The 56,674-nt window shown below is 39.0% G+C and overlaps 2 protein-coding genes across 2 annotated transcripts in view; one reads left to right on the top strand and one right to left on the bottom strand.

The window, feature by feature from the left end:
* Window positions 1-3,807, top strand: part of RNF19A (ring finger protein 19A, RBR E3 ubiquitin protein ligase) — a 20,721-nt gene extending 16,914 nt beyond the window's left edge. Inside the window, 3 exon segments of the mRNA XM_009867836.1 lie at window positions 1-97; window positions 2,237-2,380; window positions 2,773-3,807. The exon segment at window positions 1-97 is cut by the window's left edge and continues 18 nt beyond it. Coding sequence (XP_009866138.1) covers window positions 1-97; window positions 2,237-2,380; window positions 2,773-3,463 — 932 coding nt within the window. The 3' untranslated portion in view covers window positions 3,464-3,807.
* Window positions 3,808-17,857: 14,050 nt separating this feature from the next.
* SPAG1 (sperm associated antigen 1) lies at window positions 17,858-56,229 on the bottom strand. The gene is made up of 20 exons (XM_009867837.1): window positions 56,154-56,229; window positions 55,418-55,559; window positions 54,680-54,839; window positions 54,206-54,331; window positions 49,479-49,546; window positions 46,583-46,701; window positions 45,991-46,096; window positions 44,385-44,515; window positions 43,614-43,720; window positions 42,506-42,662; window positions 38,487-38,519; window positions 36,804-37,232; window positions 36,321-36,420; window positions 33,072-33,224; window positions 27,860-28,035; window positions 24,853-24,994; window positions 23,811-23,937; window positions 20,495-20,659; window positions 18,153-18,530; window positions 17,858-17,989 (listed from the first exon to the last, which is right to left on the bottom strand). Exons 1-20 carry the CDS (start codon window positions 56,227-56,229, stop codon window positions 17,858-17,860), a joined length of 3,027 nt encoding a protein of 1,008 aa, XP_009866139.1.
* Between the last annotated feature and the right edge of the window lie 445 nt (window positions 56,230-56,674).

Here is a 56,674-nt window from a genome sequence, read left to right as displayed (position 1 = left end):
GACACACCCACAGTAAACCCGCCAGTACCATGGCCCTGGCTGGGGCCAGTATAACGGGGAGTCTCTCAGGAAGTGCAATGGTTAACTGCTTTAACAGGTAAGAGATGAGCTTTCTGCCTTTCTACCCTACAGTATCCTAGTCTGCCTGGGGAAGTGTGGCTGGAAAGTTGTCTGGCAGAACGGGGCCGAGGGTTCTAATCAACAAGTGTCTTGAATATGAGCCAGCAATGTGCCCGGGTGGCCAGGAAGGCCAATGGCATCCTGGCTTGCATTAGAAACAGTGTGACCAGTAGGAGTAGGGAGGGGATTGTCCCCCTGTACTCCAGTGCCACTGGTGAGGCCATACCTTGAGCATTGTGTCCAGTTTTGGGCACCTCAATACAAGAGAGATATCAAGGTGCTGGAGCAAGTGCATAGATGGGCAACGAAGCTGGTGAAGGGTCTGGAGAATGAATTTTATGAAGAGCGATTGAAGGAGCTGGAGCCGTTTAGTTTTAACAAGAGGAGGCTGAGGGGACACCTCATTGCTCTCTACAGCTACCTGAAAGGACAAACTACCTGGAAGGGCGTTGTAGAGAGGTTGGTGCTGGTCTCTTCTCACAGGTAATCAGCGATAGAACAAGAGGGAATAGCTTCAAACTGCAATAGGATAGATTTAGACTGGACATTAGAAAAAAACTTTTCACAGAACGGGTAGTCAGACACTGGAATAGGCTGCCCAGGGAGGTGGTTGAGTCACCATCCCTGGATGTGTTTAAAGGTCCTTTAGGTGTGGTGTTGGGGGGTATGGTTTAGGGGTGAACTTTGTAGAGTAGAGCTAATGGTTGGACTCGATGATCCCAAGGGTCTTTTCCAACTTGAGTGATTCTATGTAAGCAAAGGAAGTGGTGTTACTAGGGTTTTTTTTTAATTTTTACGTTTTTCTTTTTTACTTGGTTTGTATTGAAAGGAACTGCCTAAGAGAGAGAGATATTGTTCATCTCTGATTAACTTGCCGATTTCCAAGAGATTGCTGCCAGACTGCAATCCTCCAGGAAGAGTTTTGAGTTGTTTTCAGGGTGAACGAGGCCCGAGATCTTGTTCTCCTGCTGCTCAGGAGAGCAGCCTGTCAGAGGGAGGCGCCCCATGTCTCACAGAGTCATGTTCTCTGGTGCATCACACCCCAAAGTCAGAACTGCTGACTTGTTCACTTGTCTGCACGTACCAAACTGTGCCTTCCAGCACCTGGGTGGAGTGTGGATTCAGAATGGATTTAGGCAGGAGGAGAGGTGGGTGGGCACCTGGCCTTGTGACGGTGACAACTTCTTGTCACTAACTTCTCGGCACGTCCTATGAATGTGGCCCTTACTGTTTGCTGGCTGTCCTGTACCCTGAAAGGAAAGGGAGGAAGTGTCTAAAAAGGATTGTTAAAATTCAGGATTCAGGATGGGATTTGTTCCTTAAATCAGGTACTACTGCTGCTCATTTTCTTGAGTAATTACAAAGCCCAGGCTACATAGAATAAGGAAAGCAAGAGAGCATCAAGAGTTCCCTTATGCTGGGACAGATATTTGAAGCTGTGACTGCTGAGTGAGGTATACCTAACCTCTTTAAAGAGCCAAGAGTGGAAAACAAAGCAAAAAACCACTTCTAGTTCACTGTCAGAACACAGATAAACAAGGCATTTAGGAAAAAAAAAGCTTCTAATTTGATTTCTGGCTTATCTGCTCAGCACAACTTAAGATTGCTCAGGTTTCTATTATTCCTGTGGCAGTTGATAACAGTGCAGCATAAAGCAGAGTACAGAACACAGTTCTCTGCCTGTTATTTGATTAGCAATAATTTTGCTGCTGGAGAAACACAGGAACTATCATGTCTTGAACTTATTTACCCTTCTGATTGCTTTTTTCCATATTTAGAGGAACTAACTGCAAAAGAATTGTAGCTAAGCCTGGAAGTTGTTCTTGCAAACCTCAGGGAGGAAAGTATCCAGAACATCTGATTTAACGCACAATTAATCTGTTATGGCTTTGGGGCGTTTTTGTTTTAATAAAAAATAGTCGTTTTCGACAGTGGAAAGCAAGAACCTGTTTTGGTAGGGTAAATATGTGCAATAATGTGCATGGAGTAACTGATAAACTCTATTGACTGCTGAATGGTGGGGAAATTCTACAAGGTGACATGAATTTTCAGCTGCTGTGGTTAAACTGTAGTAGCAGTCTATGCAACTCTTCTTTTTTTTTTCTTTCTCTCCAAGACTGGAAGTGCAAGCAGATGTGCAGAAAGAACGATACAGTCTGAGTGGAGAATCTGGCACAGTTAGCTTGGGAACAGTTAGTGACAATGCCAGTACCAAAGCAATGGCAGGATCCATTCTAAACTCCTACATCCCTTTGGACAGGTAAGAGAAATGTGGTGAAAACAGAACATTTAAAAACCCTTTCTTATTAAAGGATATTCTAAGCATGCCTCAGCTGTTCTACTTTAATGATCACCCTTTGAAACTGCAGATTTTGTTACAAATCACATCACATGTGGCTGCTTACCTTTTGCCAAGGTTATTTTCAAGGAGGAACACCATGGCTGCAGCGCAGTGAAGTGTTTGGTCTTTCAGGCTCTGTGCTTTCCGCTGGGCTGTTTATTTAACTTAAACACTTAACTCGTCTAAAGCGAGTTACATCTCTCTAACTTACTTTTGCTATGTTTCTTGGAAAGCAGCAGGAGTTTGTTTTGCTGCGTTAGCTGGCATGTCTTAGATGATCATTTACACTCACAGATTCTTTGTTTTTCTAGGGAAGGCAACAGTATGGAAGTGCAGGTGGATATTGAGTCGAAGCCAGCCAAATTCAGACACAACAGCGGCAGCAGTAGCGTTGATGATGGCAGTGCTGCGGGTCGAAGTAATGCCGCTTGTTCCTCGGCCTGCTTGCCAGACAGTAAATCCAGTGCCACCAAGTGGTCCAAAGAAACAACAGCAGGGAAGAAATGTAAAGGTAAGCTGAGAAAGAAGAGTAGCATGAAGATAAATGAGACCAGAGAGGACATGGATGCTCAGCTGTTGGAACAACAAAGCACAAACTCCAGTGAATTTGACTCTCCCTCTCTTAGTGATAGTATTCCATCTGTAGCAGATTCTCACTCGAGTCATTTTTCTGAGTTTAGTTGCTCAGATATGGAAAGCATGAAAACTTCCTGTAGCCATGGTTCCAGCGACTATCATACTCGCTTTACCACAGTCAGTGTTCTCCCAGAGGTGGAAAATGATCGCTTAGAAAACTCTCCACAGCCAAGTGGAATCCCTGTGCCTGTTCCAACAGCCCCAAGCACTGATGTTCCACAGCTGAGTTACATTGCTGAGGAAAGCGTTCATCATGGATCTTCCACAGATGGAGATTTAGGTGTTGGTGAAACACCGAAAGAAGCAAACAACAACCACTCACAACATGCTGTGGAATCCAGCACTGCTATTCAGACTGAAATTTAAGCCTCTAAGTGCTGCAAAAATATATTTACCACTAAAGAACCCTGTCTGAAAGCTGGTTGAATTAACATGCAACTTCCCTAAGTTTCAGGTGACCAGCAGAAGTAAGGTTTTGATACAACTACATTTTATATATACTTGTCTGATAAGGCAAAATACTTCATATGGATCTTAGACCTGTGTGAAGAGACGTGAAGGCTTTAACCAAGTGCATTACAGCAGTACAAATACGTCCATGTTTTGTATTTTTGCCACAACTTTGCTTGAAAGCATATACTCGGTGTATTTAGATGGAAATTGGTAAATCCTTAATATGTTAAATGCTGAAATGAATAATATGTCCTGCACTGTTCACTTGGAAAATGTGGGGTTTGGGATAAATGGGTGTTAGCTGAGCGTTAGTGACTTACAGCCATTCTTGTGTGAACTCTATTTAAGGGAAGCAAAAGTTTTGCAGAGACCTCTTTACAAACGTATTTCAACCGTGAATATTCGTAACGATCATTTTGTTTTGTAACTGGACACGCTGTATTTAGAATGCATGTAGAATGAACCGTGTACCTGCAGATGGATGTAGCCTGTGTCAGAAGCGTTTGTATGTGTTACACTTTGAGCAAGGTTATGGCATTTTACAGAATTCCAAACAGAAGAAATTGATACTTAATGTATGGTGGAATGGAAAAGTCACATGTGAAGAACAGTGGAGTTACTTATTTATTCATGCTACCAACCATGCAGCAAATAAGGCTACTATATAGTGTATAAAAAAAACCAAACAACAAAAGTAAAATAACAGTCAAGTGATTTATAAGCATTGTAGAAGAGCAGATGCAGTCACCTTTCATTAGGGGGAAGAAAACAGGTGCCCCTTCAAATCTTGGTGCCTTTGGAAAAGACTGGGTTTGAAGTGCCTGGTCGTTTGAGGATTTTACTGTAATGTTTTCCAGAATGTCCTCTTTGGCCACCTTGGATCACAAAAGAAAATTCTAGGGAATGAAATGACTGTGGTCGATAAATGTATAATAGTAAAGAAGTATTAGCCTACCAAAGACTCACTCAGGCTTTAGTGGACATGACATCTCTTTGCAAGACGTGCGTATCTCCAGTCCCAGAACGAGAGTGCAGTGCAATGACTACCCGAGCGCAAAGATCAGTTCCAGATATGCTGGCTTTTTTCCTTTTTCTTTTGCATATGGGAGATGTACAGCTGAACACAAGCTGAATTTGGCCAAAGCGCCTGCACTGTTAACGTGTTGTGGGTTGTTTGTTTGGGTTTTTTTGCTATGTAATTCACTGAAATTAAAAAAAATTAAAATTTGTGAATATTGGAATAACAGTTAACAATGTTCTGTCTTGCGTTTCATGTATTGCCATTATGGTGCTACTGGAAGTTTGGTTGGATAAAAAGAAAATGCCATGAGCTGCAGTTCTCTTCCATGACTTATCCTCACCAGTTTCGGTAATGTGCTTATAACACTAGTGCCAGTTATGTTATTTGGTAATGCTTATTACAGTATTTGTATATTTGCAGTTCAGTTTTGCTCAGTAATATGCGTGTAAACTGCATATCTGAAATAAATGTCTAAATACTGACTTCTAGTGGTCCTTTGTGCAGCGTGCCGACTAGCCTTGCAAAAATACGGACGTTCCCAGGAGGGGATTTTTTTTTCCTGTAAGGTGCTGGCTGCTGTCATCTCTTGTTGCCTTTAAATGTTTTTGTTTTGTTAGGTGTGCTTTGGAAGCTGAACGCTCTGATACTTTGAAATACAAGATCTAAAGCTAGTCGCATTTTGTACAAGACTTCAACCTGATTGCCATGCTGCAAGATGAAAAGAAATCTGAGCTGCCTCTGGCGGGCAGGACAGTAAATTTTTTTAAAGGATGCCGCTCTGGCACAAGCATGTTACTCTTCAAACAAAATTGCAGTGTCTTGGCACAAGTGGACAGACTGCGGAGCTAAACTCAAAACTCTTTCTCCAGCTGCAGTGGTGCCCATCTCAATTCACACAGCCTGCACGAAGTTCGTTCTGAAACACTGCAGGCAGGCCGGGGTTTCTGGGCAGTTGGTGTCTGTCATGAGGCACTGGGAATTCGGGCTTTGTTCCCGATCGATGATACAAAATAAGTTGTTGCTGAAAAGCAGAATATATTGAATTAAGATCAGCATTAACCAAAGGAATCATCTGCTGTTCATCATCTCACAGTGCCAGTTGGTGAATTCTGATGTAATTTTCATGTCTCTGTCATAGGCATGCACTGAAGTGTTAACTGATTCTTTAGGTTGGACACTGGGGTATTTCTAAACCTCTGAATAAGTTAATTTCCTGTGCAGTCTCATATGAACACTATCCATCAGTCATCTTAAAGCAGACTACATTTGCTTGTGCCATACAGCAGAAGGTGAACCTCGTCTTGGGCTTTGATTTCCAGTTTAGTTTTGAATCTGCTGTCTCGTACAGTAGCAATGAAGTTACTGCTGATGTCTCGAGCTTCAGTGCAATTTGGCTGTACCCAGTGCACCTGTGAAACGTCTAAAGCACATCGGCCTGTAGCAATGCAATCTCGTGCTTACAGCAGGGAGTTCGGAGGTGGAAGACCTGCTTCTGTGCATTTTAACTTAATTTCTAAATTTCTCAGGGCCGCAGTTTTGCTGTGCAGGAAACTGGAAATATGATTTGCTCTTCTAAGTAAACATTATCAAACATTAGTGTGATTTTTCAGTCACTGTGAAATCATCTTCCATAATTTTGTATGCCACATTAATGGGTAACATGTTGAAATACAGGTAAGTTTCCTGTCTACTTTTGGATAAGTTTTTACAAAATTAACCTGCAGAACAATTTTCTAACTTTTTATTCAGAGGTAATATTATTTTATACGTGAGGCAATTCAAACAGCACTAGTAAACTTAATGCAGCACTGAGTTTTGAGTCTATAAAAAAAGTAAAAGTAAAATGAACCACAGAAAAGATCCGAGTTCACAGCAGCTCTCCCAACACAGTGGTTCTTTTTCAGAAATTTTCTTCGTGGTTCCTGGCAAACGTGACTAGTTGGTGTCAGATTGTGAACCTCAAGAGGAAATTAATTTTAACATCTGCTACATCAGAGAGTACTCGAGATAGTTACAGCTTTGAACAGGTGAAAAACAGTGTTCTCCTGTGCTTTTTGTTCATTTGTGTTTTGTAGTAAAGCATTTGGGCTTGTACATCACTTCCTTTCATTGAATCAATATCACAAACTTTCACATGTATGAGCAGATTACTTTCTGCTGATAAGTAAACATTTTTTTTTGACTGATGTCTCTCCCAGTCATTTTGATATGCAAATCCAAATTAATTTTAAATAGATACCTACTTCATAATGATATCACTCTCATGGATAATAATGACAACCAAGCAGATGGTTGAAAAAATAGTGACTGGAGTTAATGAACTTAAAATAATTTCCTAATAAAAGTTCAGTGTTTCAGTTGCCTCACTGAAAAACAGACAGAAAACCACAAACTCCCACATCTCTAGTTAAAATTTATTTAATTATATTTAAGCCAAATCATACCCGAAAGGGTACTGAGCAGAAAATAAGTCAAAGATCCTGTCTAGTGTAGGCATTTGGATTTCTGGTCTGCATCACGCAGCCGTGCTCTCAAGGTCTGTTGGTGGCACCTGGAGCCGGATGTCGCCCAAACCCTGGCCGAGGGGTGGCACGATGCCCACGCCTGTTGCCCACGGTGGCTGGCCGAGTGCTCTGCCCCTGTTGCACTGGAGGTTTTGAGAAATGAAAAGGTGCCAAACATTGGGAGCCGGGCAGGACGTGAACATGAGCAGAGCACTGAAGGAGGCAGCATGTCAGCTTCCACCTTGCCTGGCACCTGAGCCAGTGATGGCACCTTGCTGGAAAAGGTGGTTTTGGATGCCTCTGCCTTGGGTGAGGACTGGTGTAAGTGCAACTAGAGTTTTAAATGGAAACTTTAAAGATTTTTTTTTCCTAAATGGCAGAAGTTCTTAGTAAACCCACTGCCACAGTTTCAGCACTGGTGTGGATCCTGATAACCTTGCTTGCCTGCAGCTGTACTGTCTTGTTTTTCTGGCAGTCGCACCACCTAAAATTCTTGTTTCTTTGAGTGTAAGGAGACAAAAGCTACATGACATCCTTCCTCCTCAAGTGCTGTTTTGGAAGGAAAAAACATTAATATTCCATCTGATTCAGGTGTCACATGGTTTAACCCCAGCCAGCTGCTTTCTCACTCCCACGCAGTGGGATGGGGGAGAGAACCTGAAGGGTCGAAGTGAGAAGATTTTATGGGCTGAGATAATGACAGTTGAACAGGTAAGGCAAAAAGCCATTCATGCAAGCAAAGCAAAACAAGGAATTCATTCTCTGCTTCCCATGGGCAGGCAGGTGTTCAGCCATCTCCAGGGCTCCATCGTGTGTGACAGTGGCTTGGCAACACAAATGCCGTCACCATGAACATCCCCAAATTCCTTCTTTTACCCCTGTACTTTACATGTTATGCTCAGCATGATGTCATATGTCAGCTGTCCCCACTGTGTCCCCTCCAAATTTCTGGTGCACCCCTAGCCTCCTCATGGGTAGGGCAGAGAGAGAAAGCAGAAAAAGCCTTGACTTTGTATAAGCACTGCTCAGCAGTAACTGAAACATCCCTGAGTTACCCACCTTCCCTCTGCCCCATGGAGCCAAAAGGGTTAAAAACCTAGAAGTCACGGTGTTGGGTTCAGGCAGTTGCTCCATAGGGTGAATCTGATGAGGAATCTTTCGTACATTTACATCCCCGTGGATCTGAAGTGACCAAGTTGAGAGTTTTTAGAGTTCTTAGTTGATACGAGGGCCCAAATGAGCGTTCCTAAATAAGCAACAAGCTAAGGAGCTTGGCTTTAGACCGTCGGGGGAAACTATAAACATTAGAGAGGTAATGGGGTGCAGCAGAAAAATGTCCCCGTAGCTTGAACTGACAGCTATGGAGGTAGCTCTGAGTCCTTGCATGGGGAATATCTTGGGGTCCTCAGTCCCCTCTGCCAGCTGCTGACAAACTGGGCATTGCAGATGTGACTGACGACCTGGAGAAGAGACAGATAACAGGATGCACCCATCCCCCCAATAATTCTCCAGTCTGGCCAGCCCATCAGCCTGATGGGTTGTGGTGTTTTCCAGTTGATTATAGAAAATCAAGTAATAGTATCCTGTTGCTAATGGTTGCTGTCCCCAGTATAACCTCAATAGGAACAGCAATTACAGGCCCACTAGATGCTTCAGAAGGCATCACATGGATGTTGCACACATCATATTATCCTCAGGCTAGCAGTGCAGTCGAACAAACCAATGGTCTGATTAAAAGACAGGCTGATGTGTTGCCCTGCAGCTGGAGTTCGTGGTTACCACAGGCAATCTTTATTGCTAACACCTGCTGAGGAAGCTACAGAAAGCTCAAAACTCGAATGCTTTGTCCTAATGGACCATTAACAGGCATTGACCCTGCACTAGATGATAGAAGGGCCCAGTTCACACTATGGACACATGTGGGCCAACCTGTAATTGTAGAATCATAGAATCATTCATGCTGGAATGGTGAAGCCACCCTCCATTGGCATTGTGCCCATGGCCCAGGCAAAACCTAGAGGTGTATATACCAGGGAAGCCCTGGGAAGGAGAGGAGAACCCCACCCTGCTGGTACTCAGTGGCTAAACCCTGACTTCTAACCCTCAAGCCCGGTTTCTATGCCAAGGCCAGCTCTGTCTTTTCTGATGGGGCAATGGAGAAGAAGACCACCTTGACATTTCTACTAGCAATGGTGACAGCCAGGACCCGAACGACAAGCACCTGCCAAGCATGGTGCTCGATGAAACACTAATGCTGCATCCACATCCCGAACATATCAATACCACTTCAGGATCAGACCAATGAAATTTTTAAAAAGCAGTAAAAGACTCAAACAATTGTTGCTGTACTGGGAACTAATTGGTTTGGGACAATTTTGGTATGTTTGGATTTTATTTAATGGCGATGGTGGTTACAATTGCTGTAATTTGCATTGTAATAAGCTGTATTAAGCACGCAGTAGTGAAATCTGTGCTAATGGTAGAGTGTGCTCCCTTGAAACCTGTTCATATGTTGAATATTAGAATAATTAAGGAATGATGATCCACAAGGAACACTAAAGCTCACTGAGACTGCACTCCCTTTTAACTTTGGAAGAAAGAGGTGACTGTACCACCACTCCAAGGACACCAGTTGAGTCATGACTATGGTCTCAGGGTGGATTGTGGCAGATGCATCCACACTGTCAAAGACCAGAGACCAGGGCTTGCTGAAACCCTGATGAATGGTCGGGGCTTTCTGGCCATTAAACCCTGAAGACTTCGCTGTAGGCACTCAGCCGGCCTTTTCCAGGCACTTGCCCCCAGACTTGGCCACAGGCCAGGCTTAGTTTAGGTACAAAGGGAGCCCCACTGGAGAGCCCATTGGAGTCAGTCCGCCCCGGAGCAGCAGGTGTGCAGTCAGGAACTCTCCCCCTGGATCAAGACACTGTCCAAGGAAACTTCCCAGGGTTGTGTGAGCCCCCAACCCCGAGGAGAGTGATACTGCTGGACTTATCCTGAGTGAACACTCACCTGCTGTGGGTGAGTGATCCCCTTTTCTGGGTATTGTTGAGAGGGAACTTTTTCCTTTTGTGAATGAGCGTGTTCACATTTTGGGTCATCTTTCTAAAAAGGAATATTTTCAAAACATGGGAATTCTTAAGTCAAGCTGCCTAGTATTATATTCCCACCTGACATCCGAACCTGTGATTTACTTTAGTCCGTCAGAGTGCTGAGCAATTTTTGGTTGGAATAAATCTTTGGTTTTGAGTAGCTGCACTGTCTGTGTTGTAGGTGCCTCTGCGACGTTCCATTGAAATGTTTTGCTTTTGGATAAGGCAGTAGAAGGAACAGGTAACTGGCTGGCACAAAATCCAGCCTCCTCGCAGCAGCTGGAAACTCAACCATAAACACAAACCTGCTGTCGCACTTCACTCATGTGCCAGACCAGGTAACTGGGTATCTTCAAGACGTGACTGCCTCAGCAGCTCCATACATACCAGGTACCAGCTTTGGGGGAGCAAAGCCAGCAAGCTGACAAGACACAGCTCTCCTTTCACCAGGTCCTGGTGAGCTGGCCTGACAAAAAGGACTGCTATTGCTTACCATCTCCACAACAAGCATGTTAAAATTCACAATGGCCTGAATTACAGAGGTTGGGTTGAGGCACCAGACCAGTGCTGATGGGGTTTCTGTGGCTCAAGCTACCTTTTCCTCACAGGCTGTGCGCTCAAGACATTTCTGAAACACACCATTCTGTGTGCTGGGCACTTTATACCCCTATAATCCCTCTTGCTTACGCACAAAAACACGTTGCTGAATTTATTTAACGAGGATGGCATTTAGCAAGCAGGAACTGAGAAATAGCACAGGGCTGCAAGGAAATTATACCAGCGCCCTGCACTGCTGCAGCTGAGGGCTGCGTCTGGCACTGAAACCGTGTTACATCCCAACGGGTAAGTAAACAGTGCTGCACAGGCAGAGACGCGGGAAATGAAGAAATACTTACGGGTAAGTGGCATTTAATATTCCTTCAGCCAGCAGGGTTTGATACGCTGCTCTGAGGTGCCTGCCCTTTGTCCCTTGGGTAGCTGCAGCTCGCAGGCAGTGAGCAGAGCTACAGGGACACAGGTCAGAAATCTTGATTTATTATTTTTTTTTTTTTCAAGTGGGGATGGAGTCTTGTTCTTTGCTGTTCAAAAAAACGTTGTTTATTGTAATGAGTAAGACTAAATACTTCCGTTCGTGTGCTTCTGAAAGGCCCAGCAGCCACAAAGAGCAGCCTTTTATTTGTGCAACTGGATTGCGTAAAGCAGAGCAGGTTCTAATGAGCAGAAAAAAAATTCCCCCATAAAAGCAAAGAGCATGGTTTGCCAGTAACGGGGCTCTCGCCAGCCTCTGCTGCCTGCACCGCTATGCGAGAAGACTAAAAAGAAAGTGATGGTGAGGACTGTGCAGTAAATCAGCTTGGGGCCAGAGGAGTGACTGTGCCATGACGACACTCACCCTTTGGGGCACCTCTTGCCCTTCAAGCAACAGCACCTGTTCAACCTGGAACTGGATTCTCTTGCAAAATGTCAAATATTTTGAAGTGAGCACAGTAACAACAGTGCAAACCCCTCTTCCCCGGCATGCTGTGTTCCCTAGCTGCTAGCCTTTCTTTTTCAGTGGTTACAGAGAGAAACTCACTATCGCTCCATGTGTGTTAAAAATGTGAATTTGTATCCATGAGCAAACTGGTCACCACAAGCCTGGTTTGCTTGTCTACCCAGGATATTTTTACTCTGCCGTTTGCTGTGTAAGGGCTGGCCAGCTTCTTGCCACTTTGGCACTATGCTTCACTTGCCGGTTCTCATCTTCTAAAAAAACAGTGTTCTCCTGAAGCAGTTTTTAATATCGTTGGATTTGGTTCATTTGTGGTTTTGTGATCGATTGTTTTGTTTTTAAAAAGGTGGATGTTATTGCCGAAATACTGCGCTGCAATTTTGTGTCTCCCTGTCACGAAGCCAGGTGCACCATTTGAGAGTCTCTTTTGCTCTTGTAAAGAGAAAAATATTTGTTTGGTGGGTTTTTTCCTTAAAATGATGCAAAACCCAATATCAATAAAAGAAAACAGATGTCTGCCCCCCTTCCCCAGCTTTTCGTCCATTCTGTTGGTTCTGGGTGCCTGTGTTTATACTGAAGTCCCACAGAAAGCCACTGGCTGCAGTGTTGAGGTGGACACCCACGCTCTTGACTGGCAGAGCAGGGCACCCAGGCAGAAGAGATGACGGCTATGGAGCACAGACAGAAGAGCATAATAAATAAATAAATGCCACAACTATTTAGGGCCACCTCTGGCCCCAAGGAGGTTCCCCAGATTAATCACAGAATTGTTTAGGTTGGAAGGGACCTTAAAGATCATCTAGTTCCAACCCCCCTGCCATGGGCAAGGACGTCTCCCACTAGACCAGGTTGCCCAGAGGGACAAGTTTAGGCAGCTCTTACCTGTCAGATGAGTGATTGGAGGAAATCAGCACCTGAAGGTACTCCCTGCCACACCCCAGCACCCCCAAAGGACTTTACATTTGCTCCACAAAAGGGGCAGGTTTTGTGGCCTGGTGGCCTTGGTTTCAGGTATGCAGGCCAAATCAGCAATGTAACCCCTAACAAGTTGTTGGACTTGATTTTTTTTTACAAGTTCTATGGCTTTAGAAATTGTTCTGCTGATCAAGCCTTCCCAAATACTGCCTGAATCTCAATGAAAGCTGAACAAGGCAGGGACATCACCAAAATGAATGCAAAGTACTGCCAGCCTGCTGGTCATGTTACAGATTAATGGCTCATGTCAAACTTCTTTCATATTTTTGTATTTTTGCTCAGTTTCATGAACCATTTTCTCTTACATTTGAGAGTAGCTAGCTTTTCTCTTTTTTTAAAAAAAAAAAAGAAATATACTTCTGACTTTGACTTTCAACTACTAGAACAATAAACATCTGAGTTTCTTCTTTATTCCCTTGTACTTTATATTTCTTTAACTTTGAAAGCTGAGGCCAAAAGGCCCTAGTTGGGACAGGCGTGAGGAACATGAGACAGAAGAGATTTGCAGACAGTACAGCTGGCTTTATAGTTAAAGAATAAATGTAGTAAAGATTTAGTGCCTAAAAATTTAGGGTGTGCTACCCACAGTGTGTTTCTGCATCAATTACTGTTCGATAGTTTCTGCCTCAGGGAGGCAGAAACCCTGAGAGGGAGGCACATGAGGTACTGGAGGAAATTTGGATTATTTTGTGGAGTGGGGCTGGTGCCCAGGATCTGCTGCGAGCACGTGTCTGGCCTGGCAGCAATTTCAGAAATGCAGGACTTGAAAGTGTCTTCTCCGTTTGGGACCATGGACTGTAATGAGCTTAAAATTTTTTTTTAAAGTGACTCCTGATAACACGACAAGGGCTGAGAATATACTGGGATATGGTTTGAGATCAGCGTCATGCTGCCAAAGAGCACTGAGGGGGGTTGTCTAGATACTCAACCAGCCAAAGCTCATGGTCTATCTTAAACTGAAGAGATAGGAATCCATCACACATGGAAAGTGAAATCCCCCTTGCTGCCAAGTATTTTGTCAGGGCTAAATTTAAGCCTTCTAGCCCAACCTGTCCTCTCAGTACCGTCTGCTGAGGAGGGATGTGCTCATCATCAGCTCCTTGCTCTAGAAGATGGGTGACTCCACAGCAAAGCACTGATTTTTAAGAACAGGGGCTAGTTGTTACTTAACGTCCTGCTGACTGCAGCCAGCACCCACAGGAAAAAAAAGCAAACTCTGCTTCCCCCTAGGTAGTGGATTTCCTGGCAAACCCCACTGCAGGTGTCCTGGTTTGCAAGCACCAGGATGAAAGTTCTCTGGGGTTCATGGCACAGGGGGCAATGAGGGACGGGGGCAGCTGCGCCTGTGGGGAGGAGGGAATGGGTCAAGTGACCCAAATGGACCAATCACAGTGCTCCTTCCCCTGGTACTCGGTATATAAGGGCCCCCGAGAAGAGCCTTTGGGGTCTTCAGTGCTGGTTGTGCTGGGAGGGGTGCTGTGGGCTATTTGTCATCTCGCTGGACTGCTGGTGTTCTTGCCTCCTGTTTTCATACTGCGGAGGAGCAGCAGCATTGATGGTCCAGGTTGTCTTCCCCTGCCCCCATTCCTAGGTGGGAGCAGCACAGCTCCTTTTCTGTTTTTTTGGGACTATCATCAGGACCCTGGGCTCGTGTGTTCCCACCTGCTGCTGAGTCCAGTCTGGGGGTTTTTGTCACCTACTCAGGAACTTGCCACCTGGAAGGTGTGGTGTCTCGTATTGACATGTTCTCCTGTATCTTTGAGCATATTTGCATCCTTGTATATATCTGTTGTACTGGGTTTGCCTGGCCAGATTTTGGTAGCAGGCCGGAGGGGGCTGTACGAGAGGCTTCTGAAAGAAGCTACTTGAAGTTTCCCCCAGGTCCCATAGAGCCAATGCCAGCCAGCTCCAAAGATGGACCCACTCACCAAAACCGAGCCTATCAGCGATGATGGAAACATCTCTGTGATAACATATTTAAGAATTGGGGAAAAAAGAAGTGGGGAAAAAGAACTGCACCACAACTGGAAGAGAGAGAGGAGTGAGAGTATGTGCAGACACCAAGGTCAGTGAAGAAGTAGGGGAGGATGTGCTCCAGGTGCTGGAGCAGAGATTCCTCTGCAGCCTGTGGCGAAGACTGACTGTCCCCGTGAAGCCCATGGAGGTGACAGGGGTGAAAATGTCCACTTGTGGCCCATGGAGAACCCCACGCCAGAGCAGTTGGATGCTTGAAGGAGGCTGTGACCCCCTGGAGAGCCTGCACTGGAGCAGGCTCCCTGCCAGAACCTGTAGCCCATGGAGAGAGGAGCCCACGTTGAAGCAGGTTTGCTGACAGGACTTATGACCCCACAGGGCACTTGCACTGGAGCAGGTTCCTCCTGAAGGACCGCACCCCATGGAAGGGACTCACGTTGGGGTAGTTTGTCAAGAAATTTCTCTTGTAAGAGTGCGTGATCAGGCACTGGGATGCACTGCCCGGGGAAGTGGTGGAGTCACCGTCCCTGGAGGTGTTTAAGGAGAGGCTGGATGTGGCACTTAGTGCCGTGGTCTGGCCGACGAGGTGGAGTTGGGACATAGGCTGGAAATGATGATCTCAGAGGTCTTTTGCAGCCTCAATGATTAATTCTGATTCCGAATGGTCTCCTGTGAGAGGGAGCCCATGGTGGAGCAGGGCAAGTGTGAGGAGTCCTCCCCCTGAGGAAGCAGGAGCATTGGAGACAACATCTGATGAACTGACTACAACCCCCATTCCTTGACACTCTGTGCCACTCAGTGGGAGGAGTTGGATAAATTGGGAGTAATGTTAAGCCTGAGAACAATAGAGAGGTGGGAGGAAGGTGTTATTTTTAAGATCTACTTCTATTTGTCATTGCTCTTCTCTGATTTGATTGTAATAAATTTAATTTCCCCAAATCAAGTCTGTTTTGCCTGGGATGGTAACTGTGAGTGATACCTCTGTCCTTATCTCAACCCATGGGCCCTTTCTTACAACTTCTTCCCCTGTCTAGCTGAGAAGTGATGGAACGGCTGTGGTGGGCACCTGGCTTTAGGCCAGGGTCAAACCACTACAATCTGTATATAGTTTGACATTTTTTTTTTTTTTTTTTTTTTTTTTTTCTATTAAACTGGTTCAAGTTTTTTTTTCAACCTCGAAGTTTCTGTCCCTGGTTACCCCGTTATCCTCCCTGGCGAGGGTGGTGGTGGGGATCACAGAGAGTGTCTGTCAGTGTGTCCTGGCCAGCACAGCCTTGTACTTCAACAGATTTAATTAGCACCCGAGGTGGAGGAACAATGTCTAGAACTTTTTAACATGGGGTAATTTCAGTTTCCTGGTCTGCTGATCTCTGTCATTTTTACCTCTTTTTTATAATGTCTGTTTGTTTCCTAGATCTACTAAATTCTATTTTTATTATCACTTACTGCTGCAAAGATTCTGATTTTTGTCTTCAGTGTCAAAACGAACCATACAAATGAGATACAAACTTTAGCAGTCAAGACTGCTTCTTAGAAGATATCTAAAGAGCTTTTAATACTTGGGGTTTTGGGTAGCACACAGAAAGATTTAACTCCATCAAGAGCTTTTGTGATGTGGTGGCTTTTGACAATGACTCCTAGCTACAGTTCTCAAGCAATCAAGATTATTTTAAAATTACATAGCTGGCTTTCATGTTTTCTTTAGCAGAAGAACTTTTTCCTAATCTGTGTACTATTAATACAACCCTCCAACTTATTGTTACTACACACACTGAAGCCTATAAAATGAAAATCGATTAAGTTTTCTAAACCGTGGCAGTAAGCTGCACACATACACACCACACTGAACTGCAGTGGGAAAAAAGAAGATTGAAATCACTAGCACAGAGATCAGTGAATGCGAATCTGTTGCCATCATGACTGAATAACGGAACTGGCACTTCGTTGATGAAGTACAACGGATTACGCGTAGATGTGATGGCTCTCGCTTGAACAGGGGATAATCTCATAACGAGAAGATGTTTAAAAACATCACTTGTACTTTAGGAATCAAAAGCTTCATTCCTGGCACTCCGCTTCAAGACAAAATTTATAACCTGCATGCGAACACCGTAAGTCTAAAGAGCGTAGAACTAGAAAAGAGAATCTGTAATTGTACTTTTCAAGAAAAAAAAACTTTATTTTTTTAAATTAATACACACCTGAGGAAAATTTTCAGAGAACAACATTCTTCGTAGTATCTCTGCAGTGCTAGTGAGTTTCATGCACTTTTACATCACATGTGCAAAGAAGGCATTGGGGTATTTGAAAAATTTGAAAGCTTCATCTTAAAAAAAGGAGCTTTGTCAGAATCAAATATAAGTACTGCTTGAAATAAAAAAAATCATATTGGTCCACAAAATGGTTTTATTTTTAGCTTTATAAATGTCTATAAACAGAAAGAGATGGTGTTTTAAAATAATCTGATTACAAGCCTCAGAGTTAGTTAAATATTTTTATTGCTAGCTGCAGCCACTTTTCTATTTCCCACCACCACTTCAAAACCCATGCAAATCAGCAGTCCTTCCACACGCACAGAAAAAAATTAATTCTCTGTACACTAAAAATTACTCGCGTGTGCATCATTATAACAACATATCCATTTACTTAATAATTAATTATTTTGTTCCATGACAAGCTAATATATTATTCATCTGCGCTGCTAAACTGTATTGCACCAAAAATATTTAAATCTGTTTTGTATAGACCAGGGACAGTGAAGAAACAGCTGGCCTAGAGTAGTTCATGTGAAAAATGTTAATACTTTTTGTAAACTCATTTTAGCAAAGCTATTGCTAACTGACCCATTTATCTTGAAGACACTTCTTTATCACAGGAACACAGGACTCACAAAACGTTATAACAAGTGCTGGCTAAAAGTGTATTATCTATTGTACCATCGAGATATTTCACATTATATACAATGTAAAATATATTCTTACATATAGAATTAACAGTCTTAATAAAATCAGTATGTCAAATAACATGAACTCTGCTACTGAACATAAACACATGCATTAAATTCTAGAGATTAAAAGTCTCTACAACTACAGAAAAAAAAGAGCAGCAAGTTTTAAATGTGCATATGTTGTCAAAAAATAGATTTCAAGCAGACTGGGCAGAGACCCACTTCCACCCATTCAAGTCTGCAGAGTTCATGTATCTGTCTTAACAACACAAACTATATGCATGCCAATAAATTTTAACTTCTTAAAGTTCATAAACCTTTTTAAGGCTCTCAAGATCTTCCAAAGAATACTGATTATTCTGTTTCTCTGAAAGTAAGTCAAACAGTTGCTGAATTTGTTCTTTTTCACTTTCGCTAAGAAGGGCCAGCACCACCTGAAAAAAACCAAACAGGTTATTCTGTAATTAGCACATATTGATTGCAAATCATAATATTGGACAGATATATAAAAATCAGTGTATTGCTTCCTTTTTAAGACATGGAAACTTTCTCTAGGTTTCTGTGCAACTTAAGTACACATTCAGTTTAGGTTCTTACCTTAAATCTTTGTGCTTTGCTCAAGTAGAAAAGGTGCTGATATACGAGGCCAGGATCTTTTCCAACTACATAGTATTCCAACGACTGGATAAAAATCAAGAAGATTTCTCCTTCAAGTTTGTTACTCAGCAGCACGGGCAGGTTTTTTGGATCGGTAACTGTTAAAAGATCTGCACACGCAGCTTTATCCTTATTGGTGTTCACTGCATTTATAATCTGACCAAAGTCGTAAGCATTAGATGGTTCAGAAATACGCAGTTTCTCAGAATTCTTCCGTGGCACGTTCTTCTGAGCTGCTTCCTTACAAGTAACACCATCAGTCACAACACGTTCTGATGCAGCAAACGGTCTCCCTTCCTGTTCATCAGATTCAGTCACCTTCACACGGAAAATGGCAACAGATCATTTTAACGTGGACATATAGATAACCTGAAGCTTCAGAAACTGCATGCATAGACCCATCAATCATGTCACTAAATTAAAGTTAGCATTTTAGTCTTTGCAAAAGAAAGGCACCTATGTTTTTTTATCTCCTGCTTCCCCCCAGAATACTGCCTCTCTAATTCATCTTTAAAGGTGTGTACCCAAAAGCATGTATTTTGCATTTCCTTTCGCTGCTTGGCCCTCTGCTGCAGAAAGACAACTGAAGACCCCTGGGAGAAAGCTAAGGAGCATTGCACACATGCATTAAATGTGAAGTTGCAGAAGACAAGCAGAACTCAAGTCACCAGACACCCGTGTTTCATTTCACTGCCGTGCCTTCAGAACCGCACCGAACACGGCAGCTCTGTCAGGTTGCTGTTCAGAGCCTCACTGGGGAAGGAGCAAGCTCAGTGTGGTCTGACTGCCTGCACACCCACGTAACTCCACCTGAGTCTGCAGCCTCTAATAAGCTTTGAGAATCAGTTGCTAGAAAATTAACCATGGATTCAACTCCCATTTGCTAACATCTACTGCAGGCCTTCGAGAGTTGTGGAATTAGTGTAAGCTGACTAAAACTCACTGAAAAGGGTCTCTTCAAAGGGCGCCAAGTTTTTTGGAAAGTCTGAAGATGCTGTATTGCACTGTACAGGGGAGCTAGATTAGTTACTTTTGGAAAATACTGCATTGGGTTTATAGACATTTTGTTCTCTTTCTCATCACTCTCTTATGACCAAGAGAGAAATCCTGCCTCTCTTTTATACAATTATAGCTTGATTAAAATGGAATAATGATAAATTCCCATTTCTAATTTTCCTTACTGTTCTTTGCAGTCTGTTTGCATGGTGGCACCTTGTGCTACAGCAGATCCAAGACGGGAGGCTCTGCGAGGGGGCAGCTGTAATTCTGACAGCAAACACACACACTTCCTGCCCCACCCCTGGAAAATTTCCCACTGCCAGTAACGCAGTTGGCTGCCCTCCGAACAATGCGCTCACTTCCCAAACCGCCTCTAAACACTCTCCACATCCCTTTGGTTGTCACAACTCAGAGATTAACGAACACTATACCCAGCTTACGCCAGTTATATAAAATCCCACAAACTCGTGACAGTGGGAAGTGTTTCAGTAAAACAAATTGTTTCATATTAATAACTGCAGTTTCCATGATACTACCATTTTGAAATTACATTATCAAATTACAGCATCTCTGTACAAATTGGTAACTATGCATTATAACTATATATGTTAAAATGAAAAGGGATTTAAAAAAACCCACACATTTGTAAAGGACCAGTAAAGCTACAACCTAAAAACATCAGATGACTGAGAAAATCCTTTCATCACCTAATTCTACCCAGAACTCTGCAAGGCTAACATTTTGATCCAGCACACAACATTACATCACGTATTTCTTTTATAAGATCCTACAGATGTTTTACCCATACCCTGTTTTTTAAGGCAAAGTTTCCTTCTTCAGACCAGTAACTTTACTACCAGCACAAGACCAGCCAGCACGCCTGCTGACAAAGAAACTTTGCCAGCACAGCCCCAGGGGCTTCCCGAGTAGCACAGACTTCAAAAGCAAAACTGTTATTTAACAGCCACATTCTGTAAAACAGGTATTTCAAAGCCTAAGCAGTTTTTGTTTACAAGGAGCATACCCTTAGTTTAGTGCCATCCAAACATACCTTTTCCATTTCTGCTGTGGTTCTAAACACATTTCAAAGGAGTTCTACCTTTACTGCAGAATGTAAGAATACTGAACACATCATATGCAAGAATCCTCTCAAAATAACACAAAAAATAAAATCTCACCCCCAAAAAATGCAGAGCAAAGGATAGCAAAGCAAAACCTTTAATAATATCCTCTTTGAATTGCCAGCTTCTGTACTGTCTGCTTTTAAAACTAAACAGGCATACCTCTTGTATGGTTATTTTCTTCCTTTGCTTTTGTTGACTGCCAGCTGCAGCACTGCTGTCAAGGTTAAGCAGTTGGGTTACCTCCTCTAGTTCCTTTTTTGCTTCAAGAACATTGGGATCTATTTGAAGTACTCTGTGGAAATCATCAACACTGGCTCGATAATTCTGTAAGTAGAAGGAAAAATAATTTTTTCATAAGCACACCACTGGAAAAATAAGACTTGAACTACCATACTTTCCTTTATAATTAAGAAAAACAAAAATGCTAAGATCTTGACAGTAGGTAGACAAAAATAATCTAAATACGGTGTAATTTCAGTGGAGGGAAAAAAAGACACTGAGGATGAGTTTTACTTAGTATTTTGTGACACGTATCATGTAATATGAAATTGCATATCTCCTATAATCAGAAAATAGATTATTGAAGATTGCTGCTTTTAAGCATAACTACTTACAGTGGAACACTTTCACGATTAATATAATGAGTCCATCAACAGTTTGCGTATTTGCTTTGCCAATAAAAGAGAGCTAAATTTAGTTTAAACTAAAAATATATCTAATCTTCCTGAGTTTCAATCCAATAGACCACATCTTACAGTCTGAAAAGAAAAATTTTTGATAATACTTGAGAGGATCTGAATTATTTTATGAACTCTGGGACAAACAGGATTAGAAGGACACACACAGCTGTAGATTGGCATTAAACATAGTTCCTCAATAATCAGTCTTTTCATTAGTTTAGTATTTTTATTTCAAATTGTGACATTAGGAATTAAGATTTCTTAGGCTAAATTTTCTGAAGAGACAAAGTTAATAGCATCAGTTCTGAGGAAGATTGGAATATCACATAGAAAACCAAGACACTCTGAGGGTTGGAGTATTAAAAATAAGGATGAAACGCAGCAGTAAACAATAAACGATTATGCAGACAGTAAAAGATCAACATGGTTTCTTCATGTGAGGGACTGTTTCCAAGAGGTATCATAAGGTTACTATAAATCATTCATATTATCATGAAAAAAATCCTCCTCTACCAGCTGATGGCATTTCCTGAACATCTTTACTGTAATAAAAGCACAGGTCACTCATATTCTCTTTCTAATGTGGAATATTTTGTTCAGCACTGATGACAATATTCAAGCTGCAGAGACATGGCAGCAAGTCTGTGAGTGAACTGAAGTCTGCTGTATCAGGAAAGAGGAGCAGGAGAACTGGAATTATTGAGTCTTAGCAAATGAATGCAAAAGGGGCAGATTGCTTTAACAAGAAATCAGCTACTAATTAAGCTAAACTACTTGAATTACAGATGTGAAGATTCACAATCACAGAGAAACCAGATTCTGGAACAGACTTCTGAAAATGATCATGAGGGTCAGCAGACAACAAACCCTCCTGGATTTAAAATTACAGCCTGCCAGACTTCCCAACAAAAATCATACAAGACAGCTGTACCCGAAGCACGAGACTGGACTATCAGCTGTAGGAGATGTGGTCGGGAGTCCTGCGTCCTATGGTGGAGGCCTAATTCATCACACAAACATGATTTATTCATGATCTTCCCCTACCTATATCTCAGTAAATCTATAAAAAACCTCATTTACTACATTAAATTCCACTGCAGTTTTTGTGGCTAAATATCTGGATATTTATACACAAATAACACTTCCCAGCTTAGTTAGGTTTTTGCCAAGCTACATGCTTTTAGCTCTTAAAGTTTTTCATTATAAAATCATTTGTCAACCTCAAATCACTTTTGTTGCTTTCTTTGGTTTTACGAATCACTCACATCCCTGGAATTAGCAATAATGAAGGCATTAAACCCAACCACAACAAAACATTTTGGGAGTCCCCAGCTCAGACTGTTCTGAAGGAATCCACAAACAGTGTGTTTCAGCTTATGTCTTCATGGTTATTCAAAAAACCAGAAGTTATTTCTCCAATTTTTAACATTCTTCACTGGTGTGTAATTCCCATTTTTTGACTGGTAGAATCACTAGATACCTTTGCTCATATTACAGATGATTAATATCAGGTAGCTCGGTACAGTTACAGAGAAAGATTTACACAAAATTAAGACTTTTTACCTTCTTTGAAAATTGATCAAAGCCAACTTTCAAAATTTCATAGCTACTGTAAGAGAGGAACGAGTTTATCACAAACAAAAGATCCCATGGTTCCTACGACTTGTGTTTGGGATTATAACACGGGGTGAGGACAGGCTCATCTACTGCTAAGCATAAGCAGGTTGACCGCAGGTGATTCGTAAGCTGAGAGACAATCAGGTAATTTTTTGTTACAGCATCAAACACTGTAACAGAGATCTGAGGTAAGTACTCATTTGATGGACACTGCTGCAACTTGGCTGACGTTTAGAGTGATCACCCCCAGTGGCAGAAAGCACTTAAGATGCTTGTTTAAAGACACTTGTAACATTTAATACAAAGTAGAAGGTGACAGCTGCCATCATGAGTCAACAGAAGTGAGAAGCTGAGAATTCAGTGCCAATTAAGAGCTGATAGACAGACTGACAATTGCTACGGAAGAATTACAAGTGCAGAGGCTCATTGACATCATTGAATATTGGGAACAACAGAGGGATGGACAAAAGGAACGACATGGTTCAAGTGATGGGACATGAGATTTGCAGTCACATTGAGAATGAACAATTTAAGCCTGCATTTATCGAGTAAAAGGATACTCAAAAAACCTCTTAAGATACGAGTGCAGTATAGACATCACCACTGCAAAGATGTAAAGGGAAAGGTTGCAAACCAACACCATCCCCAGAGTGAGAAAGAAGACTACTACTACAAAGGTTTGTAATGTGTTTGGGGAAGGAAGAGAGAGAAAATCAAGATAAAACCTTGGTTTAATATGACAAGCAAATATAAGCAGATGCCAAAAGATAGCTTGAGAATTTAGTCCGGACAGATGAAGAAAGACTTCAAGAGAATCCATTTGTCATTCGAAAAGATAAAAGTAAACACCTTGACAGAAAAAACAGACTGGGATACCCAGAAGAATATTAGAACATTACAACAGAGTTGAAACTTGCTTAACCAATCTCCAGTCAAACCTAATTTATTCCAATATTCCTGTATTTTCTCAAATTATTACAAGTCAACATGCAGGATTTATGTTGCAAAAATATTTATATAATGTTTTATGTACACCTAATGCTCTACAAAGTAATAAATGATCAGCACTGCATACTTTGTTTGCATTCACCCAGCAACTGCAACTACCTGATTGCCTTTGAAGAGGATAAGCAAGTTTAGAAGTGCTTAAGAATACCTGCCATGTTCTTTTTCCTCACCTGTAATCCTTTGTACGCTAGTGCTCTTCTATAAAAAGCTTTAATATTAGAATCTTCTATCTGAAGAACATGATCACAATCCTGCTTAGCCTCTTCATATTTATACAGTTTCAAGTAACAGAGAGCTCTAACACAGAAAAACAGAATACACTGCAATATAAGTAAATTCTACAGTGCCATAGTGCCAACAGTATCTGACTTGTTAATTACAATACTTCAAACAATTCAGTTTCAGTGTGGAATTTTTTAAAGTACTTCAAAACCAGTACGTACTACTAACATCACTGGATGGATTTAGAGAGGGTAACTCTTGCAATAAAAGTAAAAATTCAAGTATGATAATCCTTGAAGTTAGGCAGATATGTAAGTATTTTAAAAGCAGAGCTTATGTTTGTACAATATGACAGCACAGTAGATGATATAGTACGGATTTTATACAGCCATTCTGGGTAAAAAAGTGCTCTACATTAAATAAGCAATACCGCTTTCTGCACCTAATTATTACTTGGAAGTCTCCTATTCAAGTACTGACCTAATCAAATCCTTCTTAAGTTTGTGAAAGCTGATAAGATTACAGCATGAAGAATTATGCTGCAGAATTAGGTCAACCTTTAAATCAATGCTGTTGTATGACTCTGTTCCTACTTTTATTTTCTCAAAACGTACATTTTCTCTGAATTATTACTCTTCATACTTTACATACTACTACTACTACTACTATTGCCCATTAGTTTTTAACTAAAATCATACCAGTCTTCTCAAAAAATGCTGCAAAATGCTATGCTAATTGTAACTTTTTCTACTGCTTATTCTGCTGATACAAAGATTTTAAGATATATATCAGTGACATTAATACTTGTGCCCCATGGGAAATAATGTGGTTTAACAAAAAATCAATTTTATTATTAGTAACACTTATCAGATGGGAAAAAAACCACCTTTTTTTACAACAGTGATTGAAAGGATGCAAAAATCTCTATTTGCAATCAGAAAATATAACTATTGCTATCCCACAAAGCAGGGTTAGATGTTGGATCTTTACCTGTTAGTGTAGATCGCACATTCCTCAGTATTTAACTTCAGGCATTCACTGTATTTATTTACGGCTTCTTCATATTTGCCCTTTTTTACAAAATCATTCCCTTCATTTTTTAATGTCTTGAACTTCTCCTCAGTTTTCTCACCTACGGTGCAATAGATCACAGTGTTACATAAGGGTAGCTGAATAACCTACCCAGACTAAGAAAAAATGCCTCACAACTGGAGTATCTCTATCAGTCTGCCCATGGCCAGCTCTGCCCCAGTTCTCCCAGCTGCTCTAAAACAAACTACCATATCCATATTTACATTTGGCAAAACATACACCTGCCCATGCACTAGGGTAACTATTTTCCTAAAAACAACAGGAATGCAACAGACGGCTCTAAGCTTTCATGTCCTTCTGTCTACCCCTTCTATGTAGCAGAAATGTGCTTTCTGCAAGCAACTATCTACCACAATTACTATCCTGAACTGGCAATGACAAACAAATCATCACATCAGTAAGGGTTAGTGATAGGTCAGTAATAGTTTATTAATAACTACTTATAAAAGGCACCTGAAAACACTTTTGTTTTAATTAATACTGTGTTCTTCCATAACTGTCTTTCCTTCTAAACTCCACATCTTGTTGCATATGCTTCTGGATTAGACAACAATTTTTAGCTATGTTTGCAGTGGAAAACCAATCCTGACTGCAGTTGCATAGAATCACAGAATGTCAGGGGTTGGAAGGGACCTCTAGAGATCACCTAGTCCAACCCCCTGCCAGAGCAGGATCCCCTAGGGCAGCTACACAGGAACACGTCCAGGCAGGTTTTGAAAGTCTCCAGAGAAGGAGACTCCACAACCTCCCTGGGCAGCCTGTGCCAGTGCTCTGTCACCCTCACCGTAAAGAAGTTTCTCCTCGTGTTGAGGTGGAACTTCCTATGTTCTAGCTTATACCCATTATTCCTTGTCCTATTACTGGGCACCACTGTGAAGCACCTGGTGCTTCTCAGGTATTTATATATATATTAATAAGGCTTCATGTTTCTGTTGTGAGTAAACAATAATTAGTAACATAGCTCTAATTAAATCACAATGGAGAAATGTACTTTTTGTAGCTTGCTGAAGAACGGGAGCCTCTTGCCAAGTGTCAGGTTTTAAACATGGTATATAACCAGATCATTTTAACCAATAATTAAACTCAGTAAGTACTATAAAAACACAGCAGAAAATGCATGTAGACTTCGGGAAAAAAATTAAGCAACATCATGAAACCAGAACAGACTTAGGCAACAAACACAACTAAATTTTACCACAAGCTGTAAGACACAAAAACCAACAGACAGTTGTCAGTGTCAACAGACAGTGTCTGCCAACAGTAAGGTTTTACCACCGACTGAACATTATCGCTGGCACGCTTCCCACACCAGCTATTGCTGTGAGGTGGAACCAATTTAGCAGAGGCCCAAGAAGGCAACCACAACCTTAGAGTCAGCCTTCTGTGAAGAAAAATGGTCACACAGTCTTCATTTAATATTTCTAAAATGAGCCTAACTCTCCTTGAAACAGACTGAGATGTGTTTTGCAGCACAATGCACTCTTCACAAAGGCTGTGATGGCCAGTTCTGTTAACTTTCCTAACAGGCTAAACATAAGCACTAGTATTCTCAGGAACCACTTATTTGTGTACTTTCCACGATAAATTATCATCTTCAAATTCTCTCTGTTAACAAAGCTACCCAAGGTTATACAGATCCAAACTTACTACTTGAAAGGTTTAAATAGATTGGTTATACACTGAAATAAGAATCCAGCAAGTTGTACTCTAATAATACAAAAAGCCTGGAGTACAATCAGTACAACAAAAAGCACTTTTTAATCCAAGCATTTATGTTTAACAGCAATTGTAGAAGATATCAGTTTTCTACTGAATTTAAAAACCCCACAAGTAAAACCCAATTGCTGCCCACTCCTTAAGCATGACGAATCACTAATGACATGTACTTGACAACAACTGTAATGAAAATACTTGTCACTGGACATTTTAAAAAGCAAAGTAAGATTTCTATCAATGTAACTGAGCTTATATATCAACATGCTTCATGCCTCTTAAATAAAACAATTTTCTGCAGCAATACTGAACTTTAGTATGAGCTACTATGTAAATTGTACATAAACCACACTGTTACAATTCCCAAAACTAGCCTTATTCTTGAGAAAAAAGTCAAATCCTCATAAACAAAGGTATTTTTGTAAGCTGTCGTTTTACATCAGGCACAAATAAATTCAATGCCATCTGAATGATCATTCTAAAGTAATTAAATCTGTAGTGCCCAAGAGTGCAGATTATCTGAGGACACGCACTATGGCAGTAACGCATTCTGGACAAATAACCTTATCACTGCTACGTACTCGGCCAGCAACCCAGCTACGCACCACAGCCTGCCCTGCGTTAACCAAGGGGAGGTTATCTTCAGCAGAATTTTTCTTTATTTTGAAATAAGCTCAAAGGGGAACCAATACAGTTAAGAGACTTTGCAAGAAGAATGTTTAATGTAAAAAAATACTGAATTGAAAAGCTTCCTTCACCTGAGAAGAAAAATGGAAAAGGCCACCTAGAAGTCTACCCTTTCTGTTCAGAAGACCTGAGTAAAGCTTTAAATGACGGCTACAGATTATGCTGTTACGGAGCTTGAGTGTTTGTTTGGGTGGTGTTTTTTGGGGGAGAAACTTGTGATAGGACTCAACATACTGTTGATGGGTATTTCTGCTATATTTATTTTATACTTCAGAAATTACATGCTGCAACCGTATCACTTGGCTTAAAAAAATTATCATAACTGTGGCTCCATAATGCACATTAAACCAAATCATGTAAATGACCATCACCTAACTCGGCTGTTCACAAACACCTCTGATAAATGTTTTCTAATGCAGTTTCATTGCCATTATTAAATAACATTGCACTTTTCAATTGAAAGTATTTTCTTTTTTGTATATACATTTGCATTAGCTATACATACGATTCATTTGCAGCTGTTCTTCTTGGCTGGGATCTGCAGTATTTTTTGGCTTATTCTCTGAAGTAAAGTTTCCTCCATCCCACCTGTGTAGCTGAGCAGAAACTGGGACAACTGGAATTGGTGGCAGTTTCTCCCTCCAGCTGGGACCATCCTGATCTATTAAAGTCTTGGTTATTCTGAAAGAGAAGAGCCCCAATAACATGACTTCTCATATATTTAACTCACTTTTTAATAACTTAAATTAGATACACATAAATTAGATAATTTTTCAGAAAACAACAATTATCCTTAAGACTAATTTAAGAAGATTGTCACAGCAGTTGACTATATTGCATTCACTTAAGATTTAGACTTTTTCCACTTTTGAGAGTATTTATGCTAGCATTTAGAATGCAAGAAGCTGACTTCAGCATGATCTGTAAATATTTAGGCAAATGACTGATTTTGTAATTAAGCTCTAAATGTTGCCTGCCCCGTGCAATAAAGAAATAGGAAGAAAAGAGACGTATTTCCTTTGTTTATGTTTTTTCAGCTGTTCACAGGAGTTTTTTGTAACAAGTGTAGATTACAGTATCCTCAAACAAAATGTGGTACCTAAATGCACCAACCTCTTACACAACAATCCTCTAAATAACCAATGCAGGTCATAATGCAGGTATTTAGTTACATTTTATACTTCAGTCAGAAATTCATCAATCGATCATTCTTTATCCCCATTTAAAAATGCAAAGAAAATATATAAAAGCTGTTCATTCTTTCTTAAACCAACACACATCCATATAGGTCAACTATTTTCGTACATAAGAGGTTCAATCCAAAATCCATTTAAGTGGGAGTTTCCCATTGCTGTGATACATTTTGGAGAAATACCTAAGTAAACATAATGAATAAAGCCATACAATATAGCATTGTTCCACTACAATTTTTGTATTTTTTTAAAAAAATCCAACAAGTATTAAGCAATGATGAGAATGAGAATACAAGTGAGACAAACAAGCTTAAGAGCTTAATAGTGAGATAAAATGAGCTTAAGAGTCAAGTTCAACGGGTGCTAAGTCTACTATTTAACAAATTAAAATTCTGAATTGAGTAGCAAAGTAAGTCATACCGATAGTATAGCAAATAAACCTAAAATTTGTATATTAGGTGCATCTAACACAGGTGTAGAAAACATAATACGTGAATACACATCCCCAAAAAAATGAGTATTAAGAACACTGAATGTAACATGAAGAATGAGAAAGAGCACAAATTACTCAATTAAGTTTTTTTGCTGTTGTTTTAAAATATTTGAATAACAGCTATGAATAAACAAAAGTCTTGGTGTACTATATCAACAGTCAGAGCACTTGGGATCAAACTCTTTTCTTATTAGGGTCTGATAAAAATTATACAAGAAGCAGCACCTATTATAATATTCTTTACTGTAAAACAAAAACTATCAAAGTATTTTAAAGAATGATGTAGACTAAAAAGGCTGTTTGTAGACCTATATAATGCGTGGGTTTATGTATTACATAATGCTGCATGAAACATACCATTTCTTGCATTTTTGAATGGAAATATATTTCTTCATACACAGAATACCACATTTCAAAGTACTATCTAGTCACTTTATTTGATTTCTAAGTGAACAAGAAGAGTATTTTTCCATGTGTTCGCTGCCTATGCTGTTCCAGGGCTCTCCTCTAACTGTAACGCTCCTAAGAAATATTTCATAGGACGTACCAACAAAGCAGCTTGTCCAAGTTCTGTTTCACTCTGATTTTAAAAAAAGCTTTAATGATAGCCTGAATTCAATTAAGACAAATGTGGCACATCATCATAAATTAAACAGCTCTAAGACTTACTACAGTTATTTTATTAGAGAACAAAACTGTACACTTCATGTCAAAAAGCCCATTGAATACATTTAGGTTTTTCCCATGGAAAATAAGGGAATAATTCTGCAGTAAACCACAGTCCCATTAACTTTCTGTTCAATTTTTCTCCATTTATCATAATGAGCTTAAAAAGCTGGAGAAAAAACCTTATCTAATTCATCCAAATCAGCAAAGAATCCTGTAGTATCTGAAGATCCATCACCTTCTCGTAGTATAATAATATAAGCACAGTCTTTTGTAAAAATGTGTACCTGTGTGCCATTGTTTGTTTAAAAAGCACAGGTATCTCATGAAAAAGTTGGTACAAATACACTCATTCCCTACCACCAACACTCTAACGACCCAATAATCCTGTAGTTTTGGAGATTTTTACAAATTTATTTGTATAGTACAATACACATATGGGCCTTTGTAATAAAAGCTCCCAAAATATCTAATCCAATTTGCTAATGGATATTAAAAGAGTTGAGGCAACTGGAATGAAATTTCGATTCAGTAACTGGAAATGCATAAACATATTTCCCACATTAGAGTTTCTATTTCTAACGGTGAAAAGCACACTATAAAACACTCAAGCGGAAATTAAAATACACGAAGTAGGAAATTAATTGATGATCACAGAACTAGAAAAAATGACATTAATTAAAAGTATACTTGAAATGCATTTTCCTGTGATTTGGCACACACCATTAAAAAAAACCTTCCAATTTACCCCCAGATCACCTCAGGATAACCAATAAAAGCATAAATCAACATCACCTACTCAACATGATAAGTACTCAAATAAATGTTTATACTTGTTTTCTGAAAAGGGTCCCTTTTCGGAGAGCTGCCGGGTAATGACAATCACACTGATGTGGTTACGTGCCGTTCCATCTTTATTGCTCTGAATAGCCCAATATATACACTGTTATTACAATATGCTTTATGTTCGCGCGTCAAGCACAAGCTACAATAAGCTTAGTCTTTGAATATCGTTATCAGTCCTTGTGGCTATTAGATGCCCTTGCTGCAGTTAGAACATCCTGATGTACATTTTGCAAAAGTTCTGGCAGATACAACTTTGTTACCTCCTTAACCTTCAAGGTGACTCTATGAACAGAGCATTGTTTAGGTCCAAGCTGGATTGTCCAAACTTTCAAGGGGTATACTGTGCCCTTGTTCTGTAAGGAAATCCCCTACAGTTTTCAGGTTGCTTCTCATAAAAAAAGGTACCTACATTCTTAATTATGGCCTTTTGATTTTAAAATGACCAGGTAAAGGCTTTATATTAAAAGTTCTACTTGCCTTTCACATGAGAATTAAAAATATCAGATTGAACACCTGTTTAATTCTAAGATTTTTGGAAAAAACACTTAGGTAAGTACAAAAAGACAAGACTTAACACAATTTATTAAACCCACACTCAGACACAAGTAGGATTATGAGTGTTTCCTGTCAGCTTCCTACAGCACCACCATCCAATTTCCCACAGGAACTTAAAAACAAACAAATCCTTCAATAAAAGCAGGTTGTTAAGACCTGATATTCCTAATATAAAAAAATATAAAATATATTTTGGGGTTGTCCCTTTAAGTTATAAGGTAATAGAGGAACTACCATTTTTTGTTAAAATTAATTTCTAAAAAAGTCTGTTACTTTAGAAATTAAAATGAATACTTTGGCAAACAATTTCAGTTTAATTCATAAATGATAAAATATTAATCATTAAATTATAGTAGTAAATTGTAATTATACAGGAGGTCTATGCTTTAGAAACTATGAATTGGCAAGCAAAAATGAATTACCAGCAGAAGAGAAGAAGGAAGAAGCAGCTGAAATAAGGTGATGGGTTGCCAGGGAGGAAAGAGTAATGAGCAGTGAAGCTAAAAACATAAGGAAGGCCTAGAGAGGAGAAAAGGAAAAGTGTTAAGGGAAAAAAGGGAAATAAGCTTATTACTAAGCAAGTTACAAGTCAAGGAGAAATATGAAGAGTATCTGAAGATGAAATAAGCCAAGAAGATTGGAAAGCAGTGTAATAACCACAGAGATACCTGGACAAGCAGTTAACTCATCAATTCGAGGGCTCTACTACCAGTGTAGATACAGGAGAAGAGTAACAATTTGTTGTCTTATCAAAAATAAGACTTCTGTTAACAGGAGATGATCAAGTGTCATTATCTCCTTTGGCCACCTCTGGTCAAATAAGCTGAATTTAACAATACTATGGACTTTCTAATGAAGTCATAATGTAAGTGCTCGTGGCCTTGCCTTTAGAAGAAAAAAAAGGTACTGGATTCCACTGCTAAAAGTTGTATACATGCAGGTTCCTGCTCAATGACTAATGGCTGTTATGCTTTCATAAATATTTTTTTTGCCCATTAAATGAAAAGAGAATGGAAAATCCTACTACTCACACACATAAATGTTTACTATGCGTTAATGAGAACACAATTACAATAGTGTGTATACACTAATTTTACAGTATTAAATATAATTACAGAAATTGAGATATCTCTCTGGCAGAAAGAATTAATGTTGGAAGTCCTAGTGTTGTCCTGCAAGGACATTGTAGAGAGGCTGGTGCTGGTCTCTTCTCACAGGTAATCAGCGATAGAACAAGAGGGAATGGCTTCAAACTGTAACAGGGTAGGTTTAGAGTGGACACTAGGAAAATTTTTTTCACAGAACAAGTAGTCAGGCATTGGAATAGGCTGCCCAGGGAGGTGGTTTAGTCACCATTTCTGGATGTGTTTAAAGGTCATTTAGATGTGGTGTTGGGGGATATGGTTTAGGGGTGAACTTTGTAGAGTAGGGCTAATGGTTGGACTTGATGACCCAAGGGTCATTTCCAACCTAAATGATTCAATGATTCTATTAACACTTAAGTTAGAAATAATAGTTAAATTTTTTATACCTCTACACTTTGTAGCCAGCCACTGTATCAAGCTACTTCACACTTAACATACATTTCCAATCGCTACAGGGAGACTGCTAACATGAAAAGGAAACAGAAATGCCAAGAGAAAAGGTATGGACCTTAAAGTATTACTTTACATGGTATCAAACACAAGTTAAGAAAGAAAACAAGTCGAAGCATCAGTTAAACAAGCTTTTAAAATACGACATTTTTAAAACAGGAAGCGACCTACTGCGGGAAGAGGAAAACCGTGAAGCTTTGGGAAAAAAGACTAAACGAAACAGCCACTCCTCTAGTTATAATGCACCAGTTGTGATGACCCTGTCACTGACTGATACTGAACAGAGGGAGCATGTAAAGCAAACAAAACTGAATCCTACTTTTCTATTACGAGTGATAAATAAAAAAAAATAAAATTAAATGGAGTTACCTATTAGCACTATCGTTTGCTGCTTGGATGCTGCTGTCTATTTGCAGGACTGTTTTATAATCAATGTATGCTTGTCGATACCGCTCCATAGACTCATTTGCCATTGCTCGTCGTAGAAGAGGCTTAAGGGAGAATGGCTGAAGCTCCAGAGCTCTGGAGAAAACAAAGCAAAAATGCAGGTTTGAAACACAATGGCTGATGTAACAACACTATTTTACGATACACACAAATATACGTAATAATTTTGTGATTTCAGATGGATCTTACAGTAACATAACCAAGGAAAATGGAATTAAGTGCTTTACGTTAACACCCTAAATGGCATGCAGTTCTGAATTTGTTAGTGCTTCTACTACAACTTACTCTACTCGAATCCCTATCTTCCATCTGGAAAACTGCATTCATCATCAAGAAAAGAATAATGTAATGGCAGCTGTTTAAGAGCAAAAGCTATTTTTCTTAAATCTATGGGGATTCCAAGTATATGGTGCTTTTCATTATAAGAAAATCATGTACAACGTGATTTTCAGTTCCTTCTTCCTTACATGGAAGTATGCACATAAAAAATACATTCAGTAAGACATGAACATACACCTGCCATTTTTTGCCTTTTAGGTTATTGCCTGTCTTTTGTCTGTTTACTCTTTTAATTGTGTCCATGGTCAACACTGAGCTGAACTGCTGACACTGTGCCATCCAGAACTCCTTCCAAGCACCTCTTCTTTTCCAGCCATGTGAAGAAGCCTTTCACAAAGGCTTTATTTAATAAAGATTACCTTTTACAAATCAATGATTCTTGCTAAAGAGAAAGAGAGATAAGCTTTGAAACACAGAAATTGAGTCCAGCCAATTAGATTTCACGGAATCATAAAGTAATTCAGACTGAGAGGTCCATAGTCCAACCTTCTGCTACAGGTAGGGTCAGCTCTGAGATAAGACAAGGTTGCTCAGGGCTTTATCTAGTTGGGCCTTGAAAACCTCCACAGGAGTCTCCGCACAATATCTTTATGCAACCTGTTACAATGCCCCCCACTGCTCATGGGAAATGTTTTTTCCTAACAATACATTGTCCAAACCCTACGCGCTTCAATTTTTGCCTGTTGTCCGCCCACAACGCACTGCCAGAAAGAGCCAGGGTCCATCCTCTGGATAATCTTCTCACAGGTACTGGGCAAGTGCTCTTCGGACCCCTGGAAGCCATTCTCCTCTAAGCTAAAGAAACCCAGTTCCCTCAGTCTCTCCTCTTCAGGCGAGGGCTCCAGAGTTCACAACCACATCAGTGCCGCTTCAGTGAACTCACTCCAGTTGATCACTGTTGTTCTTGTACTGCGGAAGCCGAAAAGCAGCACGGATATCATAGGTGTTGTCTAATGAGTGCCAAGTACAAGGGGCTAATCACTTCCCTCAGTTCACTGGCTGTGCTCCTGTTTCTAAGGCCAGGAAGCTGTTGGCCTTCTTTGCTGTAAATTGGCTTTGCACCATTACTTTATCCTAAAGCTAGAGAAACATTAATTTCTAGAATTAATATTTCCAATTTCCATTCCATTTCTCTTTATGTTGCTGAGTGCATTTCAAAAATACAACAGCTCAACATTACAGGCCCTACAAAACCCACGCAAAAATGCTCAACATTATGTAACTTGGAAGAATACGAATGAAATTTCAGGTTCCTAACATCAAGAACGAAGAAAAAAAAAGAACCATAAATAAATTCAGGGGAAGGAAACACTGCTTGAAGAATAGCATCAGTGAGAATGGAAAACTATATTTCTAGGGTACAATGCAAAGATAATACAGCCAGGGACCAAATCACATGACAGTACTAAATGAACATCAGAGCATAACAACACTTTTTCACTCTATGTAGCAAGAATCAGAATCATTCCAAATCATAGTCTTAAGACAAAGAGAGATTCAACATCGGGGCTTTTTATGAGCTTCTAAGCCCTAAATAGCTAAAACTTAATAGAAGATAAATGTTCAATATGTCTATCATGAATATAAACACTATACCTTTTTACTTTGAAATCAAGTAACCTGTTTGTAGATGATCATCCTTTATGTTGTGTTGCCTTGAGAAGATTTAAATGACACTGCCTACATCATGTGAGTCTGCAGTTTTGCTTAGCAGACTCTAAATTATTTCTGCTTCTGTTCTGTTCATTAAGCACCACGGATCCTTGTGTATCCAGAAAATATATATTAAGGACACTATCATTAAGTAGGAAGAATCGGGAAGAATACAAAACCCAAACACTTTGTATTACTGACTTCAGTTGAAGTCTTACGTGTTTCAAACCTCCTTAATAGAAAAATGTGACAGTGGTTAAGTATGCCATCCATCTTCTTCATCAGCCAGCTGTCTATGGTCCTGCATCTACTTTAACAAAACATTGTTAACGAGTCCATTTTTTCAGATGACATTTTCAGAAAACTCTTCTGACAGGTAGAATAGATACAGTAAAGTAAAATATTTAGTTAATACAAAGGTACATGTGTATCTTACTTTTAGTCTGGGTAAGTTTTTTAACAGTTGGGTTGTGCTGCGAAAAACCACAATTGATTAATTAATCTGATTTCTAACTGTCTTGGGATTTTTTTTTGCACTTAAGCGTCAGTCTTACTAACCCTATCTATGAAAATATATAAAAAAGGACATCTAGAAATACAATAATAATTTAGTAGAAGGCAGTGTTTGGAAGTTACTGAAGGTGTTTGATCTTCTCTAACTCCTGTATCCTTAAAAGCCACAATAAGCAGAAAGGATTCCAGCTCAATTCCTGAAGAGCTCTAATTACTGTTTATAACCACACTAAGTACACATGTAAAAAAACCAAACCAACAAACTGAACACAGAGAGCACACACATACAGACCATACACAAGCTCCAAAGCAATTTCCAACAGTGTGATATGCATCTGGCGTAACAAAGCTTTTACAAGTAAGTTACTGCAGCGTATCACTGAAGTAAGTCTGCTTTTATATTACAATTTTAATCCTGCTCTACATTTCTGTGTGCACAAGACGCCTAAAAACTGCCCTCACACAGTAAGGCAGTATGTTAAAAGTTACTCCATCCCCAGGTTCCATGTGATTGTTTACATAACTGACAAAGATACCTGTCATTTAGACAGGGAATCAGACTTCACTGAAGATTCTTCTAAGTCAAACTGCAATAACAATATATCAGTTTAAATGTTTAATTATCATCAGGAATGTTGTTGCTCTACACAGGAGGTTGCAATTTACCTGTTACAATCCTGAATGCATTCACTGCAGTTCCCTTCTTTGAGGTAACATGCTGCTCTGTTTGAGTACAAGATACTTAAATCCTCTGGACTTTGTTCTGCTAAAAGAAGTCACAATTAAAATCAAAGACCATTACTAAAATGACATTCAAGAATTAAAGACTTACATACTGGAAGTGGCACTGCAGTGATGCAGTTTGCTGACAATGCAAAGCTTTAAGGAGCTTTCCTTTATCATGCCACCTAAAATAATTATTCAAACACATAAATAAATGCAAACAGCTCTGCCTCAAGGAAGCTGAAATATTATTTCACTCATCTTCCTGTATTTTGTGTCATGTGCATTGTCTTCTACTGAAATGACAAAGAATTTACTGCACTGTAACTCCTGCCAAAAACTGAGTGATAGACTAGGTTAGTTCATCTGCAGTTCCTTTAAATAATCTAAACAATCCTGGATTTAAGTATAAGGCATTACACTCACCCAGACCAATGACATGTTCAATCGCTTCTGAGTATTTGAGCACAGCTTCTCCAAACTGTCCATTCTTAAAAAACTCGTTTCCTTCACTTTTGAGTTTTGCTGCAGCAGGAGGAAGTGAAGTAGAACTGCCACCACCAGCCGAGGGAGGCCCTGCTCCATGCGATAGGGACATCTCAGTTCCAGGGCTTTCATTCTTTTGATCACTGTGCAAATAGCCATTAACTTCACCTTCACGGTCCGAGGAATGTTTCTGTGTTTTTTTCTCCGATGTGCCTTTTTTTTTTAATCCGCTCTCAAGGGAGTCTTTCTGCTTCTGTGTGTCTCTGTCCCCCGCCTTACTACCTCCTCCTTTGCTATGAAACTTTCTGTGTGCGTTCCCCATCGCAGCCTCCTGGGCAGCCGGCTCTCCTCTTACTGGCACAACAGTTTCTGCAAGGAAGTTAATGAGCTGAGTTAGAGCTTGCATCATCAGAAGAAACTATCGTCCTGCCAAAAGAGGGGTGGACAGCCAAAGAACCTGGTACCAAATCCTTCCGGCATCCGAACGTTAGGAAGATTTATTAACCTCAGAAAACACTTCCAGTAACATGGAAAAATTCCTGCTTACTGGTAACTTGCAATTAGCACTCAGAAGGTATTACTACAAAATCTCATTTCTCCTTGCTGGGCATATGGTGAACCCCTGCTCCACAGTGTCAGAATGGTACAGAGTTCACCTTGAAATTAACTCTTTAAGTACTGGATACTACAATACTTTGGTTTTCCCTGACCAAATCAAAACGCTTCCATGGTCAAGTTAGAATGCACAATTACAAACTAGTAATGCTGCAAACTTCAAAACTCTCCTCAAACATAACATAGGAGTGATAAAACTTACAAATCATTCTCAAAAAGGTTTAATTTAAACATGTCAATAAGCTTTTTATAGTCACTTCTGATCATTCAACTTTCACTGTTATTACTAATCTAATTAGGAAAAAATCATACAATAAGGGTATCAGATACTAACACATATATACATTCCTTAGTCACCTGAATTTCTAACAGATTACCACTACAGCATTCAAATACAGATTTCTGCAGAGCCTGACTTGTGATCCTAGCAGTCACACAGAGAGAACTGTGTTTTGGTGCAACTGAGATGCCGTCCAATGGCGTTTTTTCATTTCTTCATATATTGGAGTAATACTTCCAATTGACTCAAACTTCTGAAGTTGACTGAATACGGATGAATTTCAGGTTGTTCCAAAACACAAAAATTATTTATTTTTTTAAAAGCACAAAATGTTACTGAAATTAAACTGAACAGGACAGGAAAGTATGCTTTTAAAACCAATAAATCGTTTAATGCCTAACAGACAAAAGCGCCAACTGCCTCTGTCCTAGCTGTGGTCTCTGTTTTGAGACACGGTGTTTGATAATAAATTCATAGTCCACACTGGGAACAATGATAGGATAAATCTATTGTACCCACATGGACATCTTTATAAAACTTAAGTAAATTATTTATATTTGCGAATTCCATTTATACATACAATTTGGCACTGCCAAATTACGCCAAAAAGGTTGGAGTCTATTTGGTAGGGACGATGAGGGTAAAAGGCTAACTGGGCAGATGAGTGAAGGCAGTAGTAGTATAATAATCATTTCCTTAGGATACATGCTAAAATACTTTCATTTTACCTCCAATAAACCAGAGAATACTCCGTACATCTTCTAGGGGGAAAAAAAAAAAAGGAAAAAAAGAAAAAAAGAACATTTTAAATATCACAGACAGGACAAGTTTTTAGAGAAAACAGCAAAACACTCTTGAGCATCCCAACTGCTAGAGAAAAAGACAACGCAAGAAAGGCAGATAATGTGTGATGTGAATGTCACCCCCTGAACACAGGAGAAAATTTCCTGAAGATCAAGCACACAGAACGAATCCTGGATTAAACAGGAAATATTTATAGTATTTGGAGACACCCTGAAAATAGGAATCCTCATAGTTACCTTGTTAAGAGGTTGGGTTATGCTAATTGCGGGTTTCTGGACTGGGTAAACACCATGCACAAACTTGTACAGGTGTATTTCTCAAATCTAATTCTCACTGTCTTTCAGTTTCAGTGTTTACAACATAAGCAATATTCTTGCATTGGTCTCTACAGAGAAACGTATTCATAAAAGCAGTATTCTGGACTTCGCTTTAAAAAAAATAAATCAGAGCTTATGAACTTTTCTTTATTATAAAAAGGGGGGGAAAAAAGACTAGATACATTATAAATTCCAAACAAAAGTTAAAGAAAGGTACTGAAAAGCACGGACAGGACTTTGACCAGAATGACAACAAATACAATCTAGAAGGAATTTAATTCCTGTTACTGCTAAAATAATGAACTTAAAATGGAATGCCTGTCATAAAACAAAAGCTGCTGACTACTCCAGAAGGAATAGTTGTGGGGTTTTCTAAATGTATGACACTGTCTTCCATGTAAAATCAAATTTCAGCTACACAAAGTATTTATCCTCCAGAAACATGGCACAAAAATAATGGTGGCAGAATGAAAAGCAACATCTTTAAGTTCAATTCACAATGAATTCAAGTATGATGAAGCCAGGAACTATTTTGAAGTCATTTGTCTCCTCTGCACTAGGTACATATGAAGGGAACTGGAATGATCCAAGTCTTGACAGACTATTTCTTAATAATACAAGAGAAAGCACAACTGATCACTTGAGTAGGAAAGAGCTCTAACTGTCTCACACTGGATGTGCTTTTCTTCTCAACAAATCAGAAATTTCAAAATGCAAATCTAAGACCTTACTCACTGTAGTTTGTGAAAAGCCATGAAATGTTAACGCATATGTTGAATAATTATCTCGAACATCAAATGAATGTTTCATTATTCCACATGGAATAATTAAAGAAATAGTAAAAATGTAAAGGCAAATAATCCAATTTTATTTGAATATGTCCATTTCATAAAACAAGTTTAGAAAATCAACACAAGAAATTCAGAGTGCTATGTGTTTCAGAAAGCTGTAAATAAGTCACTATGATGACAGCTCCATTTATTTAAGGGCAGAAAGGCCATGAGTTCAGAGAAATTATGATATGTGTTCAAGACCAGTTGAGAATTCAATATATAATTCATCAGGGATGCAGAGTTTTCATACCTATTCAGCTCCTAACAACATTCCCAAAAAAGGATGACCTAGTGAAAAAAATAAAAAAGTCTCAAAATAGTGGACTGATACAAGGAGATGCTCTTCAATCTAAGAATGGTTCCAGATCATGGTACTGTCATGCTCAGTGGCAAAGACCTTAATTGGTGCTAACAAGTAGAAAACAGACTGGAAAAAAAATCACAAAATAATCCTCTGTAGCCAACTGCTGTGGCATGAGGTAAATTTAATACCACACAGGCAGAAAAACTACAAGTCAAATGAAGGATTTAACATGAAGGAAAAAGGGGTGCTCTGATGTTTCAATTCCAAGAGTCAGTGTACCAAATCAGCAACCTCAAGGTGCGCAAAAGAGGCAGACATATACAAAAATAAAAAAGATCTATATCCTGAATTGGAAAAAGGTCTCATCCAGAAGAAGAATATTCTCTTCACCTCTAAACTGTAATAAATAAATCATGCACAAAGAAAACAGTCTCTAGGCAACATCTTTTCCCATGGTCAACTCACAAGACATAACTTCGTTATGAAGTTTCTTCTTTGTGCTCAAATTACATCTTTTCGAGAAATCTGTTGTCAACTTCAGCAATAACAGGTTGAGAAATAATTTTAAAACTAACTTAGACTTGTTTAAATGCAAATAAGTATGTCCTAAACTGCAGAACTGTTTACTACAATTTTTTTAAATTATTGTAATGGAACAAGTAAATACCACACAATTCAGCATTTTTTAATGCATTAAAAGAGGCTATTTAAAAATCTTTCAATTATATTGCTTGAGATTATAACTTCTATAAACATGGCAAAATATCAGGCACTTTGTCAAGTACATACATGATTTTTAGTTTTTACAGTGCCTGAATACTATTTTTTACAGTCTCTAGGATGTTTCTATTGTACGAAAAGGATTTTATTTACTTCTGCCCTCAGTTATACAGAAGACGAAGAGAGATCACACTATTTAGACTGTTTTGTTCCAAACTGAGAAATCACCTCGGCAGAGCTAAAGAAAACAAAAAGCATTTTGTTTCTTCCAATCTCTAAAGTTTTGTAGGAATACATGAGGCTTGCCATCTAGAATGTGAACTAAATATAACTGCATGACTGGGCCACTGAACTGACTGTGACTGCGTGGCTAGATGTATAGAGAAGACGTCTAAGATGCTTAGTCTGCTTATTGCTGGTAGGCTCCCAGAACATATCAGATTTATTCAATTACTGAACTGACTTCATATTTGTTTCCAGTTGTACTTGAAAATACAGAGTAATCTGTGAAGATGCTTGCCTCCTAAATGTCAAAAATACTTATGTAGATCACGCGAACATGTGACATTGACGTCAGCTGACAATGTTGCCTATGTTTAAAATCCTAACCTCTCATCAATGGAATGGGAGTCTTCTCATGGAGCTAGAAGGCACTTAGTCATCTGAATGGTCCCAACGGAGAGCAACTCCTAATTAAGTAGTATTTAAGGTGAGGGCCATGATCCATCTCTTCTTCCAGGGTTTTAGCTGAGGAGACGACTTAGTGGATACTTACTGATTTTGAAAAATGTATTTTCCTTAGATTTGTATTAAAATAATACATTATTAAACTGCATATGTGCTAATATTCACAACTGAGTTGGAAAAACCACAGACTGGTTTAATTTCAAGATGAAGAATGGAAAACATGCAAGTCACAGGTGTCATGCCACACTACCTTAAAGAACCAACAGAAAGAAGACATGGTGGAAATCAACCTAGGGATGTTATTCTGTTGCCGGCTGGAACCCAGACATGCAGTTGAATCTAAAAGCAACCTGCCAGTGCAAGCCTGCAACAGCCCCTCCTGCCTCAGTTTCACCTACAAGTCACGATTTCTAATTATGCCAGTAGCTTCCTCTCAGCAGTCTTGTTGTTAGTCACACACTAACCCAGGTACAGGAGCTGCACTTCAACTGCTTATATACTACATACATTACAGGAATTACATATTATTTACCTCTAATATATACTTTTGGAGCACTCAGATGATCTCTTACATTAAAAACCAAAAAAGACGGGTAGTTTTCAAAACAAACAATGGCAAAAAAAATCAAACTACACACCACTCGATTGTTTATACACCCTTGATGCAAACAATGGAGGAAAAACACAAAAAATGTGATGGCAGGAAGGCAGGAGAGCTGTGCGAGAGAAAAATCTGATGCACACAAAATATTCTTTAACACGAAAAGAAATTCCCAGATGCGACCACATCAAAGGACAGGTATGATATTACACAGGATATGGGGAAGTAGATGATTTATATCAACTTTTTCCATCCGCATCTCTTAGACCCTTTCTAGAAAGAATTCCAAAGACGTGTAATAAAACTGGATTCTAGACTTCACGCTCAGATCTACTTTAAGCAGTGAATATCAGTTTAGTCTTCAGACAGGCAAAATTCTTTGCAAGTGAATATAGGTAAACTATGTGAATAAACACTGCAATATCAAAGGCAATGATTTTTTCCTCAGATTAAAATGAAATAGGAAATGACATGACATTACTTTTGTCTCCACTTCTTCTTTCACGTTGTTCTGCATTTTCCCCTCTTTCTTCATCACCTTCTGAATCCTCTATATCTTGAATAAGTATTCTTTTGCCTTTGCTTTGAGTCTCAGGCTTTGAACCTTTCAGTTTCTTTTCTACCTCCAGCAGATTTTTCTGCAATAAAGAAAAAACAGCAATAACAATAGTCTTTTTTATAGGTATATACATTTTAACTTATATGCAGAAAATACATTCTGTTAAATAATCCATGTAAGACCCTGAAGAACTATCAAGACAAATGTTACCTATATAAAACCAGAGAAAATAAATGTGACTTTTCCAAGAGTCAGTATCAAAACCAAGATAAACACTCAATTTCTGTCTCTTAGAAGTCATCACACACATAAATAAATAATTTTCTTGAATAAACTACTTAAGTCAAAAAAAAAAGTAAAAAAAAAAAGTAGATTGTACTGCTGTGATATCTGTCTATTCAGCAGAGGCATGTGAAAAACACGTAACAAAAAAGTCTAAAAGCAGTTTATCAAAATGTATGTTATGGAGGATTTGGTATCTGATGGAGGAGTGCAACTGATCAAACTAGAAACAAGGTACAACAATTGGGAGCGCAGCAGCATGATGTCCTTCTAATCGACAAAGAGCAGTTTAGTATCAGAATGGCCTAGTACTGAAGATTCTCAGGACACGCAGAGTATAAATGCAATAGGTTCTAACCCACAAAACACCCTAAGAAGATACCAATGAAAGGACACGAACCAATCCTCTCCTGAATAGCTGAAGTAATAGTAGTACAAGGCCACACTCTGACCTTGAGTTTCCAAAGCAAGCATCTGGCTTTCTTACAGCCAAAATTGGCTAAGAAGGGTCCAGATTCATCAGAAGGTCGGAAAGGTTTTCATTCTAGCCTGGAGATGAGAAATGAGGATTTATAACATCATGCTGAAGAGAGGACTGAACCCAGGTTCTCTCCTTTTGGGTTAACTTTAATACTGCAACAATAAAAACTTGGCATCTCTTTTGAATCAAAGAATAAAAACTATACTCAATTTATGCTGCAACTGCATACAACCCTTTTCTAGTCATATTCAACTAATTTATCTTTACCTTGGCTATAGGATTTTCTGGCTCAACACATAATACTTTGTTCAGATCCTCTATAGCTGTGTGGTAATTCTGCAGCTGACTGTGTACAGTGGCACGGCGCATCAGAGCTACAAAGGAATAGTGTATTTATTTATATTATTTATGTATTTAAAGCATAAAGTAGATAAAATTCACTATTTTTCTAGACACATTAAGCGTAAAACAGGTTCTAAAATTCTGCATTTACTTCATAATGACTCTGTATTAGTAGTAACTGTTCTCTTGATCATTTTTAATGATGCAATTTAATGACACCTTTTGAGATAGGGATCATGAATTGTGAAGAATCTTTTGAAATTTTTCCAAATTTTTCCCTCCTTCCACGAAAATATCATTAACTACATTAAAGCTTTTGCCTTCAGAAAGGATTAAATTGGCAACTTTCACTGTTTTCATGTTGCTTTTAGGGCAATTAATATCTCAATGTAGGTATTATGGAAACAATGCAGGGCACGAAGGTAAGAGGGCTTATAGTCATCATATGAAAAACAAGATTTAGCCCCGTGCTATGGCCTAAGAATATTCCTTATTGATAAACAGGATGTACTGCATAAAACTTCACTGACCCCTAAAATATTGAAATTACTTTGAGGAGCTACTCTATTTCCTTATTTGTACTTGGACCTGATCTAAAGCTCAGTTAAGTCAACTAACAGCATGAATGGATATGTACCATTTTATTTGCTAGAAATAAAATAATACATAGAAGGGCAAATTTATATTCTACTTTACCTTTTACATTGCCAGGTTCCATATCTAGTACCTTCTCACAATCCTGCAAAGCACTCTCCCAGTCCTGAAGTTTTATTTCTGCTTGAGCTTTGTTATTATATGCAGCTGCAGTGGGTATTACTGATATACTCCTGAAAAAAGGGAATATTGACCATAGTAGCCTCCTAGTTAGAAAACCTGAATGTAGAAACACTTCACTATTGGAACGTAACAATATTAATACTGATATTCTAACCACAATAGTGGTTAGAAGCCACAGTAGTGGTTAGAAACTCCCTCCTGTGAGATCAGAGGCAATCACCCACTAGTGAGATTTACCATCTTCAGAGTTCTGTTGCTTGTCAAGGATTAGATGGAAGACATTGCAGAGCAGATGCCACGGCTCATCTATCACTTAAACTATTACCTCTCGCTGCCATCCATGTAGACTAGAATGAAACTGCCAAATGAAACCTCAAGAGGTTTCAAGAGTATCAAGAGTAACCACAGAGCTCTGAAGTTTAAGAATGCAAAAGCTGACAACAGCCTTGGCTGCACCAACTACGTGACCGTAGAATTTAAGATTTTGGAAGAAATGGCAAAGGGTGTTGAGAGAGCTGGTTGATCTTCAAGGACAGTTGCCTCAAATCACAAAAATTATTCTTTCCAACGTGCAGGAACTCAAGCAAGCACAGAAGGGAGGAACAGAGAACTCTTGACAGATTGCGGTGGTGAAGAGCTACGCAGAAGGAATACAGAGACACTGGCCAGAGAGTGCAAGTGATGGAATTAAGAAAGCAAAAGACTAGGGTCAGACCATTATCAATTCATTCCAAAATGTTTTATTTAAATATTTATAAATGCACAAAAATAAGAATTTTCAGAGAGTGTTAGAAAAGTGCCTCAGTTAGAACAGCATACGGTGTCAATATGATACATTTCAGCAGGTGGACAGTGCCCCATGGGGGTTGAATATGGACAGACCGTCCATTAGGAAGGATTCTGCCCATCCTTCTTAATGAATACCTTATTAATGCCCCAAACCCAGAGATTTTTACTTATTTTTATATTATGGTATGCTAATTAACACCCCAAGATTCCCGTATGCTCTCAGTTTCAAAGTGACAACTTTAACATGTCTAGAATTTGTGGCTTTTTTTAAGTCCTTATCACTTCAAAGCATGGAGTTAAACACAAAGTTGAGTTTCCTTTAATGTTAGTTTAATCTATATGTTTCCATTAAGGTTAGTTTAATAAAGCTGCACAGTGATTTTTCTTTCTGCTAAGAGGAGGTTATTAAATCAATTTTACTTATCAACAATTGAGACAATCCTACCAATATGATTAATTAGAATTAATTTGTAACGAATTTAGTTTCTTAACATATTGATTATCCTTTCATTTTTGTAAACTTGCCCTTGAATCTCAATGGTTTTTAAAAGTCTGAAGAAGTTTGTGATACCTGCAAATTGCACCCCATCACTATTTATCCACTTCTCTTCCTGATAAAATAATCTAATTGTCACTAGTTGCTTCAGTAAGAAGTTGCTTTAATTACTTTTATGCCTAAAATAATATTTACAAGTAACAGTCATTAACATAAAAGAACACAACAGTATTTACTCACCGAGTGTAATATGTCACTGCTTCCATGTAATCACCACTGGCAAAGGCTTCATTGCCCTTTTCTTTTTCACAAGTAGCAATAAAAACCTTCTCTTCCTTTGTCATACCTAGAAAAAAATATTTATACGTAACAACTAACCACTTGCACAGATGCAATCAAAACACTTCCAGCTAAAATACTTTGCATGTCATTATGTATTATTTTCTAAAATACGTCTTACTAAAAGGCAAAATTGTATTTTATTTTCTATAATAAAGAACTAAATTCTTCTGATAGGCATAAAATTCAGAATGCAAGATGAAAGTGGTTGGTTGACCTTTACCATTGGTTTATAATAGATGTTTGCTTTACTTCTTCACCTAACACTCTCAGCCTAAACACAACATAAATATTTTAACTGATTATTAACACCAAGACTAGATTTTTTTCAAATATGGCTTCAAACTAAGTTAAATTCCTAATAATTTTTAGCATCATTAAGGTTTAAAAATAAAGACACTTTTAGCTCTATAATATGCTGCTTCAATTTGTAGTCACACTCTACTACACAGCATTACATTTAACGACAAAGTGTATGTTTCTAAGACATTACCAGTTGTGTTTATTTTCTTTTCGATTATAGGTAGACTTGGCCTGCTAAAGACTCTTGCCTTTGATTTATTTTCTTCATAACCTTCATCAATTTTAGAACACTCCTTTTCCACATCGAACCTTAAATTAATAAAGATAACAAATTCAATAATGTTGCCTAGCAAGATTCCTCTACTAACAGAAAGGCATATTATATTTCCATTATAAACCAAAGGAAATGAGAGATAAAGGCTCTTTAGTCCATGACTAGTTAGGAAAAACATGTTTAGTTTCATCTCCTTTCCTTGCATTGTTTTTTTTTGCGTGCTTCTCCTGCTTACTCATGTGCCTGCCTTCTTCCCCCTCGCTTCTGGTTAAAATCAAACAAATCAAGCAAATTATCATAGAATGGTTAAGGTTGGAAGGCACCTTGAAGATCACCTAGTTCCAATCCCCCTGCTGGGGGCAGGGTCACCTCTCTCCCACTAGACCAGGTCGTTCAAAGCCCCATCCCACCTGGCCTGGAACACTTCCAGGGATGGGGCGGCCACAGCTTCCCTGGGCAACCTCTTCCAGTGCTTCACCACTCTCATGGTGAAGAATTTCTTCCTTATATCTAAACCCCTCTTGCAGTTTCAGGCCATCGCCCCTTGCCCTGTCACTACAGGCCCTTGTAAAAAGCCCTTCTCCAGCTTTCCTGTCGGCCCCTTTCATGTACTGGAAGGCCGCTATTAGGTCACCCCAGAGCCTTCTCTTCTCCAAGCTGAACAACCCCAGCTCCCTCAGCCTGTCCTCATAGCAGAGGTGCTCCAGCCTCTGATCATCTTCGTGGCCTCCTCTGGGCCCGCTCCAGCAGTTCCATGTCCTTTTGGTACTGTGGGCTCCAGAACTGGATGCAGTACTCCAGGTGGGGCCTCACCAGAGCAGAGGAGAGGGGGAGGATCACGTCCCTCACCCTGCCCGTCACACTGCTTTCGGTGCAGCCCAAGACACAGTTCGCTTTTTGGGCTGCAAGTGCACACTGCCGGCTCACATTGAGCCTCTTCTCAACCAACACACCCCAAGTCCTTCTCCTCAGGGATGCTCCCTCACCTCCTCACCATCTCCCCCTAAAAGATACGTAAAATTTAAGAAATGGTATCATCAGGCTCAATCCCAGCCCTAACAGAGATTTTTAGTAACTTTTGCCAAAATACCTAAGAAACAGCTTCAAAGCAATTAATACAGTAAACATGAAAGAGATTTCAAAATAGTCTCAGACACTTTCAAGGCTACTCTGAAGCAGGTTTTGAAAACAATGTTTAGGAATTTATATAAAATAAATATTGCTGCCATAGTCCTATAAAACAAATACAGTAAAAACCAAGTCCTACACTATCTAGAAACACTACACTCACTACTTTTCTGTGTAGGACGTAATGAAAAATAGTGTTTGCTTTCCACAATAATATTGACAATATAAGTAATTTCTATCTGAAATACAAACTATCTGAAAAATTATCCAACTCAAAACCTTTTCAGGTAAGACTAATTGTTCTCCATTTTGATTCTGACCTTTTGCTAGCTTACTTTCACCTTTTTATTACAAGTTAACCACATTTCAAAGTAAGTGAAGCATTTTGTTCAGAAATTGCCTACACAACTATACGAAGGTTTTAAAGCTATCCTCAAAATGTTCTGAAAACACAATATGCTTCAAACTGGAAAATTTCTTTCACACAAGTTCCATTTCAGTATACTCATATAATCCAAATAAACACGTTATATGGGAAAATTCACAAACTGTAGTGTTAATCAGCATGCTAAAGCAATTAAAAGACTGAGTACTAAAACTGTAAACGAAATCCCCAAAAGATTACTTTAAAGGATACAGTGGAAAGAGGGATGAAAGAATAAATTGTTGCAGAAGTTATTTTGATAACCTATTTTGTTTGTCCACATTTGAGCAGGAAGGCCCCAATTTCTGAAACATACATGCATGAAAATAACTGATACGCACAACTCTTCGTGAGAACAACATCTTATGCAGTGAGGGTTTTTGTAGGGGCCTGGGGGTAGAGTGAAACATTGAGAATTTCAGCACCCAGATTCCACAGTCTCTAGATTTAGTTCCCCATCTACCACATTGGAAACTTGTGCCTCCTCACTTTGATTCTACAGCATCATATTCCAGACTTTAGGAGCTAGAGAGAAGCCATTACTGTGCAAAACACCTAAGTGTGTGCATTTGCCCCTCCGTGTTCACAACTTGGGAGCATCAATCTTGTCATGTAACTTGGGAAGGTTACACCACTACAGGATGCACAGAGTGTGTTTGTATCTGAGCTCCACCCACTCTAGAAACAGTTGCTGGCTAAACCTCTGATTATATGTAATTGCATCAGAGCAAACAGATGCACCTGCCTCAAGCTCATTCTTTGAGGTCAGTGAGGCTCAGTGCAGGAATATGGATTCAACAGTTTAGTTTTTAAAGTTGTGGCTTTGGATACACAGAAGATCAGTGTTGCAAGCCCATGTTAAATAACCCTAGATGTGCTTTCAAAAACCTGATAGATTAAGGTAATTTTAATTCCTTGATTTTATGTACCACGATAGATTTTGTATCTTAGATGTTGAAAGGAAAAACGAAATCTGTAAAAAAATCACTTTAGATTTTCTGCTGACTTGCTACATTTCATGCAGCTTGTACAATAGTAGAGATCAATTTGATCTCAGCTGTTAGCACCACAATGCGCCATCTGCATTTTAACAGAACATTTATTATGAAAAAATGAAATTTCACTAAAGTGTTATACTTCCCTGAAATGTTAACCTTAATACTATGTTTCTGTAATACTTCTAAAAACAACCACTGCATTCCATTATTAAAAAAATAAATAAGATTTAATAAAAACTTAAATATAAAGGATTTAACATACTTGTCCCATTCGCTGTAATCCCGTGGTATGCTTTTCTTGTTTCTTTGTTTGTTTTGTAACTTTTTGTTCTGAAAGAGAGTAAGACATTTTTTTTGCCAGTAAGACAAGTTTTTGAAGTGGAAATTCACAGCCTTTTTTTGGTTTTGTTTCTGCAATATATACTCCTAGTAAGTAACTATTCATGACTAATCGCAGCACAGTCTTGAAAACTTATTCTGTCTTGCTTTAAAAAAAATCTTGATGTATTTCACATATTGTAATCTGAGGAGCTTTTCAGTCTCACACTTCCTCTTCACTGCCCTGTTAAATGTCACAGAGGCACTAAATAAACTTTCATATAGGAGACTGCTCTTCCTTATTAACATCTCATGCTGCCATCTTCCAAATCATCCTTTCAACACAGCAAGGGAGAACTCAGTCTTGGGAAAACCCAGTCTTGTGATTAGGTGTTTTGACACTGAGATTGAATCAGTAACCTCGTTTTCGCCTTGCCATTCCCAAGAAAACGCAATGCAGATTTTGCTAGTCCCTGGAACACACTCAACAAACTTAGAAATCTTTGATTTCAAAATATGTCTCGATTTCTTTTGACTATTTCATACTCCACTCACCTTAATTCCCAAGATGATTTACACTCATTCTAGCTTTTAGACAAGCTCCATCATTACCTAAAATTTATCCTTAGGGCCTTCCTGCAACAGTCAGCCCAAATAACAGATTCAACTGACTTTTATAACAACCCATCCCCTACACTAACGAAACCAATTTCCATAGCTGGCACCTTTGGCATCTGTTCTACCTCTGTCATGAGACTACATTTCTGATATGTCCCCTCCCTGCTTGTTGACTTCAACAACACTTAATAGCAAGGTGTGGTTCCACAGAAGTATTCCACAGTGGAGCAGCCAGTTCCAAATTCTGACATCTACTCTGTCCTGGACGTTCAGGCCTCCTTGTACCTTGCAGTCCATCACGCACTGAGTTAGACCAATGTCATTGTTCATAGAGTTGCAGATTTACAGTGATCTGGGTTCAAACAAACAATCTGAGAGAGATTATTTCAATCTCTAAGTATCTGTACCAGTTCAACTGAGCATGTGATAAACTGGACCAAAGAAACAAGCAGCAACCTCATAAACTAGCTTTACCAGTGATGACACTTTAACAAGGAAATACTTCTGCAGTGGATGTAAACAACTCAATTTACATAATGCAAATGTGACCCTTCCTGTAAACACTTCTGACTATAATGTTACGTTACACAAACTTTCATAGTTTGTAACTTCAGAGTTACTCTTAATGTCCTCAGTCTTTCAAGCTAGGCAAAATGACAAATACATTTAGCCATCAGCACGTTTGGAGAAGGCAATTCCTAAGTAGGGCTCCCTGAAACATGAGTTATCAGTATGTATGCAACTTGGTGTACATTACAAACTTGCTAACTTAATAAATACCAGATTTTTTTTTTCAAACTAGAGGTCCTTAATTTAAACGAGCACAAAAGTAATGTAACGTTCAGAGAAAATCTCATAAGGTATTTACATGAATGCAACCTCAATTTAGGGAGAGAACTACAGCATGTCCTTTTAAAGAATAAGGCAAGAGTGTTGACTCAAAAAAGCATAATTTTAAAAATTCTAGGTTTCATATTCTTGGGGTCATTGCAACCAAGTTGCAGCTCCAGCAGAGTAAAGAATTTCCTGATGAGTAACATTTTAGAGCATGTCCTCCAAGAAGCTTTCATAAAATACGTATGTTTGCATGCTGTGGAACTAAAATCTGTTCTTGTCATTTTTCTTGCCAGAACTCACAATGTATGAATCCCACAGGGTTTGAAGCCCAGTAAACAATTTCTGGACCAAAGATCAAAGCATGAACTGGCTTCAGTTCAGGTAACACAGTATTTGGCCTTGGTTCTCTTCTGAGCCCTGTATGATGGCCTGAGACATTACTAGCCTGTGTCAGCTAACCAGTATTCTTTTCTAGTTCAGAGTATCCAAAATAATACAAAGGCTATATCATCACAGTGGATTTTATAACATAAAACTTGGAATGTGTGGCATGCCCTGGACTGTAGCATGAGGATGTATCTGAGGACAGAAATCTTTCTGCCAACTGCGTTTGTCAAAGGAACCTAAGTTTGCTGAAATCCCATCAATACAGTCTTTTGGCAGTGCTTTAGTTCCATCTTGGAAAAAGTGAGGCAGCAAAAATAATAATTAAGCAATGTGGACAGTTAAGAACAGAAAAACTCAGGCTATCTCTCCAGTCCTCTTTTGTTCTGCGGTATAGATGTAATCTCACAGTCCTGGCAGTGTGAAAGAAAAAAAAAGGGTATAAGACATATAAGACAGAAACTTCCATACTGTGTTAAAGAGGTAAATACTGCATAAGTTTCACTCTTTTTCTATTCATTTTTAGAAAATCTTCCCCACTTCACACCAAAAAAAAGAAAAAGAAAACACCATATAGTGTTATAAGCTATCTGTAGTGAATCAAAACTGTACCTACAATTAGTAACAGCAAGAAAATCTGGTTACAGACACAACAGGATGCTTCCATTTACAAGACTTATACCCACTGGTGCAATCCACTCTCTTAGACTCAATAAGGATTTCCAGCATTGGCTTCACTGAAGATACTCAATTTTTTTATGCATCAGATCAACAGTCTGCCAACTTTATACTTGATACCACATTACAAAATTAAGTGATTGCAGTGTAAAAAATAATCACACTCACTCCTAACTGATTAGCAAAACATGTTTGAAAAGTACAAGATTACACATCATTTTATCAACAAGGAAACAAATAAAAACTGACTAAGGATATTAATAGATATTTTTATCTTTAGTCAGTTTTTATAGATATTTTTAATTACAGATATAAATTTACTGTACGCTACAGAAACAGCTTCTTTTAATTCAGTACTGATCTACTAGAGCTATAACTGCACTGCTACATAATAAGATTGAATTCAAAAACTCAGTTTCAGGCCTCCCTTCTCTCTTCTAGGACAGGATACAATTACTTCAGAGGCCATCTACTTGGACAAAAGGAATGGAAATCACAGACCACAGATAAGGCATAAAGCTGTATTTAGATTTCCTGGTAATAATGCTAACAGCTATACCTTGTACAGAGAACTAAAGTAATAAAAACTTGACCTGAAGACTGTTGCTTGGTTTAAAGCAGGAGAAAAAAAAAATCTGGATAAATATTTTGTCTTTGAAGTGAGAACATATCCTCTTTAGTCAAACTGTATATCCTAGATTTCAAGCCACTTTCCACCATTTTATGCTTATGTTCTAATTTGGATTCACTGAGTTCATACGGCATTTCACTGTAGGGGATTTCCTTGCAGAACAAGGGCACAGTATACCCCTTGAAAGTTTGGACAATCCAGCTTGGACCTTAAACAATGCTCTGTTCATAGAGTCACCTTGAAGCTTAAAGAGGTAACAAAGTTGTATCTGCCAGAACTTTGCAAAATGTACATCAGGATGTTCTACCTGGAGCAAGGGCATCTAACAGCCACAAGGACTGATAACGATAATCAAAGACTAAGCTTATTGTAGCTTGTGCTTGACGCGCGAACATAAAGCATATTGGACTAACAGTGTATATATTGGGCTATTCAGAGCAGTAAAGATGGAACGGCACGTAACCGCATCGGTGTGATTGTCGTTACTGGGGGGCTCTCCAAAAAGGGACCCTCTTAATCTCACTTACCGTTTTCTGCTCTAGGAAACATACAGGACATAAATCAAGAGTAAAGCTACTGTGGCACTCTTCAGCTCAGCAAAACAGGACAGCCATGAGGAACATACAGAGGGCAGATTAATGAAAAAAAAAATGCCACAAAACAAAACAAGCACTTACAAAACAGTACGGTGGAATTCCTAGAAATACCAAGAAAATAGTGGGAATCAGACTGAAGATATCCATAATAACATATGACAATTCAGAAAAATCCCATCCTACACTTGCTTTTCTGCCAATCCCTCCAACAGCATTACATTTAGTATTAATAAGAAAAGCTGGTCACAGACAAAACATATTTAACACAAATAAATAAATGTAAAAACAAAGGAGGAAACTAATACCTAGCAACTGATGTAACTGTTTATTTTGTAGTTCTGAAGATTTTTTTAAGTATGTTTTCTGGCTAAATTAGGAAGTCTGCTTTACAGCCAAAGCTGGAATACTAATTCAAGGTATAAAATATGGATAATCAAGGGCTACATATACACCAGTGCGACCCAATACAGAAGTGGCTACAGAGTGAAATAGCTGGTGCAGAGGGTCCAACATCCACGCCATAGATGTTTCAGGCTATTTATTTTGGACTAGCTCCTGTCTGGTCTCATGGAACAAAAGCCTACTAGCAGCTGGGGAAAATCTCCTGGCATAACTTAATCTAAAAGGAACCTAGTTCACATGATTAAACACCACTTTGAAATGTGAATCAAAGAATGTAAAAAAGAGATTTGCTCCAGAAGTGAATTCTTGATCTGAATTAAAACATTATTACAAGACACATGCTAGTACTAAGGAGGCACTCTTGTCTAAGCACTGGTCCCTTGGAAAGGAACTTAAAAGGTTTTTATTTTCTGGTTAAAAAAAGAAATCTAGTAAAAAAGGTCCAATGACTAGAAATCTGTACATCTAAAATTTCCCAATTTTAGAAAAACATATAATTAATATACAGTAGAAAACTGGAGATACCTGATCCGCAGGAAGACAGCTGCTGGCACAACGAATGGGAGGCAAGTTCTCTTGTCTTTCATGCAGTGCGTCTGTTCTCAGGGACTGTGGTTTCTTATCATCTTCATTCATTTCTGTCACCCAGCTCTGAAAATAAATAAGTGATGTATGTGTACCTTAAAGCTGTAGAGCAGATATACTTCATAGTCTACAATGACTCTAACAACTATCCTTATAATGCACTGCTCTTAATGGGGAAAAGCAATTAAGATAAGAAGCAACTGTGTGTTTTTTTGAACAAGAAGTACTCTACAAAAAAATCTGTAGAATTAAAATCAACATTGAAGATTCAGTGCAATTAATTAAAGAAAATAATAACTCCCAACAAAACCTTTTGATAATTTCCTTATTTAATCAAATAAATACATTATACTTGAGCACAATAAGAGAAAGCTATTGTATTACTGATCATTATAAATTAGAGTTATACTGTACCATCAGTTCACTATTAATTGCTTCCCATTCTTCAACTGTGAAATCAGAAGCTGTGGCTGCAGGCTTATCTTTTCTCAGAGCTCTGCTCCGGGGATCTAAATGTTGAATACGCTTTTCACAAAACAATGTAAGTTCAGGATAACATCCCTCTTCACCAGACCTTTAAAATGCAAAGAAGTAAAAGTTACAAAAAAGAACTAAACCACATTGCATCCTCCATATTGCTCTCCATGTGTGGCCTCTGTGTCGTCACCATGGTAACTGCAGACTGTTTTCCTGTTAAAACCCAATTCTGCTGTCACCTAACAGAATCAGAAAATTCCAGTGAGTTAACGTTCAATCACTTTCCAGTGGACACACCTACACCATTCAAAATTATCATCACAGTGCTCATACAAAAATACTCATGTCATTTTCAGAAAATGTTAAATAGGCATGGCACCTGAAATTACCTCAGTCAGGCAAGATGGCTACAGCAAAACAAAATCCAGCATCAGCATTTGAGAGAAGCCTGGCATTGAGTTACTCAAATCTTTTTGATAGTTAAAACAGGACTTGGATTTCTAGTGTTATCATTTGGATGCTTTTAATGTAACACTTGTAACTATTTATCTTGATTTTCAAATTACAAAGTTGCAAAGAGGTTCAAGACAAATAGAGTATTTAGGCAGGACGTCCTTGCAATCTGACAGAACAGGGATATAATTAGTAATGAAAGTAAGAAAATACAACGTTTACCTTAATACCCTGAGAATCTTTTCCAGGTGTTTAACATCTGTGCATTTTTCAATGAACTTGTAGTCCAGATGACCAATTGGTATTTGATATGTTTTAGTGGTTCCTTGGTCCAGCAAAAATGGTACTGACTCATCACCCATAACTAAATATTAAAAGGAAAAATATGTAGTGATTCTGTAGGCACTTACAGGCACTTTGAAGCAATGCTAATTTGAGGAACGACCCTGATCAGTACTACTCCATTATGCAAGTAGACCTACTGCCAATAAAGAAAAATTGCACCTGATCACACAAACTGTTCTTGACAGAGGTTTGCCGAGAGAAGTATGGTTACATACAAGATGTGTTTTGGAAAAAGATTACGTGCAACTCTACTGCTTTTGCAAGGCAAGAGTGCTTAAAGAAAAATGACCAATGTTTGCCTATCACATTCTTTATTTTTCTCTAAACACAACATGGTATTGCCTATTTTAAGCAAGTGTGGTGGGGACGATGGAGAAGATGGTGCAGGACTCTCTGTTTTCAGAAGCAGGATGTTAACCACCTCAGTGTATCTAATGGAATGATAAACCTTGCTTTCTCCATAGACAAAATAAATCCAATTGTTAGTCTTTCCTCACTTAACTTCATTTTCTAGAGCTCTGATTACATTACTGTGCTAATCTGAATTTTTTCCAGTAAGCCTTTAACTAATGAAGTGAGGTGTTCAAACTGGACACTTTCTGTCTCCCTGTACCTCTGATCTGCTTATCTGCATCTTTTTCTACTTTGATTCCAAGCTCTATGAAGCAGTAATTCTTCTCCCCCTCCATGTTATATAGTGCTTAGAATAACTGTATTCTAATACCTGGCATAATTACACGTATTAATCTGTAGTCGCAAATGAAAAAAAAAAGTTTACAATACCACTTAAATAATAACTGATTCTTATTAGGTATTGCATAAAGAGAGGATCCTGTCCCAAGAATTTAGTTTCAATATAGGAAAAGAAACGTGTGGAGAGACAGATGAGTGCAGGAAAGAATGAGCAGTAAAAAGCAAGAGAGGTGCTCATAACAAAACGGCAACGTTTTCCCTACTTTCAGTATTTCCATAAATTTTAGGGGGTTCCCTGGCGCGCCCGGTGCAGCTGGGAGACAAAGCGGTAACACGGGGCCTCAGCCGAGCCCGCTCCTCTCCTCCGGGCGGCTCCCCAAAACCGCAGCGCCCCTGACAACATGATTTCTACTCTCCGGGAATCAGGCGTTTACTTTAAAA

This window comes from Apaloderma vittatum, unplaced genomic scaffold, assembly GCF_000703405.1.
Source record: "Apaloderma vittatum isolate BGI_N311 unplaced genomic scaffold, ASM70340v1 scaffold7134, whole genome shotgun sequence".
NCBI classification, from domain to species: Eukaryota; Metazoa; Chordata; class Aves; order Trogoniformes; family Trogonidae; genus Apaloderma; species Apaloderma vittatum.
Note: the sequence above shows the minus strand (reverse complement) of the source record. Positions and strands in the feature narration are given on the sequence as shown.

Coding starts and splice junctions, on each gene's coding strand:
- SPAG1 (XM_009867837.1), bottom strand. CDS start 56,229: ATGGAGGGGGAGAAGAATTACTGCTTCATAGAGCTTGGAATCAAAGTA. Junction 44,516..45,990: donor GCAGTGACATATTACACTCG/GTGAGTAAATAC, acceptor CCCTTTTTTCAG/GAGTATATCAGTAATACCCA. Junction 38,520..42,505: donor AAGAAGAAGTGGAGACAAAA/GTAATGTCATGT, acceptor TTTTCCCCCTAG/AAGATGTACGGAGTATTCTC.